The following is a 66458-nucleotide window of genomic DNA, read 5'->3' on the forward strand; positions in this document are numbered from 1 at the left end:
GGCGGTTATGCTTGAGCGTAGCCTACTTTGTTTTCATCCTTGCGTAGTGTGCACATTCGTTGGGGGTTCCTGTTCTTGTTCACGTGAACAGGACACCCTGATCATGCCTTCTTGTACCCGTGACGAGCCATGCCCTGGCTGCATGTTCAATTATGAGGGGGGTTACCACACTAGGTCCCAACAATAAGTTACCTCATTCTAAAGTCTTGCGTTTGGGTTGAAGGAAGTTGTGGCTGAACCACAGGTCTTTGTTGAGTTGGAGGTTGCCATCTTGTCTGAAGCCAGACAAAATTAGGAAAAAAACCCCATGGTGAACAACCCACAGTTTACAATCCAACAACAAACTACAGTTTTCTTTTGGGTTTTTTGGTTAATCATTGTTATTGTGTCATGGCTTGTGAGTGCAGCTGGGTAAAGACAACACACACATTACAGCAACAACACACAGTTCAATAACAACCCATACACAACCCACATTTGATTTTAGACTATGAGTATCATATTTTTGTGTAATAGAAACTATCTACCCTAGCTTTATTTCCCTTTTTATTTTTGTGCTCTTCCCTTTCTCTGTTTTAGCATATAAAAGTTGATCATCTCTCTCATTTGTACAGCACTACTTGCATTATTGTTGTTACGTGGCACAAAGTCATCTGCAACCTATGGGTGACCTTATTCATAAAAGACCTCCAAGATGTCCTGTCCATGAAAGCTCCATTTAGCTCTTCCAAGTTTAATGCTTCGGATTAATATATGAAGTCAATTCAGACTTTTATTTTATTTATCTGTTCATTTTGACATTTGTATGCTGCCTCCTACTCTGAGTGGAGTCTCTGGGTGGCTCATAAATTACACCCCTATTAAAAGAACAACAATAATAAATTCAACCAATTTTATAAAAACAATGAACTATCATCAAAACAGCAATAAATAAATAGTCCCTTATAAGTTCTCATTGGGGGATATCCATAAATTGATATGTTATTACAAACATTAAATTCAGTTGTTAAAAATTTAATATTAAAATTTATTGTTAAAATGTCTAGAACAGAGAAATGATTTCACCTGGCACCGAAAGGAGAGTAGTGTCAGAGTTAGGTGAATTTCTCTGGAGAGCTGATTCCACAATTGGGGGGGGGGGGCAGCCGCCAAGAAGGTCCTCCTATTTGCCATCCCTCTCACCTTTTCGAGTGATTACTTCTTTAGAAGGATCTTCTGCCCAGATCTCAGTGGTTGGGCAGGTATATACAGGAGAAGGTGCTATTTGCTGTCTTCCCTTTCATCTTCTGCCTTCAACTTTCCCTAACATGTTTATCTTTTCCTTGCCCACATCTGAGGTGACCCACCATGCTGCGTGGAGATGGTCCCTTCAGTGCATGAAGTGCATGTGTAGCAGCATGGTGGTTCTCCTTCCTGACCAAAGTATGACCCCCTTCATTTTTGTCAGTTAAGCTTCTAAGGAAAGCTTTGGCTTGATTTGATCTGGGCCCCACTTGTTTGTCTGCTCAGAGTATTCACAAAACTCTCCTCCAGCATCAATGTTCTTCCTAGCAGCTTTCCTTTCTGTCCAGCTTTCACACCTAAACAGAGTGATTGAAAATACAATGATGTGAATAATCTAGGCCTTGGTCACCAGTAAAAAGTCCTTACACTGGGTGACCCTTTTTGTTCCTTCATTGCTGCCCTTCTGAGTCCTGTTCTTCTTCTCAGAAGGCTGCAGAATTTCTCCCATGGCAATGATGACTGAGGCAACGTATGTGAAAATTTTCACAATATTGATTTCTTCTTTACTAACAGTACACTTCTGGAATTCTTCCATTTGCATGCTTGATATAAGCAAGAAAGCAAACAAGCAAACACATGAAATATACTTTCCTTAAGATTACTTCTCATTGTCAGATGCATCTTCCCCCTCCAGCTTTAGAGAGCAAATGTGAAAGAAGCAAACAAAAATAGACTGCTTCACACACACCCTGACTTTCCCTCCCCACTCAATTTCTAGCCTAATTCCAGCACATAGAAACATAGAAACAGAATGATTCAGAAGGGATCCCCTGGGCCATCTAGTCTAACCTCCAGCTCCAGCCAGCTCCACTCATGACAGGCCCACCATGTGCATGTCCCAGCCGGCTCCGCTCATGACATGCCCACCATGTACATGTCATGAACACATGATGAGCTCTGCATCTCTCCAGGCAGTGAACTCCTATAGAAGCTGCATGAGAATGTAAAGACATACAGGTATAAAAAAAACCCTTCTGGGTCAGACCATTTCAGCATATTTCACTCAGGACCAAAAAGCTGCCCCTCAGGAAACCAACAAGCAGGGCATGAGATTAATTGCAGCTTCCTGTCTGTGGTTCCCAGCAGCTGATATATATGTATAGGCATGTTGCTTCTCTTAGCAAGTAGCCATTGGGGCTGTACTCAATGATTGCCTTCTTCTCCATCAGTTTGTCCCATTCTCTTTTAATGCCATCCAAATTGATAGCCATCATGATGTCTCATGGAAGTGAATTCTGTAATTCAACTCCAGTATATGAAAAAGGACTTCCTCTTCTTTGCCCTGGATCTCCCACCACTCATCTTCATGAGGTGAACCCTTTGGGTTCTAGAATTGTGCGAGAGGGAGAAGAGGCTCTCCCCCACCACTCTTTCCATAACTGGGTGCTTCTCTGTCATGCCTCCACCTACAAAACAGAGATTAGACAGTCTGAATATTGTCACCCTTCCTTGCAAGGAAGTTGCTCCACACTTGTGAATATTTTAATTTTTAATTGCCATTCTTAGTTGTCCTTTTCTGCACCTTTTCCAGTTCCACAATGACCCTTTAAGAGACATGACCAGACTTGTCCACAATAGCCCAAGGATGGTCCTTTGTAAAAGGAAATAAGATGTTGCTAGTTTTCTTTTCATTTCCTTCCCAATTGTGCTTAATATGAGGTTTACCTCGTTTTCCAGTAGCCACAGATGGAGTTAACCCTTCCATCAAGAGTACCCCACAACCCCATGATCTGCTTCTTTGTCAGTGACCGCGAGCTCAGATCTTATCATCATAAACTGAAACTCAACCCAGACAAGACGGAGGTCCTGTTGGTTGGCGGATCGGGCTTCGGAGAGGGTGGATTTGACCTGGTCCTGAATGGTGCAACACTCCCTCTTAGGGATAAGGTCCGCAGCTTAGGAGTGCTCCTCAACCCGGAGCTTTCTTTGGAAGCTCAGGTGACAGCGGTGGCGAGGAGCGCCTTCCTTAAGCTTCGGCTGATTAATCAGCTGCGCTCCTACCTGGAGTACGACTGCCTGGCGACGGTGACACACGCGCTGGTGACTTCCTGCCTAGACTTCTGTAATGCGCTTTACGTGGGGCTTCCCCTGAAGACAGTCCGAACTCTTCAATTGGTGCAAAATAGAGCTGCCAGGTTGCTGACGGGGACGGGGCGTTATGCTCACATGACTCCAGTCCTCCGTCAGCTTCACTGGCTTCCCATTGAAGCCCGGGCCCAATTCAAGGTGTTGATTATGACCTATAAAGCCCTAAACGGCTTGGGTCCTGGCTACCTGAACGAGCGCTTACGTCCGTATATGCCCGACCGCCCTTTGAGATCTGCGGGAGAGTCCCTTCTCCGGGAACCCTCCATGAAAGAAATTAGGAGAGTAAGTACTCGGAGGAGGGCTTTCTCTGCGGTGGCGCCCAACCTATGGAATTCACTCCCGAAAGAGGTCCGCCTGGCACCGGCGTTACTGGTTTTTCGGCACCAGGTAAAGACCTTTTATTTAAACATCATTTTAATTGTTAAAACATATGATCTGGCCAGGGCAACTTCTTCTTCCTTCTCTTTTCTCCTCTTATATTTTGATTTACTTATTTTATACTGATAATTTTAATTTTATATTTGTAACTCAGTGTATTTTTGTATTTTTGTATTTAATGGTAATTTATTATGTTCTATTGTATTTCAATGTATTTTATTGTGTTATAAACCGCCCCGAGGTTTCGGCAAGGGTTGGCATAGAAATGTTATAATAATAATAATAATAAATATTTGTGAAGTTGGGATTCTACTTTCTAATATACTCTAGCACAAAATGAATACACAGGGATGGGCGTCTGGTTGTGTGTCCAGTTATTCAGTAGGCTCCTGTCACCATTTGGCTTATATCGGATCAGTAAAATAAGGGCTTTACTGGATTCCACAGACATTCACAGCACAAGATCAGGTCTCTGAGACATGTACAATTCTTCCATTGGAGTGATAATTTTAAAAAGCAGAGGATCAAGATGGAAAATCCTTCCTCAAGGTGAAGGTGTCCCCTCAGAATTTCAGTCTGCAACGTAGAAGAGCTTTGGTTTTTGTTTTAATTCTTGATTCTTATGGGTTTGAGCATAACTCAGTGTTTTTTCTAGATGTTCTTTAGAGGAAGAGAAGGAAAAGCCATCTTGGACATTTTGATGTCTGTATTTTATTTTTCATCATTCAGATTCAGGGCATTCCCAAATGACCTTCCACAGAATGCATATTTAGGACATCTGTATGATATCTTTCAGTGGGGACAGCAGGGAACCTGAAAGGCACAATTGAAAGAAGGATCCAGTGCCTAAGAATAGTCTACCAACAATGACTTCTAAACATGACCTCACAGGAAGGACTGGAACCCTTGCAATGCCCTTTCCCTAAGACCCACCCCACCAAGCCACCCAGAAGGTTTTACAGTCAGTGGCGTTCAACACTGTTGAGAGAACCATAACCCCTGGGAAAACCTTCACCCATCTCAGAATGCCCACACTTTAAGATGACACAGAGAGGTCCTTCTCACTCACCCACTGCAGGAACAGGTGGGGGGAGGGGTTGAGAGTCATTGTGAAGGTTCTCTTGAGTGTTTCAGGTTTTGCTATAGCATTGATTTGAAGATGTGTTTGCTTGTTGTCCAGAACCTTGGGAGAGCTGCTACGCCAAGCAGTGACCAGTGGCTCCTTTCCCAAGATGGCTTGGTTGTTAGATAACAGCCTCTTTTGACACTAACATTCCTACTGAATTATACAGCTGTTGCAGTGGTCAGAAAAGGAAGTTGGGAGTGGTTGACATCTGGAGACTCAACAGCTGCCTAACCCAATGCATAGCTTTTTATTCACTTTTGAAATTGTGCTCATTGGTTCTAATAATGCATCTCTTTGTCCTCACCTAAGAAAGCTCAGATAAAATTTTGAAGAGGAATGCTTTGCCAACAGGAGAGGTTAAAAATATTTTTTTTTCTGGGGTCCACTAGTCTGTATTCCTAGATCTACAAGCAGCGTGTGGGATGTAGACCTATTCCATTTTTTAGATCATCTGATCATATGGTATTTTTCCAGATTGCTGTTCGGGAGGATAATTTCCCCCAATTCCCAACTATGTCAAGATGCCATCTCTGGTTTTCATCACAAGATGTTCTTTTGTATTCAGATCAGGCCTAGACATGACAATGTAACACTTGGGAAGGAAGATGCAGCCCAGAAGCCCGGCACTGGAGGCCAAGATGGAGAAGACCTGCACAGCCACCATGTACTTCCCCTTAGTGCTCAGGTAGGAGGGCACAAAGGATACCCAGACACTGCAGAAGACCAGCATGCTGAAGGTGATCAGCTTGGCCTCATTGAAGGCCCCAGGGAGCTTTCTGGCCAGGAAAGCCACCAAGAAACAGACAGCAGCCAGGAAGCCCATGTAGCCAAGTGCAGCGTAGAACATCATGAGAGACCCTTCATTGCACTGCAGGATGATCTGTCCAGCTTGGGAGTGCATATCAGAGTCTGGGAAGGGGGGAGCAGTACCCAGCCAGATGATCATGATGAGTATTTGCAGGCTGGAACAGGAAAGGACAATGGCATTGGCCAAGCTCTTCCCCAGCCATCTCCTCACCCTGTTGCCTGGCTTTGTGGCCAGGAAGGCCAGCACCACAGTGATGGTTTTAGCAAGGACAGAAGAGACAGCAACCGAGAAGATGATGCTGAAGGCTGTCTGTCGGAGAAGGCAGGTCACTTTCTTTGGGCGGCCAATGAAGAGGAGAGCAGACCAAAAGGAGAGCAGGAGAGAGTGGAGGAGAATGTAGGAGAGGTCCCTATTGTTGGCCTTAATAATTGGCGTTTCTTGGTATTTCACAAAAATTCCTAACACACAGGCTGTGACTGAAGACAAAAACAGTGCAAGGGAAGCCAGGATGATCCCCAGTGGTTCTCTATAGGACAAGAAGGTTATAATCTTGGGGACACATTGATCTTGGGCCTTGTTTGGGTGCTGATCTTCTGGACACTTGGTGCAATGGTCTGCATCTATAGAAAAAAGACTGGGAATGTGATTTCAGTGTTGTTAATGGGCATTGCTGCGGAAAAGTCTGTGTTCTTGTACCAGGCAGTAAGGACTCATCAAATCAAGGCATCCTTTCCTTTTCCTAGGGAAAGTTTCCTCAAGAGCGACTTTCTGACCAGGGCCCCAGTGCCTAGTGCGTCTTACTTCAGCAAATGCAGCCTGTATACAAAGTAACTCTGAAATCCCTCAGTCTGTCTTCTGAAGACAAGCAGCTTGAAAGAACAGCTTAGCTGCACTCCAAACAAATTCTTGAATAGCAATCCATCCCCTCTCTGAACAGTTCCAAAGATAGGCAATGCTGGAAAGGCAGGGGCAGAGAAGAGACACTCTTCACAAACTAATCTCATCAATCTCCTGAAGGAGCTGGGAGAAGGAGAACAATTAATTTGCTGACCCAAAGGTGGATTCTGAAGATGCAGGCCCAAACCCTACACCTGATTCTCCCACTCCAGGTCTTAGCACTGATATCAACTTCTTACCTAAAGACTTGGCATAAAACCAGAGGTACAAAACTAAAACTTCACTTTTCTGATTTCGTCTCCATTTAGCCCTCCTGGCATCTAACCTTCTTTGCACTCACTACTGAAGAATGGTGTAGCTTGTGGGTCTGCATTCCTGGCAAGTGCCCCACGCACAATCTGTGAAATGGTGGTGTGCTGCACAGTAAAGCAGAATACACAAAGCTGAAACCAGGGATTCTGACAAAATTTACACACAACACAGTTTCCTTGCATATCCGTGCTGTCATCCTAAACCATGCAGGGATGTTTAGGTCAAAAGTAGCTCATTGAATCCAGTTTGGAAGTAGATAGGCAGCCAGAGCAAATGGGTCAGCATTGGTGGAATATGCTCAGACTGCCTTGTTCATGCTATTAGTTTGGCAACTACAGGAACTCCTCCAGCCATCCAACATCTCTTGTGCACTAATGAGGAAGAGGAGGCAGTGCAGTCTGGGAGAAATGCAGCTTGGGATGGAATGTCAGGTGCAGTGGCTGTTGTAATATGTACCACCAGTGGGCAGACTGCATGGGAAAGATGGAAACCACAATCATGTAGAAATCACTTGATCATCATGGCAAAAAATGTGAACTTGGATAACAGTGCTGGATTGCTTAGCTTGCTGCAGAAACTTAGCCTTCTGCTTTTGCATTAGAAGTTTCAACCCATGGCCTTCTCTTCACCAGAGAACCAGCTTGGGCACCCAGGTCAAGAAAGGCCTTGTATACAGTGATCTATCTATGTGTATCAGTCAGGAGACAGGAGAGATTCATGACAGTCTCTGTCCTATTCTGTTTTCACTGTGTGTGTGGAGTGGGAAGGCCTTGCTTTACACAATCATGAAAATTTCAGGAAGGGGGTTTAAAGGAATAGAAGGAAAGCTCCAATCAGAATGGGAGTGACTATTGGGCACACTGATTTCCTTTCCCAGTTTCCCAAGGTAATGCTAACATCTGAGGTGACCCACCATGCTGTGTGGAGATGGTCCCTTCAGCGCATGGAGTGCATGTGTAGCAGCACGGTGGTTCTCCTTCCTGGATCTCCTTGGCATATCCAGGGCGACAGCTCTCGACACATCGGGAAGGAGGCACCGTCTGCAAATAGAAAGATGTAGCAAAAAAGAAGCTTTCTATAGGGTGATGCCCAGGGGAACGAATCCTTATGTTCAGATAGAAGCACACAAGCTCTCTGGTCTCAGTGCCCCCAGCTGACCTTGAGTCTTACTTATGGGGAAGCAATATTTTCACATGATACTATGGTATGAAACCCCTCCTTGTTTCAACATTCTTTTCCCACCTTTTCTATGCACATGCTCAAAATACTGCACAGATCCAAAGAGGGAAGGGATACACTGAGTTAAGACCTGAGAAAAGACCTGCTGGTGCATCCCATCCAGGACTTTGTTCACACAGTAGCAAACTGGCTGCCCGCAGGATCCCTCAGGCAAGCTGGTACAAGAGTTCTGATAGGAACATAGGACAGCCTGGATTTAAAGAAGAACTGGGCATTTGTTATCTATTTCAAGAACATTCTGAACTTTCTTGACTGGCAGGTGATAACATGTTCTTTGAACTGGCTGGACAGCATTTTGAGAGGGTTGGTTTAATCTGGAGTACTGCACTGAACACAGGGTTGGACCTGTTGACCCTTTGGCTGCTTCCAGCTCTACCAATCTTTTTGTTGTTAGTAGTGAAGTCGTGTCCACCCCAGCATGACCTCATGTACAACATTCCTCCAGGCCTTCCTGTCCACCACCATCCCCTGAAGTCCACTCAAGCTGACACCAACTGCTTCAGTGACTCCATCCAGCCACCTCATCCTCTGCCATCCCCTTCTTCTTTTGCTGGTAATTGTTCCCAGCATTAGGCTCTTCTCCAGGGAGTCCTTCCTTCTCACTAGGTGGCCAAAGTAGTTGAGTTTCATCTTCAGGATATGGCCTTCTAAAGAGCAGTCAGGGTTGATCTCCTCTAAGACTGACTGGTTTGATCTCCTTGCAGTCCAAGGGACTCAAAGGAGTCTTCTCCAGCACCACAATTAAAGGTCTCAATTCTTCAGCAATCAGCCTTCCTTATGGTCCAACTTTCACAGCCATGCATTACAACTGGGAAAGACCTCGCCTTGACTATTTACACTTTTGTTGGCAAGGTGATTTCTCTGCTTTTTAGTATGCTGTCTAGATTTGCCATAGCTTTCCTCCCAAGGAACAAGTGTCTTTTAATTTATTGGCTGCAGCCCCTGTCTGCGGTGATCTTGGAGCCCAGGAAAATAAAGGCTGGCACTACCTCCATTTCTTCCCCTTCTATTTGTCAGGAAGTGAGATGACCAGATGCCATGATCTTAGTTTTCTTAATGTTGAGTTTCATGCCAACTTTTGCACTTTCCTCCTTCACCCGCATCAAGAGGCTCTTTAGTTCCTCTTCACTTTCTGCCATGAGAGTGGTATCATCTGCATGTCTGAGGTTGTTGATATTTCTCCCAGAAATCTGAATTCCAACTGGTGATTCATCTAGCCCCACTTTTCTCATGATGTGCTCTGCATAAAAGTTAAATAGGCAGGGCGACAGTATACAGCCTTGCTGAACTCCTTTCTCAATTTTGAACCAATCAGTGGTTCCGTGTCCAGTTCTCACTGTTGCTTCTTGACCCACATACAGGTTTCTCAAGAGACAAATAAGATGGTCTGGTATTCCCATCTCTTTAAGAACTTGCCACAATTTGTTGTGATCCATGCAATAAAGGGCTTTAGTAAATGAAGCAGAAGTAGATGTTTTTCTGGAACTCCCTAGCTTTCCCCATGATCCAGCATATGTTGGCAATTTGATCTCTAGTCCTTCTCCCTCTTCGAAATTCTGCTTGTACTTTTCATACTTCTTGGTCCACATACTGCTGGAGCCTAGCTTGTAGTATTTTGAGCATAACTTTGCTAGCATGTGAAATAAGTGCAATGGTGTGGTAGTTTTACATTTATTTGGCATTGCCCTTCTTTGGGATTGGAATGTAAACTGACCTTTTCCAATCCTGTGGCCACTGCTGAGTTTTCCCAATTTGCTGGCATAGAATTTGTTAGAGGGAAGGGAGTGGGATCCCAAGAGGATCCTCACAGCCCTACTCTAACCCACCCCAACTGTACAGTCCTAAAATGAACAGACCTGAGATGGGCTGTGCATCTCACACTTCCTCCACTTTCATGGAACATTCATGGGTCATCTCTTTCCATCAACATTAGGACTATCAACACAGCAAGCAGTATAAGCTGCTTTACATGAGACTCCATTCCAGGTATCCTGTTGTGGCTCTGGCGAAGGGATGAGTAATGCCCTGCCAAATTTCCCCATGACTGTCTGTTCAATGACTTCTGCCCTGCAGAATGGGTCTGCCTTTAAGCAAATCATGTATAAAATAGCCCAATATTATGTGAGCTGGACAGATCAACAGACTGAAGCAAGCACATTCCCCCTACCCCATTGAATCGTGTGGGCCACACAATGGTTTCCGGGTGGATGAAAAGCTCTGCATCAGCCGGTGCCTTCCTCTTCACGCTCCCAACTGTCACCCTTCCATTAGTACGGTTGGGAAACAGCACCCAGTTCACAATATCAAAGTCAGGTGCTGGCTCCCAATTCTCATCCAGAGACTGTCTCTCTGTGGAAATGTTCAGAAGTCGTCCATCTCTTAAGAGAGCATGAAACTAGAATGGCAGAGGAAACAGAGTTTAGCATCTATGAAAGAACTTCAATAATTTGGCCCTGCTCACTTGAGTGCTGATCTTCTGGAACCAAGGCATGTCACCACAGATGGGGGCAGTCCATTTTTCATGGAAGACAGAGGCCCCTCTTGGACCCACCATTGTTGGACCAAACTTATTCAGTGGCCAAATTCAACTCTCCCAGCCAAGACACAGGATCCAAATTACCAGATCCCATTGAGTTTGCTAAGAGTGTAGGAGGCAAAGAGGTAACCTGGACTAGAGAAAAGGGAAAGGGTAAAAGGATTATGACAGTAATCATGCTTGCTGATCCCAAACACCCACTCTCTCTTCCCTGACTGCTGAAGGATCTCCTGAGCCAGCAAAGTTCTCTGGTACACCTGTTGTGTTGTGTACTGCTATGCTAAGCTAAGATAAGCTAATTTCCCTTTTTGAACTAGTGGCTGTTGGAGATTTCTGGACACAAATGTCCTTGCATTTTTAAGAAACTGACCCATGATTGTTGCTGTGGCCCAGCTTTCCCAGGCTAGACAGATTTTTTCAATTCAGACAAAACTTAGCAAAATAAAAGCAAACCCACCAGCCCAAATTGCATATTTCCATGCTTAAAATAAAGCACAAAAAGCCATATGATAGGGGGATTTGTGTATTTTGGCAGGATTTGAACCATTTTGGGAATGAAAATCTAACTCCTCCAAAAAGAGAAGGGGACAAGGCATGCAGTGCTCCACTGAATGCACACAGAGGAGGATCAACGTCAGTGCGATGTTGAGAGAGAGAGTTTCTTGAGGACTTTTTCCTGTGGAGTGTTGAAATTGCTCCATGAAAGCCCCCAGATATTTTGGAGAACAGAACAGTGCGTACATGCATGCACAAACTGTGGCACATTTTCCATGTTTCCAAGTAGGGAAAAAATGCAGCTGGCCACATCTGCCTCGAGATGGACAGTCTGCCTCTGTAGAGGGATCTCTGAGGGATCTCTGAGGTGGCATGTAAAAGTTGTGGCAGAGAAGCTGCAATGGAAGAAATGGAACAGGCAGCAGCCTGCCCTGATGCCCATGTTGCTATAAAAACCTGGCAACCGGAGCTCAAATGCTATCTGCACCATCAAAGAGAAGGCTCTCAAAGAAGACTGAGTGCAAATGCAATGACTAAGGGAGAGACCCCATGCTTTAGATGTGGGGAGGCAATGCCTGGCAGCCTGAGGGTGTTTCCCACTGCCACAATACCATTGTTTTAACTAGGGGATGTCAGAGAATTCTGCAACACGCTTGAACTTGCTTGTCAATCCAATAGCTTACCTCCCCGCAGTCCCATGTTGCTGAATTTGTGGGAAAAATGTAGCAATATGAAAGCAAAAAAGGCTATTTCTATGATGCTGCTTCATCCCTGCTTCTATGATGCTGGTAACAAACTTTCAGTCCATGGAGTGGTTCATAGTGGCTAAATAATCACAAAGGAGGCAACTTATGGTAGACCAGAAGGCATCACCCAATTCTCAGAAGTATCTCAGCACCACACACACCCCAGGACCAAGGGGAGACCTTGGCTGCTATTGATCAAGTCAATCACATGCCATTTTTGTAGGCTGACAATATTGGAATTAGAAAGTGCACCCCCAGGGCCTTCCTGGGCAACTGAAGATTTTCAGTTGAAGTGGGGACATTTGTCAAGCTTTGGCATAAGTAGTTTTCTCAGTGCAGCTCTTTGGGCTTGTGCTATTTCTTGTCATTCATGTTAAGCAAAACCTTTGCTCATGTTAAACAAAAACCTTTGTTGGGTGCTTTCCAAATTTCACAATTCATTTCTTAAAGGAATTTTGGGTGTGTGTACATGAGTTAGGAAACCACCCAGGCATCCAAACTCCTGTCCCAAGTTTTTGAAGGTGGGGACTTGGTCCAGAAGGAAAGAAACACTCTTCTAATTTTGGTAAATTACTTGGATGAGGAAGTCTAGGAATGATTATCAGATCTGAAGATGACACAAAACTGTGTGGGATAACTAATACCCCAGAAGACAGAAGATTCAAGGTTGGAGTGCTGGGCTGAAAGCAACAGAATGACATTCAAAAGGGAGAAATGCCAAATTCTGCACCAAGAAAAAAGAAACCATATGCATCCTTACAAGAAGGGGAATACTTGGATCACCAATAGCGCAAGTGAGAGGGATCTTGGAATTGTGGTAGATCACAAACTGAACTTGACTCATCAATGTGATGTGGGTGCAAAAAGGACAAATGCTATTTTAGACTGGATTAATAGAAGTATCAATTCCAAATCCCATGAAGTCCAAGTTCCCCTTTACTCAGCACTGCTTAGGCCTCATCTGGAGTACTGTGTCCTGTTCTGGATAGTGCGGTTGAAGAAAGATGCAGACAAGCTGGAAAAGGTTGAGTGGAAGGCAGCAAGGATGATTTGGAGATTGGAAACAAAGCCCTCTGAGGAAAGACTGAAGGAAATGGACATGTTTTAGCCTCGAGAAGAGAAGACTGAAGGGAGGTGTGAAAGCACTCTACAAGTACCTCAAAGGCTGTCACAAAGAGGAAGGCCAGGAACGCTTCTTGATCATCCCAGAATACTGAGTGCAGAATAACAGGCTCGAGTTACTAAGACCCAGATTCCAGCTTGACATCAAGAAAATTTTCCTGGCTGTTAGAGCAGTACAATGATAGAACCAATGCCCTGTGGAGATTGTGGGTTCTCCAACAGTAGAGGCATTCAAGATGCAACTGGGCAGCCTTCTGAGAGGGATGGTTTAAAGTGGAGTCCTGCACTGAGCAAGGACTTGATGGCCCTCTGGTTCGCACATCAGCTGCAGGTGCCACACAGATTCCAATGGGCTGTCAAATGGTGCCAATCTCTGGTGGAGGAGCAGGGGGAATAGGATACTTGGAGCAGAACCCAGCTGGAAAAGACAGCCAACAAGCAGAAACAGTCTGGCTCTAGCAGGTCCAGCAGAACCCTACTTGGAGGTGATCCAGATTCCAAGTAGCAAATGCCAATGCCAGGGTTGCCAGCCCACTCCTGACAAGAAGCAAATGTGCCTGACACAGCAATCAAAAGTAGCCTGAGTGACCCAGGTCACCTGGAACTCTAGCTACCACTCTGGATCTAGCAGGAACCCGAGGCTACAAACCATTTGTCTGATCCAGCATGGCTGCTCCTAGGTACTCCTGTATCCTCCCACATGGAAGAGCACCATGCTTACCTACAATGACTTCCACTTACCTGGATTGGAGTTTTGCTCTCATGTAGCACATCACTGAGTCTAGGTACTGTTCAAGCCCAGGGTTGGGACGAAGTGGTATGAAATCTGTCCCTTCAGCACTCACAGACTTCCTTACATGCTCAGACCTCACATAGGAAGCAAACCACACCAAGGGAAAGTCCACAAACTCTGGAGGAACACTGGTTTGCAGATAGAGATCTGCCCAGATGCAGGGCTTGCCTATGGCTCACCAGTGGACTTTCCATCAGCAGGAGTCACCCTGGGTTCCACACTCACATATTCAGTACATGAGAAGAGGCTAGAGGGCTCTTAGAGTTGCATTGTCTTGTGAGCTGTGGGGTGCCCATTCAGATCCTCATTGAAATAGATTGTCTGTGCTTTTGGAGCTGAGGGCAAGAAAAGAAGTGTCTGACTCATGATAATTGTGTTGCAGAAGGAAAATGGAATACCTGCCATGGCTGCAGCTTCTGAGGTTGTTGCATCACTCGTCCACCCACCATTCTTATCTGCTTGGATTGGGATGAATATGCAGAATGCAGGGCATGGGCCACAGCATGGACACTGCTGTATGTCCGGAAGCTGTCTTGAGACAGGGCCCTCTCCACCTCCTCCTGGGGCAGCTCCTCCAGGTTCTCTTTCTCAGTGCATTTTTTCCAGCTTCTCTTGGACAATGCATGAGTCGAAGAGAAACAGTGGAAGGCTGCATCCCAGAAATATTCCAGAGTATAGGTAAATGGTCGATAGAAGGCATGTTTTGTCTTTTTTTGTGTATGCATTTTGAAGGTCAATGAGCCATGGATGAACTTGAAAGCATAATCTGCATAAAACAAGTTGAAGTCAATATCTGGAAAAGCTGTTGTGATCCATATTCTTGTTCCAGTTCCTTTTGCTTCAAGCATTCCTTGCATATTGATAACTGGAAGAAATACGTATTGAACATCTGCGTAGAGTACAATCACATTGACTTGTCCCCATACAAAAGTTTCTTCAACACCATGATTATTTCTTATCTTTAGTCTTCTAACGAAGGCAATGCAAATTCCACTCCTGCTTAGCAGGGGCAAAATAGCACGCACAAACCTGTCTCCATTGTCATTGACTGGAGCAAAGAGACCAATCCATGTCCATCCAAAAGAGAGGAGCAGTCGCACAATCCCGGGATACTGGGTTTCTTCCCATGGGGCCATCCGGTGGACAAAAGGAAACTGAGCCTTGTCATTAACAGAGTGTGAGACCACCCCATAACTGACCTAGAGAGGAAAGAAGGATAAGATCGTGAGAAGAGCATTTCTGAATAGACAAAATGTCCATCTACTTCAGAATTCTCTGCACAAAGCATACACCAGATGCCCAGATGATTTCAGCAGCAGGAGACAAGGGCAACAACACCCTCCTACTCAGCATCTCAGAAGCTGGTGCATGCAAGGAGCTGCAACCCATCCTTCAGCCTTACCGGACTGCCCCTACCAACATCCACTCCAGAGAAGAAGTGTCTCAATGGGATTTTGGAATGGGATCCTCACCAAGCCAGGGCTCAGATCATGAGTATGTATAACAGGCTTGCTTTCCACTCCCCATTTGTACCTGTGGGGTCTTGTAGATGCTCGACATGGCTGAAATAAGGATGGAGAGCTCAGATTCAACCCCTTCAAGGACAGCCAGGGGCTCATTCTTCCTCTCACATTTGTAATTGGGCAGGCGGCTTTCCCCACCTGTAAGCAGCTGCAGCATGGCATAGGACATGGTCCTTCCATAATAATGACTCTCATAGATGTTGTAGCCAAGTGTGATGTTGGGCAGGAGCTCTGGATTCTGGTTGACCTCCTGAATGGCAAACAGGAAGGACAGGCTATGCCAGTACCGCAGTTTTACTCGACTGCAAAGCAAGAGGCAAACAGTGGGTGTGTCACACTATCCAGTTCCGTGCAAAGGAAAACCTCATTGTTTCCCTTTTCCTTCCATATCCATTTTCGGGCAAGAGACATTTCAGAAAAGATATTCACGTTATAGTGATTCTATGTCAAGAACTACACATCTGCCAGTTAGAAATAAAGGCAGGAGGAGGGTGCCAGATTTCTTGAGAGAAGAAATCAACAGTTTTCAAAGTGTGTGTAATGAGAAAGCCTGCAGAGGGTTGTAGCATCTTCTGGGGGTGTTGATGCACCAGGGTAGAAATGGAGCATTCAGTCTTGCAGAATTAAGTCAATCAAGGTCATTTTCAGTTATCTGATTTACCGGTCTCTTTGAGTTTGTCTATTCAGCTTGACAACCCAGCAACCAATCAACCACCTTGTTGATTTTCAATGACTAACTACAATGTGACCCACTGAAAAAAAATACATAATGATTTTAATATTCCATTAACAGACTGACATTGGTGCTTCTTTGGTAGGAAGCGTGTCTGCTTTCGGATGGAATCATGCAGGAAAATGTACCATCTTCAATCATATGATTATTCTTGACTAAATATCACCTCCGTGGTGATCTTCAATAAAAGGGAGAATTAGAATGCCGAGAGCAAAGAAATCTGCATTCCTTACCAGTCACGTCTGTTTAAAGGAGATGCTGAAAAGATGTATGGATCATGGTATTCAATCATTTGTGAAGAAATGACACCACTAATAAGGTAGTCTCCTGGGTGGTAGTAATTTGATGCTCCCTTTTGATGCTTTTTTAGAGATGGGGGGCACGTTAAATTTTGCATCTGACCGACTGCCTGAGCCAGCAACAGGAGGAGAAGCAGCAGCACAATGAAGATCATTCTGGACGTGCCCACCCAACACCCTTCAGCAATGCTCATCTCATCCCCAAATCTGGCTGATCAATACAAGGTTGCAATGTCTTTCTGGAAATGGTGACTTCTCAGTCAAAGAGGAATGCTCTTCAAGTACACTGTAAGACCTGTCCTCCCCCCCTGTCCTAGATCACCTAACAAAATCTCTCAGGTGCCCAGGTGCTATTTTATAGGCTTTATTCTTTCAGGTGATGTGCACGAAGTTACTTCATCTTGCTTGTGCTTTAGATGTTTGAATCATTGGTCTCCTCCCCCGTACATGACAGAAAGAAGGAAGGGAAAAGAGTGAAAGAAAATCTCCCAAGAGTTGACATGCATCCCAACAAATCACTATGTTTTAGATAATTAGGAGAAGTGTCCCTGAAGCAACTTCATGGCTGTTCCATGTGGCTCAAGGCCAGGCAGGTGCTGGAGAAAACAGGACTGCAGAAATCTCAGATGCAGCTCCTTCTTCTGACATGAGCTGGCTACAGATCTTGAGGAAAAACAAATATTGTTGCTGCTACATGATCCAGAAAATAATGCATAGGATGCTACCATCCATCCTGTATTAGGAAATACCAGACAACACTGTGAGGGGGAAACCTCCTCTGGGCAAGCTTGGCTAAAGCATGGTATTTCCACACAGAGAAAGATGAGTCTGGCAAGAACTGTATGTACTAATGGGCGAGGTTCAAGTAAGTGTTTCAGGTTGTTTGGGAATATGCGGCCCTGCAGATATTGTTGGATTACAATGCCCATCAGTTTGGCTAATAGTGAAGGATGATGGGAGTTGCAGTCCAATAGAATCAGGAGGGCTGTGTCTTCCCATCCTGGATGGAAGCAAATGTACACACCACATGGGGAAGTTTCCCAGTCTGGCTCCCTTTTGGACAATCCTGGATGCATCAGGTGACGACCTTGGTGGTGTTCCCAGGTTCAGCCGCAGCAGGTTCAAAACAGGTTCACTCAGTGCACCAGATGGATCTAAGTCCACACTTCAAGAAGACAGTCCTCTCTTGAACACTCCTGCTGCTTCCTTCCTCCTCAACATTATCACCCCACACTCCTGGTTCACCAGTGATGGCCATTCCTGGAATAGGAGAACTGGGGCATCAGGCCTCTGTGCATGGACAAATTCCAGGTTGAACATTGAGGAGTTGCTCAAAGCTTGGAGTGATGGAGCCCTGTGGACTACTTGAAGTCTGGTCCAGTAAATGTTGTCCACCGTGGACATGGCTCCTTTCCAAGATATGAATCAACCTTGGAAAGAAAAGCAACACACTGTTTCACCTTTGTGTAAGGTTGTAACAAATATGAAGGCCAGAATCTCCTCTGCAGAATCCCAGAGTGCAGGACAGGGAACCATTTGCTCTAGTTAGGAAGAGATTCCTGACTGTTAGAGCAATACAATAATGGAACCAATGAACTAGAAAGCCAGGGGGCTCTCCTATACTGGAGGCATTCAAGATGCAACTGGACAGCCATCTGAAAGGGTGGCCTCACATGGAGACCTACTTGGGTGGGTGCTTGGTTCAAATGGCCTTTCAGTTCCTTCCAACTGTACTATTCTGTGATTCTATGATTCAAGAGCACAGGGTAGCACAAGGAACTAGGGTTACCTGAAGGGAATCTCAGGGAAAAACACATCTCTAAAGAAGCCCTTACCTTTTCAATCCCTTGAAAGCTTCAGGATTATTCCTGAGGTCTAACACAAGGCACCAGCTCTTCTGCTGTCCATTCATACAGACCCACAATACACTTAGGAAGCAGAAAGAAAGTTTATTCAGAAGGTAATGTAGAGCAGCTACAAGCTCTCAACTCTACATTGTCTAGGTGGCAAAAATTCCTTTTGAATTGCAACCTTGCTCTAAATTTCAAAAGGGAAGAGCCTTCTGTCTATTAGCATTACACATGAAAAGGAGCTAGCAGAGAAAGAGGCTGAGCCCAGGCCTACTGCCTGTATGGCGGTTGCCCCATGAAATGGACTCTGGACCACAGACCCTTGCATGGGCAGGGGGGCTGCAAGGAATCCATGAGCCAGGCAGAACTGCCAGATCTCTGATCAGAACTGGGCCCCTGCCAGGCCTCTACTTCTTCCCCTCTTTCCCTGTCCTTGCTCCTATGGGAAGGTGACGGTTCCTTCTGTTCCTCAAGCATATGCTAATTGCGGGATGAGCACTTGATTGCTCTTGATGACCTGAGCTCTCTGCTGCAGACCATCCTCCCTGTTTTCTAATGGAAAAAGGTTTGCTTTTGGTCTGCATCTGGTGGCTTCATGACAGGAGTGACTTCAATGGAGCTGCTCCTAGACAGGAAGGTTCCTCCTCTCTGCTGCTGGCACCATCTCTTTCCATTGGTGGTCTCTTTCTATTCCTGAATATATCTGCAGCCTATGGAAAGAAACATGGCCTGGATTCATGCCATCATTATTCCTTGGCCCCCATCAGAAGATGTGATTCTTATCCAGATGGTGGTGAGGCTGGATTTCTCTTGCCTGAGAAGATGCCATCTTTGGCTTTTATCACTAGAAACTCCTTTTGATTCAGATCAGGCCTCAGTAGAATAAGGTAGGACTTGTGGGTGAAGATACAGCTCAGCAACCTGGCACTGGAGGCCAAGTTGGAGAAGACCTGCACAGTGACCATGCACTTCCCCTTGGTGCTCGGGTAGATCAGCCCAAAGGAAACCCAGGTACTGTAGGAGATCAGCATGCTGAAGATGATCAGCTTGGCTTTAAGGAAACTCCTTTTAATTGCTGACAAAGTTCCCTGCTGAGAAAGCCCCACTGAATCAGATTGCAACCTGGAAGCCCTAGGCTTGATTGCAGGATTATCCCTCCATGCTGGGGGTGCTTTTCAGAGTCTACAAATGGGGGTGAGATGGACAGCCAGATCATGTGGATGACAACTAGCAAACTGAAGCAAGAAACTGCAACAGAATTTTCAAAGCTCCTCCCCAGTTGTGCCTTCCCCTTCTTCCCTGGCTTCATGGCCATGAAAGACAGCACAATGGTAATCATTTTGACCAAGACACAATAACTGAGAAGGTGATTTTGATGGCTATATGATGGAGATATCAGATATCTTATTTTGGTTCACCAATGAACAGGAAGGAAGACAAGAAAGAAAGCAGGAAAGTGACTAGGGCAATGTAGGAGAGGTTCCAGATTTAACTCCTAGTGGTTCTAGGCATCTAATGAAGATTCCTAAAATGTAACCTGTGATGACAGAGCAGAACAGCACAAAGAAACTCTGGCCCTCTTTCCCTACTAAGCTGTAATCACTTTGGGTCCCTTCCATGGCTCATAGACAAAGCTCAGTGATTATTTTACCCACACTCTTTGGTTTCTTGTGGAGGCTCATGCCTCAAGCAAAAGGAAGCCTGAAGTAACAGGTGAAGGAGAGAACACCCCAGAAATATGGTCATGAGATGAAATTTCCTTCCAGTCCACTGGAACAGAAGTCCTCTCTCTGAGGTTGAGAATACAGATGGAACTGCCAAATGGGCAAAATGCTGTGTGGTTTGGGAGTGGACTGGGTGAGAATGAATTTGCTGCTTGGTTTAAGACTGCAACCCATAATGCAGTTGAATGGATTTACCTGGAGAATCTTGTTGAATGGCATCTAGGAGCAGACAGGGAGGATGGACTTATATCACAAGGACAGTTCAGGTGTGAGGGACACGCCAGGAGTGTAAGAATTTTATTTATTTAATTTATTTATTAAAACATTTTTATGCTGCCCCATTTGCCGAAGCCTCGGGGCAGCTTACAACGTTAAGTTAAAAAATAATTATAACATTAAATTAAAACATACAAACATTAAGTTAAAATGCAAAAAAATAACAATATAAAATAAGTCGCCCTGGCCAGATAAAATCCAATAATATTAACAATTAAAATGCCGCTTAAATAAAAATGTCTTTGCCTGGCGCCAAAAAACAAATAACGACAGCGCCAGGCAGACCTCTTTGGGGAGTGCATTCCATAACTTAGGCGCCACCACAGAGAAAGCCCTCCTCCGAGTACCTACCCTCCTGATTTCTTTCATGGAGGGTTCCCGGAGAAGAGCCTCTCCCACAGATCTTAAGGGGCGGGCGGGCATATATGGAAGTAAGTGCTCCTTCAGGTAACCAGGACCCAAGCCGTTTAGGGCTTTATAGGTCATCACCAACACCTTGAATTGGGCCCAGACTTCAATGGGAAGCCAGTGAAGCTGACGGAGGACTGGAGTCATGTGAACATAATGCCCAGTCCCCGTCAGCAGCCTGGCAGCTCTGTTTTGAACCAATTGAAGTATCCGGACTGTCTTCAAGGGTAGCCCCACGTAGAGCGCGTTACAGAATCAAGAAAGGAAGTCACCAGCACGTGTGTCACTGTCGCCAGGCAGTCGTACTCCAGGTAGGGGCGCAGCTGATGAATCAGCCGAAGCTGAAGAAAAGCGCTCCTCGCCACTGCTGTCACCTGAGCTTCCAGTGACAGCTCTGGGTCAAGGAGCACTCCCAGGCTGCAGACCTTGTCCCTAAGAGGGAGTGCAACCCCATTCAGGACTAGGTTCAATTCAACCTCTCCGAAGCCCGATCCGCCAACCAAAAGGACCTCCGTCTTGTCTGGATTGAGCTTCAGTTTATTGGGCCTCATTCAAAATGCCACTGTACTGCCACCTCAATTTGACCCTGAAAAGCCACCACAAGAAGCCTCAGAATGGAAGCATTTCAAGGCAGCTAAAAACTGTCTAGGAAAGGAAAATCTCCTGAAAAGGAAGAAACATTCGAGATTGCATTGCAGATGTAGGCTGGGTACTGGTGCTCACCAAAGAATGTCAAAAAAAGGCCAGTTAATGCTTTATACACCACGGCAGGGCTATGTGGATCACTAGAAGTTATGGATGGTCCTGAAAGATGTGGATGTGCCTCAGCGCTCAATTGTCCTGATGCAGAAATTGTACTGTGCACAAGAAACTACTGTGACAACAGAATATGGAAAAACAACGATTTCATAGGACAAGCATTCAGACAAAAGTGCATTTGATATCCCTATCTGCTGAATTTGTAAATGAACATACAACAAGGAAAGCTGGATTAGGTTCAGAGGAAGGAGTGCAAACTGACAGAAGATACACCACTAATTTCAGATATGCAGATGATACCATACCACTGACTGTCATGGATAGGACATTATGGAGGTGTTTCATTCATAGCGTCACCATCAGATAAAGATGACTTGACAACACATGACAAGAGCAGTAACAGGTTTCTTTCAAAGCTAGAGTAAAATATCAGAGAGAAAGCAGATCCAGTGAGATTACAGCAGCAACTGTCTTCTTTGGAACAGGTCTTCTTTCCAGGATTGGAAAGTCCAGATGATCTGAAGAAGAATAGTTCAATACTGGGGTGTTGGGTAACAATTCAAATCATACTTGTACATGGGCTTTCATTAAGAGATTCTCCTTTATATTCAGTTCAGGCTTCCATGCTATAATGTAGCGCTTGGGAAGAAAACTGCATCCTAGCAGCCCAGCACTGGAGGCCGAGATGGAGAAAACTTGCACTGCCACCATATATTTCCCCTTCGTGCTCAGGTAGGTGGGCACGAAGGACACCCAAACACTGCAGAAAAGCAGCATGCTGAAGGTGATCAGCTTGGCCTCGTTGAAGCCCCCTGGAAGCTTCCTGGTCAGGAAAGCCACCATGAAGCAAATGGCTGCCAGGAAGCCCATGTACCCGAGGGCGGTGTAGAACATGACCAAAGAGCCTTCGTTGCACTGCAAGATGATCTGTCCTGGCTGGGAGTGCATGTCTGAGTCAGGAAAGGGAGGAGGGGTTCCCACCCAAATGCAGCAGATGGCAACCTGGATGCTGGAATAGAAAATGACAATGGAGTTGGCCAAACTCTTCCCCAACCAGTTCCTTGCCCTGTTACCTGGTTTGGTGGCTAGGAAGGCCAAGACCACAGTGATGGTTTTGGCTAAGAGAGAAGAGATGGCAACTGAGAAGATCAAGCTGAAGGCTGCTTGTCGTAGAAGGCAGGTCACCTTGCTGGGTTTGCCGATAAAGAGGAAGAAGGAGGAGGAGGAAAGCAGGAGGGCAACCAGAAGAATGTAGGAGAGGTCATGGTTGTTGGCTTTGACAACTGGGGTTTCCCGGAATTTGATGAAGGTTCCTAACACAAGTCCTGTGAAAAAGGATAGTATTAGAGGTATGGAAGCCAGGGTGATTCCAAGGTAATCTTCATAGGACAGGAAGGTGATTAACTTGGGGGTACATTGATTTCTGTTCTTGTTTGGATGCTGATCCTCTGGACACATGGTGCAATGGTCTGCATCTGGAATAAAAAGAGAAACATCTTCCTTGGAAAGCTGAGTTCCTCAGGTTCTGTCAAGGATTTTGAGCAGGAAAGTCTTGGAACACAAAACATTTTCTTGCAGGCCCAGCTGAGCTTCCTCATTCCCATATGGCAACACTGCATATTCTATGATTCCTGTTTTTAGAATCCAAAGTTGAGAATGGGGAGTTGGTGGTCCCCAAAACCTTCCCAGACTCCCTTAGAAGTTTTGCTCAGCCATCCTCCCCTGGTATATTTCTCTCCTTTGTAGTCAATTTGTCATTCGAAGTCTCATTAGGCTGAAGAGCACTTGACCAGGGGCTCAGATCACTGGCTGTGCCTCTTTTGCAGTCCACACAGTCTTCCTATCTGAATGATGGTGAGCTCCAAGGGACATACCTGCCTGGAGGCTTCCCAATGGGAACTGTTCTGTGTGGCTGAAGTGGTGTGTTCAGAGATTCAGATAATCAGAGAACAGGAGAGATATGAAAAGGGCCAGAAGACATTGGGGTTCAACACCCTGCTGTTGCAGGACATAGGATACACTATCCCACTCAGATGACTGTCCAGATCCTGTCCAGATGTGTTGTTCCCAACCAAGCTTGCAGATGGGGCAGACAAAGCAGTGGAGCAGAGCAAGAGTGCCAACATGTCATGCAAGTCCAATGCTGTAGCAAGTTATGTGAAGGGTACAATTTATTGTTCAACATAAATAAAGGCACAATAGTTTGGGCAAAGAGGGACTATTCCCTGCTGCCTAGTCCAGCAATGGTGCCTCTGAATATTGGACAATTCAGGATGGAGGAAAGGATGTCCTTTTTCATACAGGCAGAGTGAAAGCATGGAATTTCCTAGGAAAGGCTACACTGCAGTTAAAAATCATGGGCATATTGAAAGTTCTTCTTATGTTCTTATTTACATTAGTGAGACATTCATATTTTCAAAAATGCCATTAAAGCGCATGCAAATCTCCTCTGAAAATGAAAGAAGCATTTCTCATACTTATAGAAGTGGGGTAAATCTACCAGTTGGAATCCTAGAGGACACAACACATTTGGTAGTTAGCAAAGGCACATTGCCTCACCCACCAGAGTAGAAGAAACATCCACCACCAACATTCCTCTGGGATATCCACTTTGTGAAACCATTTGTGGATAGTGCAAGAAAGATAGAAATGCCTCCGAAAGAGAAAAATTCACGAAAGATCTCTGGTGGCACATGCCCCTCTCCCCACCTAAAGCCATTCTCCAAGATGTTGCTTGCAACTTGCACAGCAAAACAAATTGTGGATATTTCAAGAGGGGGTCCAATTGTAGATATAGCCTAGGGAAGAGCTTTGCAGAATACGAATAATAACTTGCTACATATAAACCCTTCGCGGGCTGCTACTTGGAATGACTTTCAGATGAGGAAACAACCCACTTCCCCATCTGGCTTGATTTGGGGGAAAAACCTCTATGACAACTGTTGAAAGCCTTATTCAGCCTTCCTTGCTTCATTCTTCATAACACCAGTGCCTGAGGTCATTCTATGCTACTGATTACAGGGTGATCCTCATTGGCCCAGAAAAAGGACAGTCACCTTCCATACTGCAGGTTCTTCAACTATGGCATTCCCTTCCAGAAAATGAAGGAGGAACCCCAGATCTAGGAGTCTTGAAAAGGTTTCCAGACCAATTTGTGGAGAAGGCAGCTTGCAAAAGGTTTGTGAGCTTGATGGGGATATGTTGGCTCCTGAGCAGAGGAGGGATGTCTCTGTGTTCCAGTTGCTGGGAAGAGGGGTGGGGTGGAGCTGCAGCACTTACACCATAGAAAACTCCCCAAAACTTCTACAATCTTTTGAAGAGAAGCATTCATGGCTTGGTCCCCTCCCAGCAAGCCCCCCCCCATAACCTTCCCTTGAGGACTTGCAGCCCTCTCCCCAAACACCAGAAGCAGGCTTTCAGACAAAGCAACCCACCCAGCAGTGTCCTGAGAAGAGCCATGTGGCACCGACCAAAGGTTCCCAAAGCCCCTTTTGCTGTGCAGAGTTCTCTTCCCACAACCCAGAGCAGTGTTCCATGGGGGAACTGGGGAGACCCTTGTGGGTGGTTTCATAGCAGCAGTGGAGGGAGTTAGGAGACATCCCTTGCAAGACTGCCCCTTAAGCTGGAGCAGGGGTCTCAAGGGGTTGAGGAGGGGCTGGGGAAAGGAGGCAGGACACAATGCAGAATTCAAGGCACAGAAGGAGAAGGAAAGTGATTCTGGATACACGGAAAAAAACAGCAGGATTCAAGCAGGCAAGGGGCTGAATTGGAGCAGAGGATGGGAAAGCACCCCACCAGGAGCCAGCTAAGGCAGATGATGCTCCTAATGTGAAGTGGACCAGGAGTAGACAAGACAGCTGATGCTATGAGGGGGCAAGGGATTATGGGAGGCAGACCATGCCATAAAGGAGCTTGGGATGTTTTCTATTTGTAAGCAGATGATTGGAGATTGAAAAAGTCCTCTACACTGTGGAGAATTCTCTGTAGTTTGTTTCATTCCTTAGGAAGATATGCCAGAATGCCCACTCTTTAGGAGGATTATTTCCCTCTCCCTGTAGGCTGGATTTTCCTCTGTAGTCACCCACCTTCTTGAGTGGATATGACCCCTTCTGGGCAGGAAGCACAGTCATAGCAGCAAACAGGCTTTCCTTCCTGAGCCACCTTGAAGAAACCTGGGCGGCAGCTCTCCACACACCTGGCTTTGGGCAGGGGCTGAGCACAGAACAAAGGAACCCCAAGAAAATGTGTTAGAGCTACTTCATTGGGAAAACAGAGAGGCAGCATTGGAAGGGACAGGACAGAGGACTGAAGCTGATCCTGCAACTTAGGTTGTGATATTTGGGCTGGAATGTCACCCTCTGGTATGTGAAGAGGCAAATACACACACGTCATATGTGCACAAGAATGTGACTGACTTCTCCTGGCATTGCTTCCTGTCAGATGCCTACACAAACACTTGGTTCAAGGTAGATATGGGGCATAGAGAAAGTTGACTGGAGTCTGAAAAGCTGAGCCAGAGAAATCTGATGGATTCCCTCTCCCAGATGGGATTCCTTGCACATTGCTGCCTCTAAGTAAACTGAAGCCCAAGAATATCAGTCTGATGTGCATCCCTTCTCAAATTCTTGTGTTTGATGGAAAAAAAGAATGAAATGAGGGCATGATTTTCTTTACCTAGTTGAGCCATTTGGGCCATGATGGCTTCTTGGTGCATTTGGGTCCAGACAGCTCTTGCCTTTCTATACTTTCTAGTTTCACTCTGAAGACCAACCTGTTAGGAAACTTCACCCAGTTGACAATGTACAAGTCAGCTGCCAGGTTCCCCTTCTCATCAAAATACACTCCATCCATGGAATGATTGTGAAACTGGGGGTTTCTCAGGAAAGGGTGGCGCTAGAATGGAGGGACAGCGCCAGCACTGAGGAAAGATGAAGCCATTCTGGATTCCGCAATTTTCCCTTTTCGCTCCTGCCTGGTACTAAATTGAAGAGGCCCCATTGTATTTTCAAGTGTGTACGTACCCCAATTTTATCTCTGAATGCCCTTGGAAGTGAGCAAGAAAAACTTTCTGCTCTAAATATGGAAATCTGTTCTGGAACATGGGCCAAGTCTTACCTTCAGGGAAAGAATAAAACAGCTTCTTCAGGGGGTATTTTAGCATTTTTAAAGAAGCACCCAGTGGTCAGGCTGTACAGACTTACCTGCCAGTTCCTTCAACTATACACTCACAGAGGACTGGACTGGAAATTTCTCATCTGGCTTATGGATGGAGAAGAATCTGAGTATCTTGCCACAGATGTTAAAATGTCCAAATTAACTAAAGTAATATTTTCAGCACAGAAAGCTTGTTTTCTGAATGTCAACGACAACTTTAATGCAACATGTGATTCAGGAGATGGGAGAAGTTCAATCTGGACAATGAAAAGTTCTAAACATAAGCAAGTAGACAGCACATGAACTCACATGGACAACTAACTGGGCATCCTTCAGTACATACAAAGTCAGAAGATGTGATCACCCACACTCAAAGGCTTAGTATGAGTTGAGTGTAGAGTAACATTGAACTGTGGGCCATTGCTGAAACATGTATTATCATGCATTTTCAAGTGGTCTGAACCCAGCTGAGATAAAACACAGCTTTCCACCATGGTTTAATAAGTCACTCAGCTTTAAACAACATGATACCCTGCATTTCAAAAACAAGCTGCAATTCAAGAATTAGCCACACAAAACCCTTGCAGCTGCCTGCTGTTTTCCAAGTCAAATTAATTGACTTCCCAGATGGATTTGAGTATAGGCCTCTATGACTCCTCACCCTCAAGCAGGATGTCTTGAGCCAAGTGTGGGGGACCCTGCCAGATGGATGGCATCCTCTGAATTCAGGGAAAGAGAGAATCAGAGAGACCTGCAGAGAGGGTATACCAGATGGCTGTAAGACCCTTCTGAGTTTGTAACTTCTTGCTTCTGTACTAGTTCGACTCTTCACTCATACAATATTATTACAATACCCTTCAGGAAGGTTTGAAATGGAATACAGAATACCTGCCATGGCTGAAGGCTTTGCACATCAAGCCCATGTCCTCCCTCAAGCTGCAGCCTTTTGAATCTGGAGGAAAAGGCAGCATCCAAGGCCCGGGCCACAGCCTGGACAGTGTTGCAAGAGAAGTAGCTGTCCATAGCTAGTGTATTCTGCACATCGTCTCCAGGCAGGGCCTTCACATTCCCATTCTCTCTGCATCTTGTCAACCCTTTCACGGACACCACATGCTTTAAATATGAGCAGTCAAATAATTTTTTCCAAAATACTTTCATAGCAAACCAACAGGATAGAAAATATGCATAGTTCATACTTTTATTTGCCTGGAGAATGAAAGAAAAAAAAAACATGGATATGATGGTAATAGAAATCATCATACACAAATTCCACAGTAAAATCCCACATTGCTGTGGTGATCCAGACTTTCCCTGTGATGGGCTTCATCCTTTTCAATGCTAGCTGCACGAGATGTATTCCAAGCAATAATGAACTAGTCTCTGCACAATATGCAAAAACATGGATTTGTTCCAACTTCTGCAATGAAACTTGACGGATCTTTGGAGAAATTGATTTCATTTCTGAAAAAGTGTATGAAAAAGACACACAAATCTCATTCCTGAGGAACTCAGATGCCAAAGTTCTCATGAACTTATCTCCATTATCATTGTCTAAAGCAAAGAGCCCAACCATGGTCCATCTGAAATGCAGGAGGAGTTTGACGATCCCCACATACTGGACCCCTTCTCTGGGGAGCATGTGATAGAGAAAAGGAGACTGAGTTTGATCACTCAGGACCTGAGAATCAAAAGCATAAGTGACCTGGGGAAGAAAGGAAGAGATTGATGGATGCATTTCTGAATCAAATTTATTTTCTTTGTCTCATAAAGATACACCTCTTAACAAGCAATTGTCTTCCTTCCTTCCTTTGTGAAAATATTTAGCCTTCTTAAGTGTAAAACACAGAAAATGCATGCCTCAAATAGCTTGAACACTCTTGCATCTCCCAATTCTCCACAGTGGAATAAAGTCTCCAATGATCAACCCACTTTTACAGCAGTAGGATTATGCTTGATTCAAAGGGATGAACTTGCAAATGTTTTTTAATAGATTTATATTCTACTTTTTTTCTTATGAACTTGAAATATCTTGTATCATTCTGCTTCTGCTGGTCTCAATCCTATCCCCACAACAAGAAGCCTGGGAGGTAGGTTGGGCTGAGAGTCTGTGACTGTCCTAAAGTCATCCAGTTGGCTCCATGGCCAAGTGGGGACTAGAGCCTAGGTTACCTGAGATCTAGTCCCCCAGTGCTTAACCACTGTACCACACTAAATCACAGAAGTTGCATTGTTCTGCCTTCCTGGAATCTTCATGTAGTCCCTATCTCTGGGAGCTTTGTGCATATAAAATATAAGAAAAGTGCCCATGATTTTGCTTACTTGATTTGAAAATCAAATCAGAACTTCTCCTTCAGAGTAGACAACATGGGGCTATTAATGTAGAAGTGCATACTTGTGTGAGGAATGGAGGGGAGGCAGTTTGAACTCACTGCAATGTGATCTCGGTGTGTTTTTATGTGGCATCAAGTGATCTCTGGCATCTGGGAATTCCAAGGATGGAAAACCTTCCAAAATATCTTGTCCATGACAGCCTTGCTCAGCTCTGTCATGTTCAAGTCAGCTGTTTTCTCTATAGAATCCATCCATCTCTTATTTGGCCTTTCTTTTCATCTTAGCCTTTCCCTTTCTCTAGCAGCTCTTTCTCTGAAATGCCCATGTTCATGGCATGGGAAATATCAAGAGAGGTTCTGTGGAAAAAATGGTAATTTATCCTAGCCAAAATGCCAAGTAAATGTAGATTGACCCTGTAAATGTTGTCCATGCACCTGTCCAATTTTGTAGATGCCCAACAGATATGAAATATGCTTGGAGTTTTCAGAGTCTGATTCAACAAGGACAACCACCAGTTGCTGTCGTCTGCCACACTTGTAGTTGGGAACATGGGCCTGACGAGTTGAAAGCAGATCTATGGCTGCATCAGAAGTCAGTCTAGCATTTTCGTAGCTTTCATAGATGTCATAGCCCAGGGTGATGTTGGGCAAGAGACTGGGATTCTCATTGATCTCTTGAATGGCAAACAAGAAGGAGAGGATCTTCCAGTAAAGTGTGGCTCGTATACTGGGAAAAAACAAGATGTGCCATGTCAGTACCCCATCCACTACAAATTTTTATGTTCTTCAGCTGTTGTTCTGGGTAGTCTCATACGCACACACAGACACACACATGTATGCATATTATGCACTCGCCGTGTTTCTATGGCTTTCCACATACTGACACAGATCCCATGGCAAAGCCAGAAGCAAAATGCCAATGGAAAAGGAGGAGCCCTCTGCACAGCTGACCATGATTTCTTCATGCTGGTGTGTTTCTGAAAAATGCTGGCTTTGTGTGACTAAACAACCCACCACCTAGCTGGCCATGCACTTTGTCTGATCATCTGAACCAGCTCAGTGACTTACTCCAATGGTCCATCAGAGGCAGGCTTCTTGAAAGTATGTGGAACAAAATCAGCATTCATTGCAGAGATGGCTGCAGCAATGTCATAGTCTCCTGGCCTGTAATGATTCAGGTGCTGAACCTCATCCCTGTGCCAGATCCAGGGGCATCTGGCCTTCTCCATCCCACAGGAGGACTCTGGAAGAAGCAGCAGCAGCAGCAGCAACAGCAGCAGGAAGAACAGCATCATTCTGGCTCTGCCAGGAGTGGCCTCCTTTTTGATTTGCCTCTGAAGAATGATGAGAAGTGGCAGGAGCGGTTGAAGTCCCCTTGCAGAGCGAGGCTCCACTGGCTCTCCAGACAGAGACAGAGGTCAAGCTGAGGTCTCCCCAGAGGGGGAAGAGCAGATGTCACATGCACCAAGGCCTCGTCACTAGCTCTGGAGCTTCTCCTAAGCTCTCAGGGAAAAAAAGAAGCCTTCATGTGCCTTCTCTTTTGCACCTGGAAGCAAGTCAGTGCCTCCTGTTGTTTGGGAATTCCATGTTTACAAAGCTGAACTCAAGGGTGGTATTTTTCAGGGAGGGGATCCCAAGAGCTCTAGCAAGAAAACCAGTAAAGCATTATGATTTCCATAATTATGAGTTCATGAAGGTGGGACTCCTCTTCCATTCTTGAACTCTAGAAATTGCTCCATGCACATGTATACCACTGGAGAAAAAAATGTTTTGAGAACTGGATGCTGCTCCTTATAGTGAACCAGGAGTGAGATACACTTTTGCATGTGTGCTTTGTAATAGACCTTGACTGGCTGACCAGCTTCATCACACAATTGCTGTAGGCCACCCCAGTCCAGCACCTCCCCGTTTCATTCCCCCAGGCAATTATCCTGACAGAATCTCCTGCTTAGGAAAGGAATTTGGCCCAGCAAACATTGTGTGTGTGTGTGTGTGTGTTTAGTTTTCTCCTTCCTGCTTTTGGAGAGCATATCAGAGTGTCTGGAGGTTCAACTCAGGGCATTGCTAACCCATACCACTGCCATCTTTGCAAGACAGAATAACATGTTCTGTGTCACCCAGGCTCAGCTCCAGGGATGGGACACACATTGATTCCACCTGAAGGAGTAATAGTCCTGGATGGAGGAACTGTTTCTTCCCAACTCCTGCCAGGCTCATGCCAGATGGACTGAGGGCAGAGGAAATTTGCACCTCTTTTCTCTTTTTTCCCCTCCTATTTTTCCTTCTGAAAACATTTTTTCCCTTTGAATATGTTCCAGTGCTCATTCCTAATTCCCCAGTGCTTGCATCATTCCTCCCTCCCTTTTTGTGTGTGTTTGCTGGGACTGCATGCATCCAGCATTGGTCCAATAGAACATGGGCACTGTTAGGAAATAGATATCCTCATCAGAACCATACCTGCTTGACAAAATTAAGCAGAGGAAGCCTAGGTGTGTATCTTTCTATGGGAACTGGTGAGTGAACACATTTCTAGTTTCCAACTGTCATGAGCTGTGCTTCACAATCCAGAAGTAATAGGCTCACCAGAGATGTTTTGTCAAAAATCTTTATTTTACAGGAAACTGTGATGACCATGTATGAGATCCACCTTTCCAGGATGTGGAAGTTCCCATCTGATAGATTCCCCATTCCTGAATCTCCTCTCTTGAGATGCTTTCCTTTTCCCCCATTACCACGAGCAGGTTGCTCATGCCTCTGGGCTGCCCTTGAACTAATCTCCCCCTAGCAGGCCTATGTGGGTATCCATTTACCATGGTCTCTTTCATGGACGTTCCCACAGATCCTGAAAAATATTAGCACTGATTTGGCACTAATCCAGTAGAATTTACAACTTGCTGAAGGATTCGGAAATACATTCAAGCAAAGAAATTGATTGTTGGAGATGCCCTAATAAATGTTTTAAGTTTTATGTTTTAAAGTATGGTGAGTCTCACCTGTTCTCTGCATCCCCACCCCCACCCTCCATGTACAGGGTTTTTCCATTCTAGTTCCTTCCCCAGGAAAAGGAAAAACAGCACCAAGAGATGCCAATGATACACCCATTCCTTTTTGCCCAGCCAAAACAGAAGAAGGGAAATATATGCATGTATTTCTGGGCACCCTATTCCTAGAACTAGAAGCAACCTATGGGAGTACTTCATTTTTTGCCAGCCTCTGATCTTATGCTGCTTATTCAGATGGTAGAGAGGGTGGATTCCTTCCCTGCTCCCCTATTCCTTGCTAGGTCAGGATGCCATCTTTTGTTTTGATCATGAGATGCTCCTTCTTATTCAAAGCAGGCTTCAAGACAATAATGTAGCACTTGGGAAGAAAAATGCAACCCAGTAAGCCAGCACTGGAGGCCAAAATGGAGAAGACCTGCACTGCCACCATGTATTTCCCCTTGGTGCTCAGGTAGGTGGGCACAAAGGACACCCAGACACTGCAGAAGACCAGCATGCTGAAGCTGATCACCTTGGCCTCATTGAATGCCCCTGGAAGCTTCCTGGCCAGGAAAGCCACCATGAAGCAGACGGCAGCCAGGAAGCCCATGTAGCCAAGCACAATGTAGAACATGGCCACAGAGCCTTCATTGCACTTCAGAATGATGTGTCCAGGCTGGGAGTGCATGTCTAAGTCAGGGAAGGGAGCAGAGGTTCCCAACCAGATGCAGCAGATGGCCACTTGGATGCTGGAATAGAACATGACAATGGAGTTAGCCAAAGGCTTCCCTAACCACTTTCTGGCCCTGTTGCCTGGCTTGGTGGCCAAGAAGGCCAAGACCACAGTGATGGTTTTGGCTAAGAGAGAAGAGACAGCAACTGTGAAGATGATGCTGAAGGCTGTTTGTCTGAGAAGGCAGGTCACCTTGCTTGGCTGGCCAATGAAGAGGAAGGAGGAGGAGAAGGAAACCAGGAGGGCAACCAGAAGAATGTAGGAGAGGTTGTGATTGTTGGCTTTGACGACTGGGGTTTCTCGGAATTTAATGAAGATTCCTAGCACAAACCCTGTGAATAAGGAGAGCATTAGAGCCGTGGAAGCCAGGGCAAGTCCAAGAGAATCTTTATAGGACAGGAAGGTGATTGTCTTGGGAATGCATTGATTTCGGTTCCTGTTCGGATGCTGATCATCTGGACACAAGCTGCAAAGGTCAGCATCTGGAAAGAGAAAAAGAAATGTTTACCTTTCACCCTTAGGAATCTGTTTTTTACTCTCAGATAAGGATTTTTAGCAGGCAACCCTGCAGGTTCAGTCAAAGTTGGTGGGCTTCTTCATTCTCCCATGCCAACAACTCTCATTCTCCCATGCCAACAACTCTCACTCCCCTGCCTTTAGAATACGAAGATGGGCATGAGGAGTCCCTGGCCCCCAAAGCATTCATGGATCCTTTTATGGGTATTGCTTACCCATCTTCCTCTGGAATATTCCCTCTTTTCCTAGCCAGTTTGTCTGTTGAGGCCAGGGGCTAACAATACTTGTTGTGTCTCTTTTACCAGCTACACAATCTTCCTATCTGAAAGATGCTTGGCAGTGAAGCTACCCAGATTGGGCTTTCTGACCCGGGAAACTAGTCCCCTGCCCAATGTGGCTTGATTTTGGGGAAGAACCACCCTAACACCGGGTGGGTTCTTCAAAACCTTGTTCAACCTGTGATTGCTTCCTCCCTCATAACAAGAGTTCCTGAGGTCATCCTATGCTGCTGAGTGGTGGGACATTCTCACTTGCCCAAAGAAAGACAGTCTATCTTCATATAGCAGATTTTTAAACTAGGGTGTTCTCTTTCAGAAAATAAAGAAAGAACCAGAGATCTAGGAGACTTGAGGAGGTTGCTGGGCCAATTTATGGAGAAGGCAGCTTCCCAGGACTTTGAGCCCTGATGGGAATATGTTACTCCAGAGCAGAGGAATGATACCTCAGTGTCCCAGTTGCTGGGAAGATGGGTGGGTTGGAGCAGTGGCACTTATGACATATAAGGATCCATTAAATGTGTAGCTTCTGTTGAAGATGAGCATTCCCAGCTTGGTCCCCTCCCCAGCAGTGCCTCCCCTTTCACATCCTTCCCTTGTGGACTCACAGCTCCAATCCAAAATGAGAGAAGCATGCTTTTGTACACTGCAACCCACCTGGCACAGTCCCTGAGAAGAGCCCAGTGGTGCCATCCTCAACGGAGTTCTCCTTCCAGACCCCAGAGCAGTGCTCCTTGGGGGAACTGGGGAGATTCTTGTGGGTGGCTTCAAAGTAACAGTGAAGGGAGTTAGGAGAAATTCATGAGACTGCCATTAAGCTGAAGCAGGGTTCTCAAAGGGTAGAGGAGGGGCTCGGGCAAGAGGGACAGGTCACACTGCAGAACTCAAGGCACAGCAGGAGAAGAAAAAGGATCCTTGTGAGCCGCCCCAAGGCTTTGGCGAATGGGGCGGCATAGAAGTTCCCCAAATAAATAAATAAATAAATCCTGGTTTCATGGAAAGAACAGGCAGCTTTTGACCAGCCAAGGTACAGATCAGAGCAGGGGGCCAGAAAGCATCCCACCTGTAACCAGCTAAGGCAAATGATGCTTTTAATGTGAAGTGGACTAATAGCAAGCAAAGCGGTTGATGCAATGAGGGGAGAAAGGATTATGAGAAGCAGAGCATGCCACAAGGGAGCTTAAGATACAAACTGTTGCCAGATGGCAAACTGGAGAAAGTGGGAGAGAACAGTCCTCTACACTAAGTAGGATTCTCTGCAGGGTCTATCCTTCCTTAGCAGGATGTGCCAGAATGCCCACTTTAGTGGAGGCTGGATGTTCTTCCATAATTACTCACCTTCCAGAATGGAGATGGCCCCTTCTGGGCAGGGAGCGCAGTCATAGCAGCAAATGGGCTTTGCTTCCACAATCAGCTTGAAAAGTCCTGGGCAGCAGCTCTCCACACACCTGGCATCTGGCAAGGTCTAAGCACAAAAGCAAGGACCCCCAAGGAAATGTGTTAGAGTAACATCATTAGGGGAAAGGAGATGCAGTGTTGGAAGGACATGAGAAGACATCGAGGATGGAAGCTGATCCTGTACGTGTGACTGTAAATATCATGCTGGAATCTTGAATTCTTGTGCTCACTTAATTTTATCCCCATGCTTGGAAATATGCAACAAAAGGAAGACACATAAGCGACTCATACAGAATCATGTGTCTGGCCTGGACTCTCTTAGACTTGCTGCCTGCCAGAGGCCCACACAAACATTTGGTGCAAGTCAGATTAAGCACGTAGAAAATGTGGGCTGGAGTCTGGGAAGGGAAGTCAAAGAAAACCCCCTCCCAAGTGGAATTCCTCACACAATGTTGCCTCTAATTAAACCTAAGCCCATGCAAATGAATTCGATGCACCTTCCTTCCAAATACATGCATGTGACAGAACAGGAAATGAAGTGAAGTCACAGTTTTCTGCACCTGGTTGAGCCATTTAGGCCACACGATTGCGTCTTGGTCAATGGTGCATTTGCATCCAGACAACCCCTGTCTTTCTATACTCCCAACTTTCACTTTGATGACGGAGCTGTTGGGAAACTTCACCCAGTTGACAATGTCCAAGTCAGCTGCCAGGACCCCTCTCTCATCCAAATACACACCATCAATGGAACGATTGTGAAACTGGGGGCTTCCCAGGAAGGGGTGGATCTGTAATAGGAGAAAAAGTGCTAGCCCTCAGGAAAGATGAAGCCATACTGGATTACTAAATTTGCCTTTCAAACTCAGGGCTGATTACAGATTGATGTGGCTGGTCTGTCTCCTTCATGACCTCATATGTAAACCTGATCTGGAATATGGGCCATGCGTTACACTCAAGGAAAACGAGGTAAGGCTTTTCATGGAGCATCTCTCAGCATTCCTGAAGAAACATCCAGTTGTCAGGCTGTACAGATTACCTGCCAATTCCTGCATGTGTATGCTCATGGAGGATTGGACTGGAAAGATGACATCTGGCCGATGGGCAGGGAAGAATCTGAGTAGTTTGTCACATGCATTAAATTGTGCAACTTAACTAAAGCAATGTTTTCAGCACAGAGAGGTGGTCTTCTGAATGCCAATAATTACATTAATGCCAAATGTGATTCAGGAGATGAGAGAAGTTCAATTTGGACAATGAAAAGTTCAGAAAAGGAGCAAGTAGACAGCACATGGGTCCACATGGACACATGGGCTGAAGTGATAACCCACACTCAAAGGCTAAGTATGGGTTGACTGTAGTTTGCCATTGAACACTTGGTCATTGCAGAAGCATGGATTATTATGGTTGTGGTCTAGATCCAGCTGTGATAACCCATTAAGAAACATTATGTTTTCTCCACCAAGGATAGTTTGTTACTCAGCTTCATTGAACCTACATTTCAACAACACACCACAATTCGAGAATCAGCCTCACACTACCCTTGTGGCTGTGAGATTTTGTCCAAGCCATCTGGCTGGATAAACCTGAGCAAAGACCTCTATGGCTTCTCACCCTGCTAATGTGGTCTCAAGCAGGATACCTTGAGACAGATGAGGGGGCCCTGCCAGATGGATGACATCCTATAATTCCAGTGCAAGGAAGGAATGGAGAGATCCAAACAGACAATATGCCAGATGGCTGGAATATCCTCGTCAGCATGCAACTTGCTCCTTCAGTTTCTTGCTGTCCCTGCATTTGTGGCATAAAATACTATGACCATCAGGTTGGTCTGAAATGCAAAAGTGAATACCTGCCATGGCTTTAGCCAATGCATTTCCCGACTGTGTCCTCCCTGAACCCTCATACTCCTGAGTCTGGAGGAGAAGGCTGCATCCAAGGCACGGGCCACAGCCTGGATGGTGTTGTACGAGAAGTAGCTGTCCAGAGAGAGCATTCTCTGCACATCTTCTCTGGACAGAACCTCCACTTTCCCCTTCTCTCTGCATCTTGTCCATCCTTTTACCGACTCCACATGCTTTGCATAGGAACAATCAAATGAGTTCTTCAGAAATCCCTTCATAGCAACTACAAGGGGTAGAAAATCCTCATAGTTTGTCCTTTTTGTCTGGAGAATGATGGAAAGAAACCCATGGATATGTTGGGAATAGAGATTACTATACTTATATTCCAGGGTAAAATCCCACATTGCTGTGGTGATCCAGACTTTCCCTACAATGGGTTCCATTGCTTCTACTGCTTGCTGCATTAGAAGTATAACATATAACAATGAACTCATCTCTGCACAATAAACAAAAACATGGACTCGTTGCAGCATCTCTGATGAAGCATGACGTAGGAGTAAAGAATTCCACTTCATTTCTGAGAAAGAATATGAAAAAAAGACACAAATGCCATTCCTGAGGAGCTCAGGTGTCAAGGTTCTCATGAATGTGTTTCCATTTTCAGTGTCAAAAGCGAAAAGCCCAACCATAGTCCATCTGAAATGCAGAAGGAGTTTGATGATCCCCATGTACTGGACTCCTTCTTTGGGGAGCATGCGGTAGAGAAAAGGGAACTGGACCTTATCACTCAGGATGTGAGAAGCAAAAGCATAAGTGACCTGAGAAGGAAAGGAAGAGACTGATGCTTCTCTCTCTCTCTCCCTCTCTCTCTCTCTCTCTCTCTCTCCCCCTTTTTCATCATCATCATCATCATCATCATCTTGTTTAGGCTACACCACTTAAGAAGAAATTACCTGTGTGAAACATTCCAATAGAAACAACTGCCTGGCTGCCCAACCATCCATCTGCCTGCTTGCTTGCCCTCCCTTCCTCCCTCCCTCCTTCCTTTTGGAAAAATTAATTCCTTAGCTTTCATAAGTGTAAAATGGATATCTCAAACAGAATGAACTCTAGTGCATCTCCAAGGTTTCCAGAGAGGAAGAATGTTCCGGATAATGATTCAATTTTTCCAGTAGAAGGTCTATGCCCTTTTCAAAGGAACGGACTAACAAAGTTTAGATAATAAACTTATCTTCCCCCACTTTTTTTTATGAACTTGAAATGGCTTCCATCATTTTCCTCCTACTTCTCTCAATCTTATTTCCACAACAACAAGAATGTGAGATTGGCTGAGAGACTGTGACTGGCCCAAAGTCGCCCAGTTGGCTCCATGGCTGAGTGGGGACTAGAGGCCATGTTCCCTGAGTTCCAGTCTCACAGTTTTAATCACTGCACCACACTGGCTTCAGAAGTTGCTTTGAACCCCTGGTGTCCCTACATGGTGCTTAACTCTCTGAACTCTGTCCATACAGAAGGTGAGAAAAGCATCCGTGATGTTGGTGACATGATTTGCCAATCAGGTCATCTCTGACTTCTGAAATCCCTGTGAATGAAAGCCCTTTAAAATGTTCTGTCCATGGCATCCTTGCTCAGCACTTCCAAGTTGAAGTCTCTATGGAGTCCATACATCTCTTATCTGGCTTTTGTTTGCTCTCCTGCTTTCAGCCTTAGCTAGCAGATCTTGATCTGGACTGCCTGTGTTCATGGCATGCAAAATACCCACTGAGGTTCTATGGAAAACTGGTATATTGTGCTGAAAATACTGTCGGCACACCTGTCCAATTTTGTAGATGCCCATGAGGTTTGAAATTTGGTTGGAGTTTTCCGAGTCTGATGCTTCAAGAACGGCCAAGAGTTGCTGCCGTCTGCCACACTTATAATTGGGAACATGGGCCTGACCAGTTGAAAGCAGGTCTATGGATGCATCAGAATTCAGTATTGCATTGCTATAGCTGTCATAGATGTTATAGCCCAGGGTGATGTTCGGCAAGAGCCTGGGATTCTGGTTAATCTCTTGAATGGCAAACAAGAAGGAGAGGATCTTCCAGTAATATGTGGCTCCTATACTGGGAAAAAAGCAGATGTGTCATGTCACATGTCCCATCTGCAACAGCTTTAAGTGTTCCTCAGCTGTTGGCCTGGATAGGTTCCATGCATACACATACATGCATACTTTATGCATGCATCATGTTTCTGTGGCTTTTGACCCACTGGAACAGATGCCAAATCAAAGCCAGAAGCAAAATGCCAACGGAAAAGGAGGACCAATCAGCATTGCTGATCACAATTTCTTCCTGACAACCCCTCTATCTAGCTGTCCTTGCATTTTGTCTTATCCCCTGAACCAGCTCATAAACTTACTGCAACTTTTCATTCGAGGCAGGTTTCTTGAAAGTGTATAGATGAAAGTCGGCACGTCTCGCAGAGATGACAGCAGCAATGATGTAGTCTCCTGGCCTGTAGTGATTCTGGGGCTGAATCTCCTGCCTGTCCCAGCTCCAGGGGCATCGGGTCTTCAACATTCCACAGGAGGCCTCTGGGAGATGCAGAAGCAGCAGCAGCAAAAAAAGCAATGTCATTCTGGCTCTGCCAGTGTGTCCTCCTGTTTGCTTCTCCACTGAGGAAAGGTGAGAAATGGCAGGAGCAGCCAAAGACTCCTTTTCGAGTGAAGCTTCATCAAATCTCCTGACAGAGATGGAGCCAAGCCAAGGTTTTCCCTGAGTGGGATGAGCAGGCGTCAGCTGCATCAGGACTTCATTGCTTGCTCAAAATCTTCTCCCATTCTCTCAGTGGAAGGAGAGGCCTTTATGTGCCTTACCTTTTGCCCCAGGATGAAAGGTGATGCCTCTTCTGTCTCCAGAGTGCTCTGTTTACAATGCTGAACTCAAGGATGTTATTTTTATGGAGGGGATCCCAAGGGTTCTAGAAAGAATACCAGTAAATCAGTATGATTCCATAATTATACGTTCATGAAGGTGAGACACCTCTGCAGCTTCCCAATATCTCTAAATTGCTGTATGCTCAAGAACACTGCTAGAGGAAAACATGTTTTTGAGGACTCATGGATGCCACTCCTTTGATTGAACCAGGATCAAGAGACACTTTTGTACACATGGTCTTTAATAAGCCCCAAATGGCTGAGCAGCTGCTTCACACAAATGTTATTCCACTTCCCCCACCCCCCAACTCCCAGCACTTCCCAGGTTGTCAGGCAGAATGTCCTGTTTAGGAAGGGAATTTGGCCCAGCAAAATGCTTGCTCTTTGCTTTTCTCCCTCCGGTGTTTGGAGAGCTCATCCAGGAACCCCGAGGTTCCACTCAGGCACTGCTATGGCATACAACTGCAATCTTTGAAAGGAAGAATATTTGTCCCTGAGCAACCCAGGCAGAGCTGCAGGGATGGGATGGGCCAGAAGTTTTTACCAGCAGAGTCAGCTAAGTAGGTCAGCAAGGGTGGTAGTCCCAGATAGATAGATTGATTGATTGATTTATATCCTGCCTTTTTCCTACAAAGGGCTCAAGGCAGCTTACATCTCCTCCTCTATCTTATCCCCACAACAACCCTGTGAGGTAGATTGGGCTGAGAGTCTGTGACTGGCCCAGAGTCACCCAGTTGGCTCCATGGCCGAGCGGGGACGAGAACCCAGATCGTCTGAGTCCCAGTCCCACGCTCTTAACCACTACACCACACTGGCTCTCACGAGGAACTGTCCTTTCCCAAATCCTGCTGGGCCGATGCCAGATAAACTGGGGACAGAGGACATTTCTAACTCCTCTTCTCCCCTTCTACTTTTCCTTCTGAAAACATTTTATTCCCCTTTCAATATCTCCCAGTGCCCATTCTCCAGTGCTTTCATCATTATCCCTCTTTGTGTGTGTGTGCTGGGACTGTGCTTTTTGAGAATCAGTTCAACAGAACATGGGCATTGTTAAGATACAGATGTGTAAAGGCAGAACCAGAACCATATTTCCTTAGTAAAATCAAGTAGAGGAAGTCCAGGTGTTTGTCTGCCCATGGGAACATGGGCAGCTTGGTGTTTAGTTTCTTTGAATGCAACCTGAGTGATCATGTTTCCAGTTTCTGACTGTCATGATCTGTGCTTCTTCCTCCCAGCAGTAGTTGTCTCACCAACACTTCTTTGCCAAATGTCCTTATTTTACATGCAACTGTGATGATGATGTATGGGGTCCACCTCCTTAGGAGGCAGAAGTTCCCCATCCGATGGACTTTCCATCTCTAAATCTCCACCCTGCTGCTGCTCGTTCCCATTTCCGGACATAGGTTGACAGCCTCCTTTGCTGCCCTTAAGCAATTCTTGCCCCAGGCAGGCTCAGGCAGGTAAGCAGGACTTTGGGCTGCAGCTGGAACTGGGACCCTTTCTGCAATGTTAACTTTATCATGGCCTGAGCTGTCAGTCCCACCGGGAGAGGCAGCCTTTCCTGCACACACCCCATCATCGCATTTTGACTTGTCAGTCCCACCAACATGCTGAGCCTCTCATGCATGCCCCTGAGGTTTCCAGAATGCATGCTCACAACACCTACTCATCCATGTAGCACACCGGGTGATGTGGCCCCATCACTCACTCTCAGCTTAACTTACCTCATTCAGTTTTTGGGATAAGAGTGGAGTGAAGAAGCATACAAATTCCCTTGCTTTCTTTGCTCATGGAGAAAGCAAGGGATATAAATGCAATATAAAAATATTAATACTAAGCCTAATGCTACTTCTATTAGTTGTAAAACTACTTAAGACTACTACATGTACTTCATCAAGAAAGTGAAGCAGAGGAAGCTTCAGTGAGAGCAGAGAGAACAGATGGGCAGACAGGCTGCCTGAAAATGCCTGCCTGGTGTGATGTTTGCATGTATCATGCTGCAAATAGATAGTTTAGTAGATAGCACTGTGGTTGGGTTAGTGATTTCAGTCCACTTTTGTACCAAGGATATTGAGACATGTAATCACAAGCTCCTGGAAGCCAACTTGGGGCTCCTGGGTGGAAGGTTGGTTGGGGTGGAGCAAAGGTTCTGGTCCCTGCTGGCACCACTTGTACAGCCAGGTGGATTTTTGGCCCTGAGAAGCAGTCCCAAGGCAACTTAGTGTCATGAGCTAGCCATCACCTCCCAAGCAAGACACTCACTTTTGGAATTCTTGGAAGAGTCTTTATTCTTAACAGGAGTCTGAGCATTCACAAGCCTTGAAGCATACACAAGGAGAAGTGTTGACTCCTTGCTGTCCCCCCTTATCAAAGATCTGCTTATGAACCCTTCAGGGCAAGACTCTGGAAGGAGGCATGCTGAGAAAGTGCACGCATCTCTGTTCTGCATGCTGAGCCCCTAATTGGTCCAGCCTGCAGTTGTGAAATTGGGCACTTGGATCCATGTCTTGAGGAGGATCATGTTCTCCCTCTAAGAACTCTCCCACCTCCTGTCCTTCATCTGCTTTGTTCCTACAGGTGGGAGGGAGACGGGGCCACAAGCCAGCTCCCTTGGTCCAGAGCTGACTCAGGATGGCATGATGGGAGGGTTTGAAAAGATGTGGGCCTGTCAGTCAAACAACAACTCCATTATCAGAGTGTGAACTCTGAGTGATGTGTGGTTCAGCCATCGCCTCAAACACCTCAGAGTTTGAACTATCATTCCCCTCAAACCCAGCCATCTCTTGTGTTCACCCAGGAACATTATCTGAGCATGCAACACTTAGAATGGAAAAATTTCAAGACAGTACTAACCAACTAGGAAAAGAACATTTCTTCTGGAAAGGAAGAAGTAGTAGAGATCACATTGGAAATGTAGACAGGCTGCTGGTACTCGCCAAAGAATTTCAGAATATCATCTGGGTGCCACTCCAGTCATTCATTCATTCATTCCATTTCTATACTTCCCCACAGCAGAACCTCTCTGGGAGCTTTACAGCAGTTCTAGTTAGTCACTTAGTAACCTTCTGCAGATGATCCTTCAGAGCAGCTATGCCGGCTGCCTCCCATTCCTTTTTCTGACTCCCAAGAATGGCAACACGAGTCCAGTTTCCTTTTTCCTTCCCTCCTTCCTGGCTTGTATTTCCCAGGAGAATGTGTAATGGGGAACTAACTGAATGCATATATGTGTACACACTGGGTGCCTCATGCACCTTCTCCCCAGGCAGGCGTCATGAGGGCCATAGCTCAAAGACATCCTGACACACTTCCAGGAGGCAGGCGGCCTTCTCATGGAATGGGAGCTCTCCATGCACCACCGTCATGTTCATGTGTTTTCTCCACAGATCTTGACAAGCACTAACCCTGATGAGACACTGAGTCAACAGAGCCCCAGGAGTCCAGTTTGGTGAATGATTCTGGAATGCATACATGCACCTGAGGCAGAGACCTAGGAAGAAATATGTAGGCATGTCCCTCCAGGCTCAGAAAGGCTTCCTTCAAAGGGAGCCTGCACACAATTTCAGGATTTCCTTTTCCTTCCCCTATCTCAGCATATATTTATTTATTTATTTAGGATATTTGTATTCCATCCTTTGCAAGAGCCTCAGGACGGCTTACATAAATAAAATACAAATATCTAACATAACATACATTAATTAACGACCCAAATAACGATCAGTTATTTTCACTGATCCTCTGAAGCTGCTATGTGATGTCCTATGGTCACCTTTGTTTTATTTCCTCTGTTCTCTTGGAAATGTAGCAGAAAATGGCAGGAGGGAGATACAGAGTTGCACGCCGCATCCGCCAGTGGCTCCAGGGCCTGTCATTGCTTCTACATGCAGCACCAGCACCCGGGGGCAACTTCTCACCACAGCCATCCTTGCACCAGATCCCAGAAATCACATTTTTGCTGCAAGACTTCAAAAACCCACCTGTGGTGCTGGGATGCATGCGGGAAGTTGCAGGAATTTTCCTGTCTGGGCATTGAAAAGAGTTGCCTTACTTCAGTCTGGGCTTTCTTGATAGCTTCTCATGCTGATGGGCCTCAGGCATGTCCCCTGTCCAGCTATTCAGCCCTTCCCATGAGCTCTTGGAACAAGGATGTCCAAGTGATGCTTTCAAGATACACCTCTTATCCAGAGACACCGGCAGCTCCCACCAAGCATGTGTCAGTCTTTTCAAGGCTCTTGCACCCGGATGTGCCTTAGCCAAGGGGGCCACAGTTTCCGCCATAGCTGTTCTGAGTTGTGCCCTCCTGACTGTGTCCTGGCCCCACAGCTCTGGGAATTGTGTGCACTGCCAAACTCTGTCTTTGGTATCTTGAGTAACCCATGCAGAATACCCCCTCACACACACACACACACACACACCAAGTTTCACTCCACTTCCAGTTGCTCCCAGGAGCACTGAATGCTACTGCACAAAAGCTGGGAGCTGCTTGCACGGGGGAATCTGCAGAGTCCCACAGAATGGCAGTGGCACATTGCCCTGCTGGATGCTGCCCAACATGCGTAGGATTCTTCCTTGTTCAAGGGACTGCCGGGTTAAGTGGGGATTCCTTGAGCTGAGCCTGTTCTGATCTTGTAGAGATACCCCACCCCCAACATAGTGGCAAATGCTTAGTAAACATTGTCTATCCAAAGAGATGTAACAGCTGCATCTATTTCTTGCAAAATCAAGCCTTCCAAGGTAGATTTATTTATTTATTTATTTAAAAAATTTCTATGCTGCCCCATTCACAAAAAAAGCCTTGGGGTGGCTTAACTCTGACTCTGAATCTAAAGGGGAAGAAGCTGTGTTGTCAGAGCAATTCTTCACTCCTGTCAATCAGTGTTCAAAGTGAAGTATGCCGAGCTGCAGCTTCACTTGCCCTAGGTCCTCAGGGGAAGGCATGGGGCAGGCAGAACTGCTTTTTGGAGAGTGGGTTGTTGGGAGGACAGGGGGAGTACAATCCTCTGTTGTGGCTGCCAAGGAGCAGAAGAGTTCACCTGCTCTGCACAGCCTCTGGACATCAGAGGATCATAAGAACATGAGGAAAGCCATGCCAGAACAGATCCCTGGTCCATCCATTCCAGCACTCCATTTACTTGGTGGCAAACCAGCTGCCCACAGGATCCCTCAGGCTGGATGTGGACAGAATGGGGACAAGAGAGGACGCAGAACAGATCATCTGGTTGCTGGTAGCCAGAGGCAGATGAAGAGAGATAGGAATTCAGAGATGCCTTTCCCTGAATCAGAGGAACTCTTCCTGCCACTGAAGAATGGGGTGCATTCAGAGCCCTGACTCCTAGGTCAGTCTAAAGTGAGGACTTGGTGGGAGGTGCCTAGACCTGCACAATGGAGCAGTCTCCAGTGACTTCTGCAGAAGACAAACCTCTCGCTTCTCCTCAAGGCATTTTATGTAAAACTAGTCCTATGTGGAGCCCCAGCTGGTATCTGTGAGCTCTGGAAATGGAGAGGGGAAAATCAATGCAGGCTGAAGGACCATGTGACAGATACTGTATGGAAATGATCCTTGTTTGACAGCCTCAGTGGCATCTTCTTGCACTTCTGCTCATGTGGGACCCTCACTGTTTCTCTGCAACCATGGGTGTGGGACTGATCATTCTCATTTTTCTAGGAATGGGGGTGGGAGGGAGCTGAACTGGCAGCAAAGGATATTGTGGGAAGGGTTTCAAGGACGTTGGGCGGAGAACTGAAAGGAACAAGGTTGGATCTTGACTGAAGGACAGTTTCACCTCTTCTCCCAACTCTCCTTTAGATCTACCTGGATGTAGATGGATGTAGCAGAGGGAGCTTGGGTCAAGGGATTCTCAAATCTTGGAGTCACCACAGGCCTGAGTTGGAGCCTGCAACTTGTTGCTCCAAAGCAGGAAAGATGCCTTTGTTGCTAAGTTTGCACAGCATAGTTAATAAAGCATATTAATAATCTAGCACCCCCATTTTTCTGTTGGTCCCAAGTTTTCAAATTTGGAAGGGAGATACTTTTGTCAAATACAAAATCCTAACAGAGGGAGGAGAGAGAAAGAAAGAAAAGTGGGGAGAAAGAAGCAAACTATCAGGGATGAGTTGGGAAGAAGATGCATTCAGATCCATATGCCATATTTTCAGTGTGATGATGGGGAATATGCCATTCTTAGGATAAGAAAAGAGAAGGCATTTAAAATTTATTATCCCAAATACTAAAAAAAAAAAAAAAAAGCTCTCTTGGTGCTTCTTTTGGCCATTACTGTACCAGGAGGGTGAGAATGCATAAGCTATGAAAGTACACATGGCCCTGAGGTAAGGAGAATGGTGATTCAGGATTGGGGATTTAAAGTCCTCCTGGTTTTAATGCCAATCACCCATCTATTGGAGTGGGAAAAATGTTCACCATCAGGGTTCCTTGTGGACTGGCTGAATATTCTTCTGGTTCCTACTTTAAGAAAGGAAGTAAACAGAAAGAGGGTGCTGAAAGGATTTGCCTGCTGTCTCTTCTAGGCATGGCATGAAAAGAGAGAGAGAGAGAGAGAGCAACCAATAAAATTCAGAGTACAATAAAAAAGAGACACCACAGTCAATACAAAGGAAATGATAAAAGGTCTTCTCAGGTGCTTTTGCAAAGATGAAATGAAGCGTCTTTTCCCAAGTGAAGAAAGGGGCAAAAGAAATACCACATTCCTGGGGTATGGGTGCAATAGAAACCAAATTTACAATTGAGTTTTCATCATGAGATGTTCAGATCAGGTCTTAGGATAATAATGTAACACTTGGGAAGGAAGATGGTGCTCAGCAGCCCAGTACTGGAGGCCAAGATGGAGAAGACCTGCACGGCTACCATGTACTTCCCCTTGGTGCTCAGGTAGGAGGACACAAAGGACACCCAGACACTGCAGAAGACCAGCATGCTCAAGGTGATCAGCTTGGCCTCATTGAAGGCCTTGGGCAGCTTCCTTGCTAGGAATGCCACCAAGAGGCAAATGCCAGCCAGGAATCCCATGTAGGACAGTGTAGAACATGGCCACAGACCCTTCGTTGCACTGCTTGATGAACTGATCTGTTTGGGAGAGCATGTCAGAATCAGGGTAGGGAGGAGAGGTTCCAAGCCAGATGCAGCAGATTATTACTTCGATGCTGGAATAGAGAATGACAATGGAGTTGGCCAAAGGCTTCCCCAACCAGTTTCTGGCCCTGTTGCCTGGCTTGGTGACCAGGAAGGCCAAGACCACAGTGATTGTTTTGGCTAAGAGAGACGAGATGGCCACTGAGAAGATGATACTGAACACTGTTTGCCTGAGAAGGCAGGTCACCTTGCTTGGCTGGCCAATGAAGAGGAAGGAGGAGGAGAAAGAAAGCAGGAGGGCAACGAGAAGAATGTAGAAGAGGTCACAGTTGTTCACTTTGATGACTGGGGTTTTTTCGGAATTTAATGAAGATTCCTAACACAAGTCCTGTGAATAAGGAGAGCATTAGAACCATGGAAGCCACTGTAATCTCAAGAAAATCTTTATAGGACAGGAAGGTGAGCATTTTGGGAGTACACTGAATTCGGTTCCTGTTTGGATGCTGATCGACTGGACACATGGTGCAATGGTCTGCATCTGGAAAGAGAAAGAGAAACAATTCCTGGTCATCCTTAAAAATCTCTGTTCACTGGGTTCAGTCAAGTCTTTTGAGCAGAGCACCCTGGGAGCACAATATGGTTTCTTGCAGACCCAGCCAGCAGTGCTGTGCTTCCTTATTTCTCCATGCCATCAACCCCAAGTCAGTGATTCTTGTGTTTAGAATTCAAAGGTTTACATGTTGAATCAGTTGGTCCCAAAGCCTTCCTGGACTCCTTTATCAGTTTTGCTCTGACAACTTCCACTAGGATATCTTCTTGCTCATACCACAGTTTAGGACATGGAATAATCAGGTCATGTTCCAACAATCCAGTTTCAGGCTTGATATCAGGAAAAGTTTCCTCTCTGTCAGAGCAATTCAACAGTGGAACCAGTTTCCTAGAGAGGTTGTGGCCTTCTCCACACTAGAGACATTGAAAAAGAAACTGGACAGCCATCTGAGTGGATTGGTGTAAATCGCTGCTTACACCAGCAAGGGCCTAGACCTGATGGCCTTCTTGACTCCTTCCATCTCTACTATTCCGTGATTGTGTGAATTCGCTCTTTCATAGCAAATTTGTCATTTGAAAGCAAATTGGGGATGCAAGCTGAAGGAGACTGGAGGAGGGATGCATGTTGCTGGTTGTGTCCCTTTTGCAGGCCACAAGCCCTGCCTATCTGAATGACATGTGGCAGGTGAACTCCAAGGGACATACCTGCATGGTGGTTTCCCATTGCACACTGCGCTCTGTGGCTGAAGTGGTGTGTTAAGGGATTTGGAAAGGGCCACAAGGCTATCGGGGTCAAATGCCTGCTGTTGTAAGACATGTTACGCCATCGCATTCAGGTGTCTGTCCAGATGGGTCATTCCCAACTGAGCTGGTGAATGGAGCAGACCAAGCAATGGATAAGAGGTAGGGCAAACAATGCTCCTAAAGCCCATTGGACCAATAACAAAGAAAACTGATGATGCAATGTGGAGGCAAGGGATTATAGGAGGCAAAGCATGCCACAAAGGAGTTTGGAATATGTGTTGTTGGCAGCCAGAAGACTACAGGAAGGGGGCTGGTACCATTGTCTGCACTGAGTAGGATTCTCTGCAGGGTATTTTCTTCCTCAGCAAAATGTGCCAAAGTGCCCACTATTTGGGAGGATTGTGTCCTCATCCCCATGGGCTGGCTTTTCCTCCATAGTCACTCACCTTTTTGAGAGGAGATTGTTCCTTCTGGACAGGGAGCACAGTCATAGCAGCAAATGGGCTTTCCTTCCTGAGCAACCTTGAAGAATCCTGGGTGACAGTTTTCCACACACCTGGCATGGGGCAGGGGCTGTGCACAAAAGCAAGGACCATCAAGAAAGTGTGTTAGAGTAATGACATTGCAGGAAAAGAGAAGCAGCATTAGAAAGGACAGGAGATTGCTTAATGGATGGAAGTTGATCCTGTAAGTAGGGTTGTGAAAATTGGGCTGAAATCTCATCCCCCCCCCTTTTTTTTTTGACTAGATTTCATTCCCATGCTTGGACAGTATGCCAAGAAGTGAAGAGATGCAATTCAACGTATGTCTTGCCTCTTGAATTCTCTTAGACTTTCTACTTTCCATATGTCCAAACAAACACTTGGTGTAAGGCAGAGTTAGGGCACAGACAAAGTGTGCTGCAATCTGGTTAGCTGAGCCAGATTTCCCTCCAAAAAAGGATTCCTTAAGTAAACTTAAGGCCTTACAACTGTGTCCAATGCACATCCCTTCCCAAACATATTTGACAGAACATGGAATGAAATGAAAATATGCTTTCCTTCACTTTGTTTAGCCATTTGGGCCACACAATGGCATCTTGATCAATGGTGCATTTGGGACCAGACAACCCCTGTCGTTCTATACTCCCAACTTTCAATTTGGAGACAGACTTGTTGGGAAACTTCACCCAGTTGACAATGTCCAAGTCAGCTGCCAACTCCCCCTTCTCATCCAAATACACTCCATCCAAGGAACTGTTGTGAAACTGGGGGTTTCTCAGGAAAGGATGGAGCTAGAGTGGGAGGGAAATTGCCAGCACAGAGGAAACATAAAGCCATCCATTCTGGATCCCAAAGTTTCCCCCACTTTTTTTCAGAGCTGGTTCTGTGTTGAAGTGGCTAGTATGCCTTTCCTAATGCACAAGGGCCCAAAAATTCATCCCTGAATGCCCTTGGAGGCTGGCAAGAAGAAGCCCTCTGCTCTAAGTATGCATACCAGTTCTGGGATGTGGGGCAGATCTAACCATTAGGAAAAGTAAGGCCACTTCTTCAAGGGGTATGACTCAGGATTCCTTAAGAAGCACCTAGTGGTCAGGCTGTACAGACCTAGCCACAAGTTCCTTCAGCTGTACACTCACAGAGGATTGGAATGGAAATATCACATCCGGCCTATGGGTGGGAGGGTATCTCAGTATTTTGACTGAATACCAGGCATTAAATATAAGGCAACTCATTTAAAACTGTGTTTTCAGCCCAGAATGGTTGTCTTCTGAATGTCAGTAATAACTTTAATACAAAATGCGCTTCAGGAAATGGGGGAAGTTCGATTTGGGCAATGAAACATTCTTAACATGAGCAAGCAGAGAGTTCATGGGCCCAAATGGATCACTACATGAGCATCCTGCACTTCATGCAATGCCAGAATTTGGGAGAACCAATGCACAAAGACTGGGGATGGATTGGCTGTAAATTGTAATTGAAGTCTGAACCATTATCAGCGATGACCATGTGGTGTGGACCCAGCTGAAGCTAAAGCTTCTTCATCATGTTTCTTATGTCACTTAGCATAAGACAACATGGCAACCTATATTTCAACATGATGGCAATACTCAGGTGTTACACACAATCCTTTTGACTGTGGGACATTGGCCGAGCCATATTAATCAATTAGCTGGATGGATTTGAGTGAAGGGTTATAATTCTCCTCACCCTGCTGGTGTGGTTTCATGCTTGATGGCTTGAGAATAGTGTGGGGTGCCCTGCCAGAGGGACTGAATTCTCTGAATCCAGGGAAATGCCAAAACACAGAGATCCTCAGAGCTACTATGCCAAATGGGTGGAATAGCCTCCTGAGTATGCAGCTTCTCAACATTTCTCATAGCTCCTGCACTGGAGTAATTAACTCTTATGCCCATGAGAAACGTCCATAATGTAAAAGTGAATACCTGCCATGGCTGAAGTCTTTGGACATCCAACCTGTGTCTACCCTCAACCCACATCCTCTTGAATCTGAAGGAAAATGCTGCATCCAAGGCCTGGGCCACAGCCTGGATGGTGTTGTAAGAGAGGTAGCTGTCCAGAGAAAGGATTCTCTGCACTTCGTCTATGGAGAGGGCCTCCATGTCCCCTTTCTCTCTGCATCTTGTCCACCCTTTCACAGACATCACATGCTCTGCATAGGAACAATCAAATGACTACTTCATAAATGCCTGCATAGCAAGGAAAAAGGGTGTAAATCCAGATAGTTCATCTTTACATTCATTTGGAGAATGAAGGAAAAAAAAAACATGAATGTTCTGGAAATATAGATTACTGTATGCATACTCCAGGGAAAAATCCTACATTGCCGTGGTGATTCAGACATTCCCAACAGTGGGTGCCATCATATCCACTGCATGCTGCATTACATATATTCCAATTAACAATGAACTTATCTCAGGACAATAAACAAAAACATGGATATTTTTCCAAGTCTCAAACGAAGCATGATGGAGGACAAAAGAATTCCATTTCATGTCTATGATAGTGTATGAGAAAGAGACACAAATGCCATTCCTGAGTTCAGGTGGCAAGGTTCTCATGAACTTTTCTCCATTAATATTGTCTAAAGCAAAGAGCCCAACCATCATCCACCAGAAATGCAGGAGGAGTTTGACCACTTGCTTACCCCAAGTGGTCCTTAACTCTCCTTAACACTCTGAACACTGTGCATAGAGAAGGTGAGAAAATGACATTGATGAAATGATTTTCCAATCAGGTAAAATTGTTTCCTTCAAAATAGGCAGCATGAGCTTACTGACGTACAATGGGTTGCCTCTGTGAAGCAAGGTGAGGGGCTTTAACCTACTGCGACCAGATCCTGATGTGTTGTTATGTGCTATCAAGTCATTTCTGACTTCAGGAAACCCTTTGAATGAAAGTCGTTCACAATGTCCTGCCTATGACAGCCTTGCTCCACTCTTCCGATTTCAAGAAATTGGCTTCCTTTATAGAGTGCTTCCATCTCTCATTTGGCCTTCCTTTTCTTCTGCCTTCAGTTTTGCCTAGCAGCTCTTGCTCTGGACTGCCTATGTTCATGGCCCTGGAAAAACCCACTGAGGTTCTATGGAAAACATTTTGATTCTCGCTAGCAGTAATACCAAGTAAAGGTAGATTGCACCTGATAAATGTTTTCAACACACCCGTGCAATTTTGTGGATGCCCATTAGATTTGAAATTTGGTAGGAGTTTTCAGTCTGATGCTTCAAGGATGGCTAATAGCTGTTGTCTTCCACATTTGTAGTTGGGAACATGGATCTGACTGGTTGAAATAAGGTCTATGGCTGCATCAGAAGTCAGTCTAGCATTGCTGTAGCTGTCATAGATGTTATAGCCCAGGGTGATGTTGGGCAAGAGCCTGTGATTCTGGTTGATCTCCTGAATGGCAAAGGAGAAGGAGAGGATCTTCCAGTAATCTGTGTCTCCAAACCTGGGAAAAAAGCAGATGTGTCATGTTACCACTCTATCTGTACCAAATTTAAATGTTCCATGGCTGTAGCCCTGGGAGGTCTCATACAGACACATAACAGAAACATTATGTGCACACCTTGTTTTTCAGATCCCAAGTCAAACGTAGAAGTGAAATGCCCATAGAAAGGGAGGCGGCCTCTGCATGGCTGACCACATTTTCTTCATGCTGGCTTGTTCCTGACAAATTCTGACTTAGCGTGACTAAACAAGCCCTGGACCCAGCCATCCATGCTCCTTGTCTTATCACATGAACCAGCTCTTTTACTTACTCTCACTGTACATTCGATGCAGGCTTCTTGAAAGTATAGGGAAGAAAGTTGGCACATGCTGCTGAGATGGCTGCAGCAATGACGTAGTCTCCTGGCTTGTTGTGATTCAGGGGCTGAACCTCATTCTTGTGCCAGCTCCAGAGGCATCTGGCCCTCAGCACCCCACAGGAGGACTCTGGGAGAAGTAGCACTAGCAGCAGCAGCAGCAGGAAGAGCAGTGTCATTCTGGCTCTACCAGGTGCTTTCTCCTTCTTGCTTCTCCACCAAGGAATGATGTGAAGCAGCAGCAGCATTCAGAGACCTCTTTCAGAGTCTGCTTCATCAGCTCTCCAAACAGACATGGAGCCCACATCCAGGCTTGCCCTGAGGGGCATGAGCAGAAGTTTACTGCACCAAGACCACAGCACCTGCTCTGCAGCTTCTCCCAAGCTCTTAGTGGATTAAAGCCTTTTATATGCCTTCCTTTTTGCACCTTGACACAATGCATACCTGCAGTTCTTGAATCCTATGTTTACAATGCAGAATCCAAGGATGGTATTTTTGGGAACCCAAGAGTTCCAGCAAGAAAACATTATGCTTTTGATAATTATAATGCTGCAGCAGTGGAACACCTCTGCAACTTCCCAAACTCTCTAAGTTGTTCTATGCACAAGTACACCATTTGAGAAAAACATTTTTTGAGGACTCATAGACAGACAATTTTGCATGTGTGCTCTGTAATATGGCAAAAATGGCTGACCACCAGCATCAGAGAGTTGCTATTTCCCACCACCACGACCCAGAACCTCCAGGTTGTCAGACAGAATCTCCTGCTTAGGAAGGGCATTTGACCCAGCAAACATGGTGGCTCTTTGTTTTTCTCCTTCCTGTTTCTGGAGAACTCACAAAGGTCCTGGAGGTTCAATACAGGGCATTGCTCACTCATAGCACTGCCATCTTTGCAAGGCAGAATAACTGTCCTGTCTCACCCTGGCGAAGCTCCAGGGCCAAAGGTTTTCACCAGCAGAATCAGCTAAGAATGTCAGCAAGACTGGTAGTCCCAGTTGGAGGAGCTGTCTCTTCCCAACTCCTGCCAGGCTTCTGTCAGTGAAACTGGGGCACAGGACATTTTTAACTCTATGTTGCTCATCTCCCCTCCTATTTTTCCTTCTGAAAACTTTCTATAATTTCCAGTGTGCATTCTCCCGTGTGTGTGTGCTGGGACTGTGTGTGTCCAGCATTGGTTCAGTGGAACATGGGGAGTGTTAGGATACAGATGTGTAAAGGAAAAGCATCACCATATTTGCTTGACAATATCAAGTAGAGGAAGCATTGGTGAGTGTCATTCCATGGGATCCAGTATGGTGTGATGGTTAGCGAGTTTGGACTGAAGCCTGAGTGGTCACAGTTCTGGTTTCCACCTGTCATGAGCTCTGCTTCTCCCTCCCTGCAGTAAAAGCCTCACTGGCACTTCTTTGCCCAATGTCTTTACTTCACATGAAACTGTTATGATGGTCTATGCCAGGGGTCGGCAACCCGCGGCTCTGGAGCCACACATGGCTCTTGAACCCCTCTGCTGTGGCTCCATCGCTCAAAACACATGCCGCACAGCCACTGATCTGCTCAAAGCTTCACTCAGGAAAGCTAGCTAGTTAAGTAAATCAGCTAGTTAAGTAAATCACGACATTCCTATGTTAAACAAGCTTCCTGCAGGCTCATGATACATGAAATGCTGCTGAAAAGATTCTCTTTGTCCCAATGTAATCTCCTTCATCTGAATGTTAAAAGCTGCTCTTGGGACCTGTCACAATTCATAGCACTTGACTGTTTATCTCCTAATCAGTCACTAAACACACTTATATCTCCAGCACAGTGGACCCTCACTGATTTACTCAGCTCCACACACCTGCCCCCCCCACAGGCCAACCATGGATAAATCGCAGAAAAGTTTATGAAGAAAACCAAATGTTTAATGATACGTGGGTAGATTCAATTGCTTTTACTGCTGACGAACTTATGGGGTTTGCTGTTTAACGCATGCAGCCCTTTAGCACTGACTTTGTCTCTTCAGGAAGCTGTTCTCCTATTCAAAATATATGAAAGGAGTCCTACTAGTTTATAATGTAAGATTAAAAATAACAGTTTTAGTGACTGAACAAGAGCTGCAGCTGAATCATAATGAAGATATACATAGCATAAAGGTAAAAAGCGGTATTTATTTATTTTATTTATTTATTTAAACATTTTTATGCCGCCTCATTCGCCGAAGCCTCGGGGCGGCTTACAACAAAAAATTAAAATAACATTTTAAAATATATACAGTAAAATACAAATATATAATATAAAACATACAATATAAAACAAGCCACCCTGACCAAATAAAATTCAATAATATTAACATTTCAAATACTGCTTAAATAAAAAGGTCTTCGCCTGGCGCCGAAAAACAAATAACGACGGCGCCAGGTGGACCTCTCTGGGGAGCGCATTCCATAACATAGGCACCACCGCTGAGAAAGCCCTCCTCTGAGTAACCACCCTCCTAACTTCTTCCACGGAGTGTTCCCAGAGAAGGGCCTCTCCCGCCGATCTCAGGGGGTGGCTGGGTATATAAGGATGTAAGCGCTCCTTCAGGTAACCAGGACCCAAGCCGTTTAGGGCTTTATAGGTCATTACCAACACCCTGAATTGGGCCCGGACTTCAATGGGAAGCCAGTGAAGCTGACGGAGAACTGGAGTCATGTGAACATAACGTCCAGTCCCCGTCAGCAGCCTGGCAGCTCTATTTTGGACCAATTGAAGTATCCGGACCGTCTTCAAGGGTAGTCCCACGTAGAGTGCGTTAAAGAAGTCCAGATGGGAAGTCACCAACGCATGTGTCACTGTCTCAAGGCACTCTTTCTCCAGATAGGGGCGCAGCTGATGAATCAGCCGAAGCTGGAGGAAAGCGCTCCTCGCCACTGCTGTTACCTGAGCTTCCAGTGAAAGCTCCGGGTCGAGGAGCACTCCCAAGCTGCGGACCTTGTCCCTAAGAGGGAGTGCAACCCCGTTCAGGACAAGGTTCAATTCACCCTCTCCGAAGCCCGATCCACCAACCAACAGGCCTCCGTCTTGTCTGGATTGAGCTTCAGTTTATTGGCCCTCATCCAGCCCATTACCTCGGTGAGGCACCGGTTCAGCACAGCCACTGCCTCACCTGGATTGGTGGAAAACGAGAGGTAGAGCTGGGTATCATCAGCGTACTGATGGTTCCACAGCCCACACCTCCTGATGACCTCTCCCAGCGGTTTCATGTATATGTTGAACAGCAAAGGGGGCAAAATGGACCCCTGCGGAACTCCATGGCATAGCTGCCATGGCACAGAGCCATAGTCCCCCAGCACCACCTTCTGGAACCGGCCATTGAGATAGGAGTGGAACCACTGCAAAGCAGTGCCTCCGACCCCCAATCCCGCAAGCCTATCCAGAAGGATACCATGGTCGATGGTATCGAAAGCCGCTGAGAGGTCCAGAAGAACCAACAGGGATGCACTCCCCCTGTCCTTCTCCCTGCACAGATCATCGTACAGGGCGACCAAGGCAGATTCAGTACCGTACCCGGGTCTGAAGCCGGACTGCAATGGGTCCAGATAATCAGTTTCATCCAAGAGTGCTTGGAGTTGTCCCGCCACCACTCGTTCTAACACCTTGCCCAGAAACGGGATGTTGGCCACTGGTCTATAATTAGTGGCCATCTCTGGATCCAGTGACGCCTTCTTCAGGACCGGTCGGACTACCACCTCCTTTAAAGGGGCAGGCACCCGACCCTCCCTCAGAGAAGCGTTAACCACTTTCAAGATCCAGGTTCCAATCCCGTGCTTGGAATCATTTATTAACCAAGACAGGCAAGGGTCCAATAGGCAAGTGGTGGGACATACTCGTCCAAGCACCTTGTCCACGTCATCGGGCTGCAGTAACTGAAATTCATCCAATAAATCTGGACCAGACGGCAGCGTTGGTGTCTCCTTTGAAACCTCTGAATCAATAGTGGTGTCCAGCTCGTGACGAATCTGAGCGATTTTCTCCCTGAAATGCCTGGCAAAGTCATCTCAGCGGGCCTTTGAGGGTGGAATCAGGTCTTCCTTTGGACCTGGACGAACCAGGCCTTGCACTACTCGAAAGAGCCCCACTGGACGGCATTGTGAAGAGGCAATGGAAGCGGAAAAGAATCTCTTTTTCGCCGCCCTCACCGCCACAGCATAGGCCCGATAGCGGGCTCTTAAGTGTGTTCGGTCAGATTCATCTCGTGATTTCCTCCACCAATGCTCTAGTCATCTCCCAACCTGCTTCATCGCCCTCAATTCAGGAGTATACCAAGGGGAAGAGCGGGCTTTGCCCGGTGGGAGAGGATGCTTAGGAGAGATCGTGTCTACAGCCCTGGTCATCTCCCCATTCCACAGTTCGACCAGAGCCTCGACAGGAGCACCCGTCTTGTCAGCCGGAAACTCCCCCAGGGCCTTCAGGAATCCTTCTGGATCCATCCGGCTCCGGAGGCGGACCCACATAATCGGGTCTGCACCCTTACAGAGGGAGAGGTCACTCTTGAGCACAAACCTCACCAGGAAGTGATCTGACCATGACAGGGGAGTCAAGCATAAATTACTCACCCTCAGACCACCCTCTTCCTGCCCCGTCGAGAAAACCAGGTCCAGAGTGTGTCCATGTTCATGGGTCAGTCCGGCGACATGTTGAGACAGCCCCATGGCCATCATAGAGGCCATGAAGTCCTGAGCCGTCCCAGACAGATCAGTCTCTGCATGGAGATTGAAGTCCCCCAGGACCAACAACCTGGGGGTCCTCAACACCAGGTCTGAGACGATCTCCGTCAGCTCAGGCAGGGAGACTGTTGGGCAGAAGGGTGCATGGTACACCAACAGAATCCCCAGTCTGTCTCGCTCGCCCAACACCAAGTAGAGACACTCCAGCCCTGGTCTCGAAGGGACAGGAAGTCCCGTGAGATAGATGGAGGCTCGGTAAACCAAAGCGACCCCCCCTCCCCTCCCCTTCGGCCGTGAGCAGTGCTGGACCAGATACCCGGGCGGGCACACTTGGGAGAGGGCAACATCCCCCCCCCTCTCCCGCCCAGGTCTCCGTTATGCAGACCAGGTTGGCCCCCTCATCCACAATCAGGTCCTGGATGAGGGCAGATTTGTTATTGACCGACCTGGCATTAAGCAGCAGCACCCGTCAGGCTGGAGGGGCGATAGACGAGACTCCCTGGCACCCTCTGGCTGGGAGCAAAACCAAAAGTAGGGACAGGTGTCAGCCATCTGTCCCTCCTTCTTCTATGCGGACACTTCAAGCTCCCACAGCTGTTACGTCCCTTGCCCATAACCACCTCAATGGCGGCACCTGTGCGCTCCCCAGGAAACATAAGCGGCAGCATGGCCAGGGACGACTCCATAAAACCATTTAAAATACTATTAAAAAAAAAAAAACCTTCATTCACAGCCCAGCAGGAGGGCCCACTATTGCCAAGCGAAAGCCCCTGGCCAGCCCCTCCCCCGCTCAGCCACCCGAATGGCAGCGACCGCCCTTTGGCCAACGCCCTTCGGCCGCCGGCCCAAGCCCGCCAGCGCTTTCTAGCTGCCGGCCCTGTGACGCCCCACCTCGTCTGGAGCACGCCTGCCACACGTGCTGGGGCATGGCGGAGCAGCCAAGTGGGCGGTGGATGGCAGCGCGGCGCGGTCTTACGCGGTGAGGCAGCGGGTCCCATCCGGTGCAGCACGGTGTTACACTGCTAGGAGGCGGCCCTCCTCTGACGTAGGCTGCCGGGCGCAGTTGTTGCTGCTGTTGGCACGCTCCTCCCGCGGGCTTTCTAGCTGCCGGCCCTGCGTCGCCCCACCTCGTCCAGAGCACGCCTGCCGCACGTGCTGGGGCGTGGCGGAGCAGCCAAGTGGGCAGTGGATGACGGCGCAGCGCGGTTTTACACAGTGAGGAGGCGGCCCTCCTCTGGCGTAAACTGCTGGGAGCAGTTGTTGCTGCTGTTGACGCGCTCCTCCCACAGGCTTTCTAGCTGCTGGCCCTGCATTGCCCCACCTCGTCCGGAGTATGCCTGCCACACGTGGTGGGGCGTGGCGGAGCAGCCAAGTGGGCGGTGGTTGGCAGCGCGGCACGGCGCGGTCTTACGCGGCGAGGCAGCAGCTCCCCTCCTGTGCGGCGCGGTCTTACACGGCGAGGAGGCGGCCCTCCTCCGGCGTAGGCTGCCGGGCACAGTTGTTGCTGCAGTGTATGCAGTGTTATCTTTATTTTAGATGTTAAAAGGGTTTTGGGGCTCCCAATGTTTTCTTTTGTGTGAAAAACGGGTCCAAATGGCTCTTTGAGTGTTGAGGGGTGGTGGAAGGGCTAGAGCAGCTCACATAAAATCTACAGTGAAGAACTGCATTGGTTACCAATTGTGGACAGAGGCCAATTCAGGGTGCTTGTGTTCACATATAAAGCCCTAAACAGCTTAGGTCCCTGTTATCTTAAGGAGTGCCTGCACCCATACATGCCTACCTGACCTTTGAGATCAATGCATGGGGCCCTCCTGTGTGAGACACCGCTTAGGAAGTTGAGAGGGGTGGCTGCTAGGAGGAGGACCTTCTCTGCAACTACTCCCCATATCTAGAATAATGTCCGCAAGAAGACTCTCCTGGCATTTTTTTTCTTTTTGGTGCCTGGCAAAGACCTTCCTTTAAAAAAAAAAAAGGCATTTTACTAATATATAAATTGAAAGATGGAGAAGGACAACTACAATGTGTGTCAATTAAGAAAATAGTGGAAGACTTTTTTGTAAAGCTGTATCAAAATAAAGAAATTCCAATTGAGAAAGTTAATGAGTATATTCAAAAGGGAAATCTAGCAAAGTTGTTGGAGAAATACCAAAAAATATTAAATGAGGAAATAACAATGACAGAAGTAACTGAGAAAAACAAGAGAGAAAAGAATGATAAAACTCCTGGCCCAGATGGACTACCAGCAGAGTACTATAAAGCTTTTGAAGGAATCCTGTCTATGCCTTTTAATGATATATGCAACACAGTATTGTCAGATGCTAAAATACCAAATACCTGGACTGAGGCAAATATTACCTTAATACCGAAAGAACATACGGACTTGACACAAATTCAAAACTATAGACCTATATCACTTATAAATGTGGATTACAAAATTTTTGCCTCTGTAATGGCAGAAAGATTGAAGAATTATCTAACAGACTTCATACACAAAGATCAAAATGGCTTTCTACCTAAAAGACAAATGAGGAATATGAGAATTATTTTGGCTATCTCAGAATATTATGAAATTCACTCTGAAAAACCAATGGTACTATTGTTTCTTGATGCACAGAAGGCCTTTTTTAATGTTAACTGGCAATTCATGAAACAACAATTAGCACAAATGGAATTTGGTGGAAAATTTATTAATGCAATATCATGTATTAACCAAAAACTGACTGCCAGGATAATAATTAATGGAGAACTTAAAACACTATAGAAAGTCAAAAGGGCACAAGACAAGGTTGTCCTTTATCACCAATGTTATTTATATTGATGTTAGAAGTGTTAAATAGAAATATTAGAGAAGATATGGATATTAAAGGTGTTAGAATTAGAGATGAAAGCTATAAATTGCAAGCATTTGCAGATTATTTAGTTTTTATTCTAGAGGAACCCTTGGTAACAATGGCTAAACTTTTAAAAAAGATAGAAGATCATGGTGAAGTTAGTGGGATGAAAATAAATAGAGAGAAGATGAAATTGCTAGTGAAAAATCTTACATTGGTGCATAGAAGGACTCTGACGGAACAAGGACATCTTCAAATTATTAAAAAAGTTAAATATTTGGGAATTTCTCTTACAGCTAAATATACTACATTGAAAGAAGATAATTATGACAAACTACTTAAGGAAATTAAGAATGATCTGGAAAAATGGGTTAATTTGTAACTGTCATTGTTGGGAAAAAAAACAATAGTTAAAAGGAAAATATTACCAAAACTATTATTTTGATTCCAAACAATTTGAATAAAAATATTTTTTTTTTGATGATCTAAACACCCAAATTCTGAGATTTGAATGGCAAAAGAAGAAACCAAGGATTAAATTAAAAATGCTTCAAGAGACCAAAGGGAATGGGGGCTTTGGCCTTCCTGATTGGATGTTGTATTATCAAGCTTCTTTCTTAACATGGCTAAAAGAATGGATAACTTTAAGAAATAAGAGAATCCTTTATCTTGAAGGGCATGATCTGCAAATTGAGGGGCACACCTATATGTGGTATGAGAAGTGTAAGACACATGGTTGTTTTTTTAAATCACTACATTAGAAAGTCATTAATGTTGGTGTGGGAAAAATTAAAGACAAAACTGTACACTAAGTTGCCAAGATGGCTTTTGCCTATGGATATACAAGGGCTTTTGCCCTTGTATATCCAAACTCATTGAATTTTGATCTGATTGTGAAGTGTGATATTTTGGATAATGATGCAGGATTGAAATCGAATGAAGAATTACAAGAACAGGGTATTAGTATCTCTTGCTGGCATAAGGTTCAAATACAATTGTGATATCTTAAAGATTATAAAATGTGGGGTTTGTAAAAGGAGTTAATAACATTTGACCAAGTAATCTTAAAATCAGATGAAAAAATCATTAAAAAAATGTATAGTTTTCTTTTAGATATACGAATGGAAGATGAACAAGATAAGGAAACTATGATAAAACGGGCACAAAATTTTGGATGTAATATTGAGTTAAATGGCAAAAGTTGTGGGAAAGAAATATCAAGGTAACCTTAGCAACCTCATATAAAGAAAATCTTTATAAAATGTTTTATAGATTTATTTATTTATTTATTTATTTATTTTATTTAAAACATTTCTATGCCACCCCATCGCAACAAAGCCTCGGGGAGGCTCACAACACATAAATACTAAAATTATACAATAAATAATAGAATAAATAACACCCCCAAGTGCATTCTTGGCTAAAATAAACCAAAATCCCTAGTTAATAAACAATTAACAGTTAAAATAAGTTTTAAATAAAAAGGTCTTAGCCTGGCGCCGAAAAACAAATTACGATGGTGCCAGGCAGACCTCTCTGGGGAGCGCATTCCATAGATGGGGCGCCACCTCAGAGAAAGCCCTCCTCCGAGTACCTACCCTCCTAATTTCTTTCATGGATGGTTCCCGGAGAAGGGCCTCTCCCGCAGAGGAGCATAGGCCCGATAGTGGGCTCTTAAGTGTGTTCGGTCAGATTCATCTCGTGATTTCCTCCACCTATGCTCTAGCCGTCTCCAAACCTGCTCCATCACCCTCAATTCTGGGGTATACCAAGGGGAAGAGCGGGCTCTGCACGGTGGGAGAGGACACTTAGGAGCGATCATGTCTACAGCCCTGGTCATCTCCCCATTCCACAGTTCAACCAGAGCCACGACAGGAGCACCCGTCCTGTCAGCCGGAAACTCCCCCAGGGCCTTCAGGAATCCTTCCAGATCCATCCGGCTCCGGGGGCAGTCCCACACAATCAGGTCCGCACCCTTACAGAGGGAGATGTTGCTCTCGAGCACAAACCTCAACAGGAAGTGATCTGACCATGACAGGGGAGTCAAGCATAAATTACTCACCCTCAGACCACCCTCTTCCTGCCCCGTCAAGAAAACCAGTTCCAGAGTATGTCCACGGTCATGGGTCGGGCCTGTGACATGTTGAGACAGCCCCATGGTCATCATGGAGGCCATTAAGTCCTGAGCCGCTCCGGTCAGACTAGCCTCGGCATGGAGTTTGAAGTCCCCCAGGACCAACATCCTGGGGGTCCTCAACACCAGGTCCGAGCCAGTCTCCGTCAGCTCAGGCAGGGAGACTGTTGGGCAGAAGGGTGCACGGTACACCAACAGAATCCCCAATCTGTCTCGGTCGCCCAACACCACGTAGAGACACTCTAGCCCTGGTCTCAAAGGGACAGGAAGTCCCGTGAGAGTGATGGAGGCTCGGTAAACCAAAGTGACCCCCCCTCCCCTCCCCTCCGGCAGTGAACAGTGCTGGACCATATACCCGGGTGGGCACAATTTGGGAGAGGGCAACATCCCCCCCCCGCCCTGTTCTCTGTTATACAGGCCAGGTCGGCCCCCTCATCCACAATCAAATCATGGATGAGGGCAGATTTGTTATTGGCCAACCTGGCATTAAACAACAGCACCATCAGGCCCGAGGGGCGACTGACAAGACTCCCTGGCACCCTCTGGCTGGGGGCAAAACCAGAAGTAAGGACAGGTGTCAGTCATCTGTCCCTCCTTCTTCTATGCGGACACGTTAAGCTCCCACCGCTGTTACGTCCATTGCCCATCACCACACCAATGGCGGCGCCAGTGCGCTCCCCAGGAAATACAAGTGGAAACATGGCCAGGGACGACTCCATAAAACAATTTAAAACGCTTTAAAATTATAAAAACATTTAAAATTCGCCGCCCAGCAGGAGGGCCTAATACAACGAAAGTGCAAGTCCCCTGGCGAGCCCAGTCCCCCTCGGCCCCCCCAAATGGCGGCGACTGCCCTTCGGCCGCCGGCCCTTCAGCCACCGGCCCGCTGCCGGCGCTTTCTAGCCGCCGGCCGCCCGACGCCCCGCCCCGTCCAGGCACGCCTGCCACGTGTGCAGGGGCGTGGCAGGGCAGTCGGTAGCGGTGCAATCGGCGGCGTGGAGAGGTCTTTCAGCGCGGTCTTCTGGTGCGGTCTTCAGGCGTGGGCACGGGCGCAGCGTGGTGTCTCGCGGCGTTGTCTGCTGGGTGTTGTTCCTCCCACCGGCACTCCCCTCAGCAGCGCTTTCTAGCCGCTGGCCACCTGACACCCCACCCCATCCGGGCACGCCTGCCACGTGTGCAGGGGCATGGCAGGGCAGTCAGTTAGCGGTGGAATCAGCGGCACAGTCTTTTGGCGCGGTCTTCGGGTGCGGGCGCGGCGCGGTCTCTCGCGGCGTTGTCTGCCAGGTTTTGTTCCTCCCCGTCCTTGGCTTTCTTAAGTAGCCAAGATGGGCATGGATCTAGTAAGCATGTGGTAGGACGTACTTGCCCAAGCACCTCCACATCATCAGGCCACAACAACTGAAATTCATCCATTAATTGTGGACTTAATGGCATCAATGGCGTCTCCCCAGTAGAATCTGATCCAGTAGCACAGTCAAGCTCGTGGCGAATCTCATTTTCTCCCTGAAATGCTTGGCAAAGTTGTCACAGCGGGCCTTCGAGGGTGGCACAAGATGGTACTTATCACCAAATAGATTAGCAAAGTTTTTTTCAAATTTGTCAAATGGATGTTTGAAATGCAAGCATAAACCAGATACTTTTTATCATATGTGGTGGACTTGTGACCAGGCAAAAAAATATTGGGCTAAAATACATAAATGGCTTGAGGAACTGTTACAAAAATCGTTACTATTAAAACCTGAAGTGTTCTTACTAGGCATTGTGCCTGATGATGTTAATCATCAGGGTCGTAGAAAGGACATGGGGAATTATAGACTGGTTAGTCTTACGTCCATTGTAGGAAAAACAATGGAAAGGCTCATAATAGAGAGAGATCTAGTGATACTAGGTAGGGAAGGGGGGCTGACAGCCACACCACACGTCTTCTGCAAAAACAGGTCCTACCAGACAGACCTTTTGGAATTCTATGACAAGGTTTCGAGATGGCTAGGTGGAGGGGATGCAGTGGATGTAGTATACCTGGATTTCAGCAAGACCTTTGACAAAGTGCCCCATGATATCCTGGTGGAGAAACTGAGGAGTTTTGGGGTACACCAAAGCAATGTCCGGTGGATTAGGGCATGGTTGACTGACCAAAAGCAGAAGTTAACCATTAGTGGAGAATCATCGGGATGGCGGACAGTGACAAGCGGGGTCCCCCAGGGCTCTGTCCTGGGGCCGATCCTGTTTAATCTTTTCATTAACGACATGGAAGAAGGGTTGAACAGTCTGCTGATCAAATCCGCAAACAACACTAAAACTGGAGCATTGGCCACAACTGAGGAGCAGATACTCCAGATCCAAAAGGATCTGGAAAGATGATGGAAGTGGGCAGGAGACAACAGGATGGCGTTCAATGTGGATAAGTGGAAGATCTTGCATTTGGGGCATAGGAATAGCTGTCATAAGTACAGGTTAGGGGACAAGTGGCTGGAGAGCAGCACTTGTGTAAGGGACCTCAGGGTACTGGTTGACTGCAGGCTAAACATGAGTCAGCAGTGTTATGCGTGGTCAAGAGGGTGAATGCCACCCTTGGTTGCATAGCCAGAAGTGTGGCTTCTAGATCAAGAGAGGTATTGCTACCACTCTATACGACTCTGCTGCTCCCACAACTGGAGTATTGTGTTTAGTTTTGGGCCCCTCATTACAGAAAGGATACAGCCTGGTTGGAGCCAGTGCAGAATAGGGCCACAAGGTTGGTGGTCGGTTTGCAGGGGATGGGGTATGAGGAGAGACTGAGGGAACTGGGTCTCTTCAGCCTGGAGAACAGGAGACTCAGAGGGGCTATGTTGGCAACATACAGGTATGTGAGGGGATGTCACATGTAGATGGTTAGAGACCTGTTCTCCCCTGCAGAGGAAGGCAGGACACGCTCCGATGGAGAAAAGCTCAGGGAGCCAAGGTTCCATTTAGATGCCAGGAAGCACTTCCTGACAGTCAGTACCCCAAGGGTGTGGAATGGACTTCCACGAGAGGTCGTTGAGGCCCCATCGGTGTGGGTGTTCAAGGATAGGCTGGACATCCACATGGTGGGCATGTCGTGAGCAGAGCCGGCTGGTGCCGGAGATCAGACTAGATTGCCCGGGTGCCCCTTCTGACTCGCTCTGTTTCTTTGTTTCTATAAACAAGCAATGTATTTGATTCTACATGTACAGTAACTACTGTGGCAAGGATTTTCTTTGCCCAACATTGGAGGAGTGAAGAACCACCCACTGATGAATTGATTTTTAAAAAGATTGTGGACTGTGCTGAAATGGACAGACTGATTTTGTCTCTGAAGGAGAAAGAGGATACATACTTCTATCAAATTTGGAACTCTTTTTCTCATTGGCTAGAGAAATGGGACTATGTGTAGATTTGACTATGTCTACGGATTGCTATATATATATTTAAAAAAAAAAATTACGGGGCTGAGCCGGTAAGTCTGATGTCTCTGATGATTGATGTTTTTTTAGTTTCTAGAAAGCAATAAAAAAAATTATTTTTTAAAAAGGCATTTTAATAGTTAATTCTGCTTGACCTTTTGTTTTTTATTTTAGTCCATATTTTATTGATATTGCATTTTAATACATTGCCATTGGTTTTTATTGTGTTTTATCTTGTGGATGTGAACTTCCCAGAGGTGCTGTGGCACAACTGGGCAGCTTGCAAACATTTTCAATAAATAAATAGACTCCTTTCCCTATCCTAGAGTAAAACCACACAGAGGAGGACTTCAGGCCCCTACACACCCAGGAAGTCCAACCCATCGCCACATCATGGTCTTCCTTTGTTTTACACCGTGGTGACCTTTGAGAACTAGTGCTCATCCATAGCATACACCATGTTCCAGATAATGTTGCACACAACTCATTGGGTTTATGGCTCATGTTAGTGTTGAAGGTCTTGGTGAGCAAAGGCAGAAAGCAAGGGTGCCAGCAGTCACATCAAATGGATGTCGTTCAAAGGTGGTTGTGAGCATTAGTGCATGGGAAAAAATAGATGAAAGACCAATTTCTGCAGCTGTGGTGAAAAGCGTAGTGTCATCTGCCTCCAGCCCAAGCTCCTGTATGCAGAATCCAGGCTCACATCTTCTCAGTTTATGGAGCTGCTGTCCTGTTGCCTTTCAAGGTTTCCATGTTCCTGGCTATCATCATAATTTCTGTTAAATAATTACATACCTTAGACATTCATGTGTGATGAAGCACATTAATTAGTCATTAAAGGGTCCTTCCCATTCATAGTCACCCAGTTGGAACAAGTCACATTCGGCAGGAGAGGCCCTTCTCCGGGAACCCTCCGTGAAAGAAATTAGGAGGGTGGGTACTCGGAGGAGGGCTTTCTCTGCAGTGGTGCCTAAGTTATGGAATGTGCTCCCCAGAGAGGTCCGCCTGGCGCCGTCGTTTTTTGTTTTTCGGCACCAGGTAAAGACCTTTTTATTTAAGTGGCATTTTAATTGTTAATATTATTGGATTTTATCTGGCCAGGGCGGCTTATTTTATATTGGTATTTGTATTTTTAACTTAATGTTTATATATATATATATATATATATATATATATA

The 66458-nt window shown here is 46.1% G+C and overlaps 1 protein-coding gene across 1 annotated transcript; it reads right to left on the reverse strand.

Annotated features, from left to right (window-relative positions):
* Positions 1-5387: 5387 nt before the first annotated feature.
* On the reverse strand, positions 5388-30175 carry LOC123019370 (extracellular calcium-sensing receptor-like). The gene is made up of 6 exons (XM_044422197.1): positions 29949-30175; positions 29316-29607; positions 26168-26289; positions 15358-15649; positions 7807-7933; positions 5388-6304 (listed from the first exon to the last, which is right to left on the reverse strand). Exons 1-6 carry the CDS (start codon positions 30173-30175, stop codon positions 5388-5390), a joined length of 1977 nt encoding a protein of 658 aa, XP_044278132.1.
* Positions 30176-66458: the final 36283 nt, after the last annotated feature.

Source organism: Varanus komodoensis, unplaced genomic scaffold (genome assembly GCF_004798865.1).
Source record: "Varanus komodoensis strain SLA01 unplaced genomic scaffold, ASM479886v1 scaffold120, whole genome shotgun sequence".
NCBI lineage: Eukaryota > Metazoa > Chordata > Lepidosauria > Squamata > Varanidae > Varanus > Varanus komodoensis.

Excerpts from the sequence above, each read along its gene's own strand:
- LOC123019370 (XM_044422197.1), bottom strand. The coding sequence starts at position 30,175 with ATGATGCTGTTCTTCCTGCTGCTGTTGCTGCTGCTGCTGCTGCTTCTT. Across the intron at positions 29,608-29,948 it reads GCCTCTGATGGACCATTGGA|TATACGAGCCACACTTTACT; the intron begins GTAAGTCACTGA and ends GTTTTTTCCCAG. Across the intron at positions 15,650-26,167 it reads TGGGTGAAGTTTCCTAACAG|TCGAGTAAAACTGCGGTACT; the intron begins GTTGGTCTTCAG and ends CTTGCTTTGCAG.